The sequence below is a fragment of the Sceloporus occidentalis genome, unplaced genomic scaffold (genome assembly GCF_023333645.1).
Source record: "Sceloporus occidentalis isolate IW3139 unplaced genomic scaffold, rSceOcc1.0.p SCAF_79, whole genome shotgun sequence".
Taxonomy (NCBI): Eukaryota; Metazoa; Chordata; class Lepidosauria; order Squamata; family Phrynosomatidae; genus Sceloporus; species Sceloporus occidentalis.
Window position 1 is genome coordinate 1,496,759 of NW_028317059.1, and position 72,089 is coordinate 1,568,847.

General features: G+C 41.0%; 2 protein-coding genes across 2 annotated transcripts; both read left to right on the forward strand.

Moving 5' to 3' along the window:
• The first annotated feature begins 8,452 nt into the window (after positions 1 to 8,452).
• Positions 8,453 to 12,664, forward strand: LOC149285379 (vacuolar fusion protein MON1 homolog A-like). Its single transcript, XM_089495335.1, has 5 exons — positions 8,453 to 8,594; positions 9,671 to 10,111; positions 10,787 to 11,552; positions 12,263 to 12,410; positions 12,524 to 12,664. The coding sequence occupies exons 1-5, from the start codon at positions 8,453 to 8,455 to the stop codon at positions 12,662 to 12,664; spliced, it is 1,638 nt and encodes a 545-aa protein (XP_089351461.1).
• A 27,206-nt stretch (positions 12,665 to 39,870) lies between these two features.
• LOC149285380 (macrophage-stimulating protein receptor-like) lies at positions 39,871 to 58,869 on the forward strand. Its single transcript, XM_089495336.1, has 21 exons — positions 39,871 to 40,715; positions 41,128 to 41,479; positions 42,464 to 42,652; positions 43,409 to 43,531; positions 43,638 to 43,808; positions 46,948 to 47,126; positions 47,417 to 47,555; positions 48,175 to 48,314; positions 48,410 to 48,580; positions 49,139 to 49,217; positions 51,353 to 51,580; positions 52,702 to 52,848; positions 53,356 to 53,515; positions 53,717 to 53,806; positions 54,141 to 54,341; positions 54,870 to 54,950; positions 55,098 to 55,279; positions 55,866 to 55,975; positions 56,288 to 56,453; positions 56,653 to 56,789; positions 58,629 to 58,869. Exons 1-21 carry the CDS (start codon positions 39,871 to 39,873, stop codon positions 58,867 to 58,869), a joined length of 4,131 nt encoding a protein of 1,376 aa, XP_089351462.1.
• The last annotated feature ends 13,220 nt before the right edge of the window (positions 58,870 to 72,089 follow it).

Sequence of the window (72,089 nt, forward strand, 5' to 3'; positions counted from 1 at the left end):
TCCAAAAAGCTTACCTGTAACACCTAGACCGGTACTGTCCATAGTCATCAAACACAGGACCACATATGCCCTGGTTAAACATCCTTCTTCATGGAGCTCACCCATCCTACCAGAACGTTAAGGAAGCTGTTCATGGCCCTTAGTAAAGCAAGAACCCAGCCACAGTGCAGCGGAGTACTACAGGGCCAGCATCCCTATCACTACAGAAGCAACAATATCATGCCAATTTATCAGCCATTAAATAGAGCTCTATTGGCATGGGGCACTTTACTTTCCCTCAAGATCACAGGACCGTGATATCTGAAACATGCTTGTAGGTAATCTCCACACATTAAATTTGCAGGTTCTTCGACCTGCTCTATCCAAAGTATATATTAGCTGCACCCCGCTACACATGGCAAGTGCCACCTGCAGCAAAGCTCGCTAGCGACAGAATACTGTTATTTCCAAGAGTAATCGCACCTTTAAAGTCTCTTACGAGCTATGAAGGTTCAGTCAATTAAAGTGCCTGTAGAGTCAGCAAGGTAGAAAAACTGGTAGTAGCTCACATAGTATGCATGGGGGGAGGGGGGGTGCCAACCAACCTTAATCATCAAAGCTCCTATCCCAACTTATCCCAAAGTACCTACCAACATCCTGGCAACCCAGATTGTTTTTACGCAAAACACCAAAGAAAAGGTCAAGACATACGTATCACTTATTATTTAACGTTTTATATACTGCCACCATAATCCCTAGCGCTGTACCTACCTCTTCTCTAGATCCACCAGTTGGAAGACCATCCATCCATAAAATTCTGGTGGCGCCTTCAGGCAGGGAAGCCCTCCTATAATCCTTATCCTGAGAGCGGAAAAATAAAATCACATGAGAAAAACAATGAGCACAAATAAAAAGTGGGGACACGGTAAGTTGAAACAGGAAAAGGGCCTTTCCTAAATAGACGTAGAGAATCATCTAGAATGTCACCGTAGATGTAAGATGTCACGTCACCGGAAATAAGTTTCCTAGCCCGAACCATGAAAGACAGCCCAAGCCATTATTCTTTCCTCCACTAAATTTTACAAACACTATAGGGTCAGACAGGTTTTTTGTTCTCTAGGCATCTGTCGGGCTGCCAGGAAGTGAAGTGATTACATTCACAGTCCAATGACAGCAAGTTTTACACAATTTTAGCAGATGCCTGGCATTGCCCATCATTTTAGGCTTATGTGCAGCAGCTCAGCCATGGCAACCAATTTTATGAAGCTCACAACCAACAGTCCTCATTGCTTGGTGAGGCAATATGGAACCTTGTAGTAAGCACTCCAACAGAGGACACGCGATTTCTTACTTGCCACATACTTTAACAATCAGCAGCCGTGTTCTGTGAGCTTTAGAGGGCTACCAATTTCTGGCTGAGCTGCCGTTGCTAGAGATTTCCACAATATCAGCGCTTACAGTGCGGTCCTAGCAGCGAAGAACCTTAAGGAACTGACCTTTTGAAAGTCACCAAGCTCTTCAGTACATGCCATTTTAATTGCCAATATTTGCCGACGGAGACATTTTAGCAGTAAGTGAAGCCAATACAGCAAAGAGTTATACAATAATTAAAATGCATGCACACATTATTTTGGACATATATTGTATGATGTGTTTAAATATAAGACTGGAACATTTTATGTTTAGAACATGTCCAAATACCTTACTCCCAGTCTGGAGCTCTTCACGAGATCTTTTATCCATTGAGCGCTTCTCTTGGTCATACTTTACCCTCAGGTCAACATCTTTATAATCCATGTTTCTATAATCAGCGTCTTGCCTTCCTATAAATTCAATCTCATCAGGGCTATTATCTATTCGCTTGTCGTTGCTTCGTATGGCTTCATGTGAAAGGTGGGGCTCTTTGAAATCCATTACAGGTGGCTTTACAGGCGTGGAAGAGGGAGTTTGCTGCCCTTTTCCTAATTTCCCTGGCATCTGTCCTTGCTTTTGGCTTAGCTCTTGGGCTGCCAGCTGCAGAAAGTCAAAAATAAGAGAATTCTGAGTAACAAAGTCACCAGATGTCCCTGTCTTTCCATCTCTGAGGTCCTCATCTTTCTTTTGCGCATAGCCTGCTGTTGTACGGAAATCCTGGTCGCAGCTACCTCCGTTAGAACGTCGTGCAAAGTTCTCTTTGCTGCGCAAATCTTGGTCACAGGTACCCAACAAGTCAGAACAAGGTTTCTCCCTGATGGAGTCCCCTTTGTATCCTACCTCAGGGTTTGGTCGGTCTCTGAAGTCTGTATCTAAATTCCCTGGGGAGTTAGCTTGTTTACACCTACTAGTTGCTGCTCCATCAGAAGAAGCTGTTTTGGAAGATTTCTCCTGTCGAGCGGCTTCCATCTGAGAACCGTCTGCAGCAGCAGCCCACTCTTTGAAACCAGAAGAGGGACTGCCATATACTTTTTTACCACCTGGGGTCTGGCTCTTTATCTGTTTGTATGACTTTCCAGTTGAAGTAGGGGGTGGTCTGTCCATGTAATCTGTGGCTGCTGGATCCATAAATTTGAGACCTTTAGTCTCATTTTCTTTGTGAGCTTCAGCTGTCACACGATCTCTCTCTATTTTATGTTTGTTCAAGTTTTCTAAACCATCTTTCTCTCTGTAATCCGAGTCTGCACTCTCTCTCTCACGGTAATCTGCATCTACACTCTCTCTCTCACGGTAATCTGTATCCACACTCTCTTTAGCACGGTAATCGGAGTCTGTGTTTTCTCCATAATTTAACCCTGGAATGGTGTTGTCTCTATTTCCAGTTGCACTCTTTAGTTTGCCATATTCCAAAATTTTATTTTCTCTTTCCTTGCAGTCAGCTTCTCCAGTGCTGTAACCCTTTACAGACACGGCCTCATTCTTAGTTGACTCCATACCACCTTTTTTTCTGTACTCTTTAGTTTCCTGTTCTTTGTAACCTATTGTCTTGTGCTCCTTATAGGTTTCCCCTGCAGCGTCTCTCTCCCTAAGGTCCATATCTACAATCTCTTTGTTTGCGTAGTCCATTACCAAGGTACTTTCGTCTCTATGGTCCATGTAATTGGGGTTTAATTTATCATCTGTATAGGATAATGCAGTGTTGCCAGTCTTATTGTAATGGGCTAATCTTTCTTGGTAGTTTGACCTTGCTCCCTCTCTGTATCTAAGTGTAGCGGTTTCTGAAGCGTTGCACTCTCTATAATGATCAGGAATCCTTCGATCTCTATAATCCATAGCTGCAGCATCCCTCTCTCTGAGCCTTAATGCCCCAGCCTGCCTCTCTCTTAATAATAATTCTGCTACCTCCCTCTCTCTGAGTAACACCTCAGCTACCTCTCTTTCTCTGAGCAACATCTCTGCTGCCTCTCTTTCTCTAAGTTCTGGAGCTCTTCTCTCTCTGAGTTCCAGCATGGCAGTCATTCTTTTTTCATAATCTAATGCTGCAACCTCTCTACCTCTGTACTCCAAGGCCATTGCCAGCCTCTCCCTGTGTTCCAACTCAGCAGCCTCTCTCTCTCTGAGAAGTGCTAGCCTTTCTCTGTATTCTATGACTTCTCTTTCCTTGGATACAGCAGGTAGAGGAAGCCGCTCTCTGTATGCAACAGCAGGGAACTCTGCATTTCTGTAATCCACATCTGGAACGTCTCTGTTAGTTCCAGCTCCCCTCTCTCGATAGTCCATATCTGGGGCTGTATGGGATCTATAATCCTTATCAGGAGCCTCCCTCTCTCCATATCCCACAGATGTTGCTGCTGGCATCTCTCGAGCCCTGAAATTCATAGGAACCCTTTCTCTCCTAGGGAAACCCTGATTCATTTCTTCTTGATAGTAGTCCCCAGTCCTTGACTGATCATCGTGAAAGTTTCTCCCCTCTTCCCAGAATCCATCTAAGTTTCTATCCATGGACTTTTGGGCAAATGGACCAACTCCATGGCCGCCAAGGCGGGGATGAAGTCCTCTTGTTGCACCATGAAAAGGAAAAGGAGGATGTCCTCTGATTGCAGGCCCTCGAATTCTAGGGTTAAAGCCTTGAGGTAATCTTGAAGGATTAAAGGGATCTTCAGGGCGTCCCCTGGTGAAGAAACAATATGTCACACACAAAAAAATTTGACAGAGTAGATGGGATAAAACGAAAAAAGTCAGATGACCGTAAGAGAAAGGCAGTATTATAATATGTTCTTGCTACACTTAATAAAATATAGATTGTAATGGGAGAACGATGCCCATTTTCCTGAAAATCTTACCTAAAAGCGGAGTTGAGTGGTGGTCGTGGGCTTTCCCACATCTTCAGTATTTTTGGAGTGCAGATGATTAAGTAGAGGTGGGTGAAACAGCCAATGAATCTGTATGGAGGTAAAACCACAGTGCAAGATTAAAAACTAAATTTTATTATAGTAAAATAAACAGCAAAATGGAACCATACCCCAACAATCACCAAGTTATAAGTGAAAAAATGTAAATTGTACAATCTGATTGCCTTGATCAAGAAAACCTTGGCAGACTTGAGTTTTGGGAGAATCACAATGAAGATGTCGGGTACACAAGTTCCAAGACACCATCATTTAACACGGAGATATGTCCGCGACCTCAGTGCTTTGCATCACGCTACGGATTCCTGAACACGGGGGGGAAAAAAGGGACTGCACGTGTGACATGTAAACACATTACATTTATATAGCGCCTGCAGATCCTGTAGCGCTGTTAAACAATAGGAAGCTGAAAATAGCTCACACGTCACTAATGGGAAAAACATAGGGCTGTATCTTATGTTACAGAGCAGAATAAACCCAACATGAAAATACCTTTTCCAGTAGCTGATTATTTCAACACTCGCTGCTCGTGCAGTCGCTCATTAGGATCTTTATACGTTCAGAAGGCAGATAAATAACTCTAAATAAAGAATAAACAGAAATGGAGAATTACACAACGTAATATATACGTTTACTTCACAAAATACCGCCATTTTTTAAAGCCCCTTCTAACAGACTTTTATTCGAGACCGTGTGTGTAATATATATATAACGAACGCTATACATCTAAAAGAAACGACATAATCTGGACCGATAAAATACATTTTTATCAACGAAATGCTTTACGGTTTTTAACATTAACGGTCTAATAATTGTGCGCTCCAAAACTCCAGGTCAATATCCGCATTATAAGCATGTATATACGATTTTTATATACACTCCATGCATTATTTAAATCGCTATCACCGTGGTTTTTACGTCAGAAAACAAATAAAGCTCACCATCATACAGTATACCTCCCGAGTGGGCCTAATGGTTTACCCCTTCTACCGCCTCTTCCTCCGAAACGCAAGACTACTTCCGCTCCCCCTCCCCGAAAACAGCTCAGGGCGCATGGCATGACGGGAAGTGTAGTGTATTTCTCCAGAAAACAACCTTAAAAAGAAATGTATAGGACCACCAATCCCAGGGTCCTTAGCGAGCAAAACCCGCAAGAGATTATCTCCTGTAGAAGACGAGGAGTAGTTTTCCTAGAGGCTGTGGACGCTAGAAGCGATTGCTTTGCGTTGCATGCCGGGAGTTGTAGTCTTTCTACTGTCTGTAAATGCATGTACGTATATTTACAAATGTTATATAAGTATTTGGTTCTGTGTGCCGGAAATGCATCCTGGAAGCAGTGATTTATGTGGGCTGTTTTCTGTTATGGGGTTTTTTTTTATCCTATATTTTTTCTGGTGTAGATTGAATGTTAAGACGTTTCACAGTCAGGTGTCTATTACCACTGTAATAGGGAGCATGTAGTAGAGTACTATGTTATATGTCACCTACATGCAGTCATTCTCAGTGTTTGGGATTTTATTTATTAAAGGGCAGTCATGCTGATTTTTTTTTTGTGTTCCACGTAGAAATAATGCCCTTTAACTGTAATAACCGCTGCTGGGACCCATCCACACCAAAGGCATGTACGCTTCCTAGAGTACCCTGCAGGGAGAGGCTCTGCAGAGCATTTCACTTAGATCGGGAAAAAAACAACCCAACTCTGCGTGTAACCATAAAGCCAACCACATATTTTGGCCTAGGGAGGCAGCTTTCCCTGCTGCAAACCCAGCTGCAGATCTCCCTCTTGGGCATTCAGGCTCTCGGGTGCTGCCGCCAGTAGAGATTTTTTTTTTAAATTTTTTTTATTAGAGCCCGAGGTGCGTGCTCCTGGGTGCCGCAACTGTGCCAAAGGCAGCAGAAGCCAGACTACGATACCGAGTTCCCTCACGGAGAACTCGGACAAATTCCAACCCCCCCCATGGGAGGGTAGGATCTTGAGTCTCACCCCGAAGAGTGAGACTCCTTGCTGGCCTTCTTGAAGAGAGGAAGGGGCCAGAAGGCTCCCAATCCTCCTCCAGCAAAGTCCAGGCTTCACTGCCTCTAAAAAGAAAACAGTGTCCAAAAACGTGGTATCAAAAACGTGTGCCAAAACGTTGTGGGGGCCAAGCCGTGAATTTCAAAAGCCGTGAATTCAATAAAGGGGAAATTAATAGGCACTCGTGTAAAAAAACGATGTGATTATATAAATTAAAGAAAAATAATTTAAGGACAGACCATTACTGGCCTGCCGGATTCAAAAATAAATCATCTTAACCCCAAGACCTGATGGTACATTGGGGGAAAAGGTAGTGCTGGTAGGCCGCCAGTGAGAACATGCGCTCACCGTGTGCAGTGGCGTGCAATACCACACACGGTGACTCCAGCATTACTGCCAAGGCAATTCAACACCTCAGGCTCCATTGCTTTCCCAACCCTAAGGCCAGAGGACCAGTGTCACCCCACCCCCACCACAAGGGGAACTACACTTGAACTTAGCCAAAAGGCCGAGAAGCTGCCGCCAGTAGAGATGTTCCCATTTACACCATGGAGATTGATGCAGAGCCGGCACACCCTTTATAGAATGCAGTAAAAGGCTTTCTGTCCTTTAAGACGAGAGCAGGAATATGGCATATCCTAACACTCTGCGGCGAGGACAGCAGCCGGGGAGGAGGCGGTTGGCGGCATGGCCGCTGCGGAGAGTAAGGTGCCGTTCTACCTGGATAAAACATTAATTGTGCTTTGCAGCAAGCTAAAGGGGCAGCTCTGTTCAGAGAGAGCTCTAATACACATTCTTGAAAAAAAAACTTATCTGAGGTAGAAGCTGCAGCTGCCCTCCTCCTCCATAGTCCAACAATTATTATAATTATTGTTCTATATAGCTCCATCATATTCCGTAGCGCTGTACAATGGGTAGACAGGACATAACAAGCAGTATATAACATAACAATTTGACAGAAACAACAGGTGATGAGGCTCCTGCTCAAATGAGCTTACAATCTTGCCGCACATTAACATGGCCTGCAAGTCACGTATAGAAAAGTTATTCTGATGCAAAGTTTGACAAATGATCTCCATTCCATCACATCCAATGAAACTGTAGAGATAGAGATACTGCATAGGGACACTGGAATCACATTTTTACATATGGCCCCCGGTGTATTGATACTGTATAACCATAGTGAAAGCAACCATGTAAATCAGAGCATTGGATCTAAAAGTGACATGTTTTGCTTGCCCATTTGTATTTTCTTTAACTAGAACCGATACATTTGCGGAATTAAGATTTTAAGGAAATTATTTTTCTGCCTTGTTTTTGAAAATGCTGATTTCTACGAGAGTAGGTTTGGTGCTCGGTCCATTGTATGTAATGGCATTGACACATTGGTCTGTTTAAACATTTTGCATACACACGTCTGTGCCTTAAACAAACAAGTGTGTTGATTTAAGCAATGCCTTTAGTGTGAAGTGTCAAGGAACTACAATCCCCATAATGCAGCAGGGAGAAAGTGACCTTTAAATCACAGAGCAGAGAGGAGGGGTATTCTCCTGCATGCTGAAACGGGGAGTGTTCTCAAAAGTGACTCTGGGAACTGGGGCAGGGGCTATGTGGCACAATGCAAATGTACTGAGAAGAGTTAACGAGGAGGAATCATCAAGACGGTAAGGGGTTTAAAATAATCTGTGTTTGTGGAGATGACGGCATTTCCCGTGATGAGCCAAACATCACAGATTCTTTTTGGTGCTTTTTTTTTACTGTAGTAATTCTTAACAGAAATGCTTCTACTCCAAGGCTTCCATTTCCATATAATGTAAAAGAGCCTGCAGCAAATCTTGATGAAGTGACAGGTTAGCGGATAAAAGTGAGCCGCCAGGAGATATTTAAAACTATGCAGATCTTTGCTATTCAGTAACCGGATCTACTGCTTGGTTAAAGTATTATTTTAAATTGTCGTTTCCTTGATAACCAAAGGCATGTTGGACAAATCATTGTCTCTACTCCAGGGAGGAAGCATTATGTTGAAAAAGGAGGAGGGAAAGACTGCAGGCTGTCAGCATTATCCAAGTCGCCGCCCTATGTCTGCAGGGTGACCATGCCCTGAGGACTCTGTTGTCTCTAGGCAGCTTTATCCCATATGGAGCAGATGGCTTCAGATGTGCCCAAGATGGCATCGTTAGATGGGGGAGCTGCCAGCTCTTCCTTGCTGTCCATGGAAGTGAATGACACCCAACGTTCTGAGAGTCCGGCCCCTACACTGACTCAGGGAACAGAACCAGGTGAGAATGATGTCCAGCATGGTATAACTCGATAAGTGTGCTAAGAGACGCACCGTGAGCCCGGGTCTATCATTCTGTCATTTTAATTGTCACACGTGGACGTTCTGTCGCCTGTATACAGCACCTGCACTGGGGCTGCTTGTTCGCAGAAGCTGTACTGCCAGAGGCTGTCTATCCTTGATCTTCATTCGCCAAGATAGCTTACCTTTTTAATTCACTCTTTGAAATATAGAATTTGACAGCGCATAAGAACTACTCTGCGACTCTAGTCTGCCCATTTTCCCTGCTGTAAAATCATAAAATTTTACTTATTCCTCTCTTTACAGAAACGGAGTGATGAAAACCAGTGTAAAAGGGTGTCTAGGGAATAAAAATATCTATATATACCGTATTTGCTCGATTATAAGACGAGGTTTTTTCCAGAGCAAATGCTCTGAAAAATACCCCTCGTCTTATAATCGGAGTCGTCTTATAATCAGACCTCAAAGTCTGACTATGAGACGACTAAGATCCAGATCCCCCGCAGCTGCAGGGGATCTGGATCCTCCTTTCTCAACCCCCCCGCCCCACTTACCGGTACTTCAGAGTCCCCCCGGTGTGCAGCTGTCATGTAGCTGAGGCAGCGTGTAGACTCGCGCTGCAGCCGGAAGGAGGCGTGGCTAGCAGCGGGGGTTGTCTGCGTGCATCGCGCAGACATTCCCCGGCTGTTAAAAATAAGAGAAAAAGGACCTTTTTCTCTTTTATTTTTGTTTATCGTAACCGGTTTACACGAGCGCCCCCTAGTGGATCATATCTGTATTCCTCTCTTTAGTCTTGTATTCGAGCCTATCCCGTGCATGTTTAAATATAAAAAAATAATAATAATAAAATTGGCCTATTGTCCTAACATATCAGCTCTGTTGAAGTATACTTCATTCTTGCACCTTGTTGAATGTTTCTATTGAATTCCATGTCTCATCTTTCCTCCAAACAATGCATTTTTTTTAGTGACATTTATTACTTTGTTTCCCTTAAATGCCATCTATTTCCACTGCCAACCTCTTATTTATTCTCACATTATCTGTTGGTTACTTAAGGAGCCAGCCAAGATGAGTCCATGTTTGTCCACGCTCGATCTTATGAAGACCTCACAGGTAAGGAGGAAGATTCCGTGCCCAGCAGCCCTGGAGCTGAGCCCAGTAGTATGGAACAGATCAGCCAAGACTTCAACAAGCTTAGTACCCAACTGAGTGTAACGTCCCTGCAGGACGTTGAGCAGTGCCGAGAAGTAACTTCTGATTTGGGACCCAGGGACGCTTCTCGTTCCATAAGCGGAGATGAAGATGGAGATGGAGCTTTCAGAGCAGTAGATGCCTGGTACCAGCACCAGAAACACGTGTTTGTGCTGAGTGAAGCTGGAAAACCTGTGTATTCACGTTATCATTCGGAAGAGGTTCTTTCAAGCACAGCGGGTGTGATGATGGCACTTGTGTCCTTTCTAGAGACGGAGAAGAATGCTATCCGTTCCATCCATGCAGGTGATTTTAGCAACGTCTATTTTGATTTTTCTAGTGGCCTTGTAGATGCTACATGCAAATCAGTTTATTATACACAGTACAAAAAGAAAGTTATCCCCATACATTTAATAAATCTGAATGGTAAAATAACTAGCAAGATATCCACAGCCTGGGTTAAAGATTTCTGTAAATGTAGCAAGTATTTGAATTTATAAATTGCTACTCGGTGCTTGCAGACATTGGCATGCATGTTAATAGCCAATGACTTACCGATAAGATTGCAAAACTTTGCTCTCTTTTGATGAGGGGAAAAAATAGTTTGTTTGAACATTGTTACAAATGTAATGCAACAAAGAAAAACCGGGTGATTTTCAGTAGTTTACGTTATTATATTTTCTGTCCAAAATTGTCTACATATTTTGGCTTTGTAAAAGAAGTTGGTTATGCTGGTAAAGGTAACCTTAACAAATTGTACTACAAGTAGAATGTCCAGAGGAGTTAGTAAAATAGTTTATCCTTAACCAAGAAATAAAAAATAAATCGGCATAGCTGGCAGTCCAAAATCCTCATTGTAATTTAGGTTGAGATATTTTAGGTAGAGATCTTCCCCAGGCCTGAAGACTACCCATGAGTTTGTATCGTGTGCTACCATGTTATTGTTTGGTCTCTGACAAATCTTTCTATTCCCCTCGGCAGATGGCTACAAGGTAGTATTTGTGCGTCGCTCCCCTCTAGTGCTGGTCTCGGTCTCTCATACTCGTCAGTCAGAACAAGAGATTTCCCAAGAACTGCTTTATGTTTACTATCAGATACTCAGCCTGCTGACGGGAACCCAACTACACCACCTTTTCCAGCAGAGGCCCAGTTACGACCTGCGGCGCCTACTCTCTGGCTCAGAACGTATCACGGATAGCCTGTTGGACCTGATGGACACTGACCCCAGCTTTCTGCTCTCAGCTGTCCGCTGCCTGCCTCTTGCTCCCGCTATAAGAGACTCTGTTGGCTCCAGCCTCCAGCAGGCTAAGGCCAAAAGCCTTGTCTTTTCAATTCTAATGTCCAGGAACCAATTGGTCAGCCTGGTCAGGAAAAAGGACCAATATTTGCATTCTATTGATTTACATCTGCTCTTCAACCTGGTCACGTGTTCTAGTTCCTTTAGGGAGGGTGAAGCATGGACTCCTGTTTGTCTCCCTAAATTTAACCCGTCTGGCTTTTTCCATGCTCACATCTCCTACCTAAGCCAAGAGACTGAACTCTGTCTTCTGCTGATCTCCACTGATAGAGAGGATTTCTTCACAGCATCCGATTGCAAGAGGAAGATTGTGGAGCGTCTGGAGAAACGTGGAAGCTGGGGGCCACTCCAAGAAGCTTTAAAAAGCCCATTCTATGATGTCAGCCTCGTTGGTGTTCCTGAACTCAGGCATTTTCTATACAAATCCAAAAGCTCTGGTCTATTGACCAGGTAAGATAAATTGATTTGAGAAATACTAGAATCATACAGCTAAACCAATTAAGTATTAGACAGTGGTACTTTTTTAAATATGCAAAACCTTATTACACAGATTTACATTTATGTGAAAAAAAGTTCCAATTCTTATATGTAATTAACTTAAGGAATTGATATGCTAATTCTGCCGCATTTGGTCACAGATCTTAGCTTCCAGAAAGTAAAGTGGTCCCTTTATTTATAAGGGTAGTCAATTAATTTGTATATTACAGTACTGGTTAGTAGAAGGAATGTCCTGGAACTTAAAAAGTAACAATTAGAAATATTCATGTTTTAATCTTAATTTAAGAAAATTGCTCTGGGGATTTATTCTCTAAGCGCAGAGTATCACATTCTGAATTTGGCTGAAAAAATGTACAGTTATTTATTGCATTCACAACAGCTGGATGAAATTTCTTCTGAGTATAATCATTGAAAAATGGTTAAAACAGCACTTTTTAAACTTCGCATTGGACTTAGTAGGGTCAAAGCTGCCAAGTTTAACTACAGAGTTAAAGGCAGTTGCAACCAGGTTAACTTTGGCGATTAGCCACGTTGGCAGTTAACATTTCATCAGATAATTATGACATTTGAAGCAATCTGGCATACAATGTGATTTAGTGAATAAACCCCAGCTTATATTAATGTATACTACAACATATACTGAGCAGCTGATGTCCACTTAGTCCTGCGATGGAAGCTCCCTATGACACGGAAGGAGAGAAGAAGCGGCTTCTGTCTCTTTACCAGTTTCTACACAGCAAAGCGCACTGCAGCACTCATCCTCTCAGCACCATCTACCACATGGGTCCCCATGAGAACATACTTGCCTGGGTGAGCAAAGGAGTTCCACTCGAAATATAAAGCTATTGTAAAGAAGCACGAAACCAGGGTATTCTGGCATTAAAGCTAAAGATTTTCTAACATATCTCCCTCTTGCACTGCAGGTAACAGAGGCCTTTGAACTGTACGTCTGTTTCAGCCCACTTGGGACAAAGTCATCAGCAGTAAGTGGCGTCTCTCGCCTTCTGCGCTGGATCCGCAAAGAAGAAGAGAGGCTGTTTATCCTAAATTCTCCCACCTACTAAAATCTGCTACTACTTAAAAGTAATGTTGATGTAAACCATTAGCACCAACAATATATTTAAAAATGTTCCCGCACAAATATTCCATCTCATAGAAATCTGTCTCCAAGGAGCTGGAAAAGAGATGAGTTTGAGTGAGAATCTAATTTATGTCTCAGTTTTGCCACGGGTCTAATCTTTTGTGAAGATAAACAGCCTCTTATGCAATTATACTGCTTGGAAAACAAAGTTCACACTATAGCTAGTATTATTATTTAATACTTTTAGCTTCAGTTATAGTGACTTAGTTCAGACCAAAAACTTGTTTTGAACAAGAAATCTGTATCTCAAACCTCCCTTGATGTGCAATAAAGATTTTATTTTATATTATGTGTTAAATGAAATATTGAACCAATATCATTTCCTTTGTAGTTTGCATGTTCTGAGGTACATGCACTTGGAATGGAGGAAACCAATGTGAAGCTAAAACTTTTAATAAATACACATTTTTAAATACTGTGGGTGTTGGAGCTCTTCAGTTTTTTTTCTTGAAGCCCAAGGTCCAATGCTTCAATGTGTAGAAGGTGCGGAACATGATCCAAAGTGCTCAAGACCCCAAAATTGAATGAGGAGGCACTTCCCTCCCATACATAAGCCTGAAGGAGTGTCCTATCTTCTTGATCCTTCTCAAAGTTCAGTGAATTGAATTGAACCATGAAGTCTTTAAGGAGAGACGGGTGCCGATAGGCATCACTGTCTCTCCCATCAAAACAAGCCATATTGCTCCAGCTCCACTGCGGCATTTCCAGTGCGACAAATCCGTGAAGCCAAAAAAGCTGACGGAGTATTACTATCGTGTGTCACCTGAAATAGTACAAAAATCCACACAACACTACAAAATCAATCGAGCATATGTGCACAAAAGGAATGGTGTGAAATCATGAGGGCAAGTGGGAAAAATAAGTGTCCATAGTAGGCCCCAGCCTTTCAGCCGGTATTATAAAAATCTTGCCACCTAATGGCCAGGAAAAAGTGAAGGAGAAAAAAACTTGATTTGTTTAGCTCACTCTGTTACTTTCCTGGAGAAGATATGGAGAATAAGGCCCAACACATCTCCTGTTGAACCGAATATATGTTCTGTAAGAGTAAACAGCAGAGGCAAAAAAACAAATGACGTGACACTCAGCTAACATACAAATTAAAGTCATACCTGTGACTTCCCCCAGAGTAGGCTACCTGGAGAGCTCCTTCTTCTGGAAGTGGCTTTGTGGGGGTGGTGTGGGGCTAGGCATCCATGGAGGCAGGGGAGGGTGGCACATTTTTGGCCTGGGGCAGGCAAAGCCAGGTGGCCCCATCTACTCTTTGTACCACATACTCGTACACATCTTATGTATACATTTACACCTGCACACTCATACTTACATACACAAAGATTTACACATACACACTCATACTACCATACACACATTTACACATACATACCTTTGCTAACACATACACTTACACATATACACTCATGCTAATACACACAAACTCATGCTAACATACACATACTTACACATACACAGTCATGCTCACACTCCCTCTAACGCACACCTACACACTCTTGCAAACACATGTACATTCAGTGTAACATACATGTATGCATACATACATACATACTTATTCCCTATCGAACTCCCTTGTCATCTCTCTCTCTCATTCTCTCCCTCCCTCACTCTCTTAGCTTAGGCTTCTTTCTCACACAGTGTGGGTGAGCAGCCATGTTTTCACCTCCGGGCCACTTCTTCCATGGGGCCAAACATGGGCGAAGGCTAGCCAAATACACACTAGGGGTTTGTCTAACCCCTGACAAGTCGATGAGAAGTAGGAGGAGACGTGGCAGATAGTGGGCATAGCCAAGCACCTCTAGCCTGGCCAGGGAAAGAGGGCAGCAGCGCCAGAGACTTCCCAGGTTCAGCATACTACTGAACATTAAAGTCTGTGGTCTGGCTGGGAAAAACAGCTGTAGGGCGATAATAGATTTATGGCATGGAAAAAACAGGAATAAGGGCACCCATGCAAACAGGTACATGTCTCCACTCTTCTCCTACATGCAATAAGTCATACTTTGCCCTACTTTACTCTACCGGGATTAAAAAAAGGTGGAAGTTCCCCTTAAGGACAGTCATGTTCGAAGGTCCATTTGTGGTGAGGAGTTACAGATATCATTAAACTTCCTGTATTTCCACAAGTATTTGGCACTGGGAATGAGCAATGAATGTAATGGTGCATCTCCTGACACTGAAAGGGGGCTAAAAATAACCTGTAATGTTGTGCTCCCTGGAAACAGTAGGTAGGTAAATGACCAGTTTAGAAAGAGTTAAGTCGATCCATTTATTTGAGTGCACAGAGGAAAAAAATTCACTATTCCCTGCGAAGCCGATGAATTCAATTGTGATCTTAAACCCAAATTGCTTGAGGATAGAACACTTGGCTCTGTTAAAGTCGGGCGACTAGATTTCCTGCCCTGAATGATGCATTATTTAAAGGGACACTTGATTTTATATAGATTTTTTACTACATAGAAACATGCATTTGTTTTTTTATAGTTCTGTCTCATTTCCTCTTACTCTGCATTCCTTTCCTGAAGCAGGCAGCATATCTAAGGATTGTTCCTCTGCTTGCGCAGTAGTGTTTCTGCTAAGCGTGGTCTCGCTGAAATAATGGGAAGCTAGAAACATAAAATTTGACAGGAGATAAGAACCATTCGGCCATCCAGTCTGCTCATTGTCCCTGCTGTAAAGGCTCAGACCTTAATCAGTACTTGGTATTATCTCTGATGGGAGTCAATTCCATTTATCTCTCAGTTTAACTCACCTACTCAACATGCACAGCACTAAGGTTTTGGAGGTTTTTTAATTCTTAGGTACAACCAAATTTATGAGACAGCTATTTAACATTTTATTTAATGGTTAACTCTTTCTTCTTGACAATTTTTTTTACACCATTCTCAGGGTTCCATGATAAACGGGTAAGTTATCCGAGTCACACAGTATGGAGTTGACTCCTTTATATACTTATTGGAATCAATAGTTTTCTCATTAGTGTATCACAATCCACCCTATTTATTAACTTGCAGCATAGCAGGTGACTCTCATCAGTCTGTAACTGCTGCTACTGACAAGATAAAATGGCGTCCGCACAATTATATATGTAATGCTTGTCCCCTCCCCTTGTAAATGCTGATTGGCCAGAGTGAAAAAAGTAAGGAAAACCCACAGGTTTCACAGCCATAACAATCAGTGTGGCCACTCCCCATGTTTTTGGCTCCTTCCTCCCCATGTTTTTGGCTCCTTCATTGATATGTAGCCTCCTAGACACAGCTCCTTAAAGTTTACCTCATAAACTAGCGTCAAAACGGCTTCTAATGGCGGCGGTCGCACACGATGAATCGTGAATTTTGCAGTTTGTTTTTGTCACTTTCGTTGAACACCCTCATCGTTGATTCGTACAAATGCACGAAACTGGCAATTTTTGTTATTTTGTTGCTTACTGGTTCTTTATCAGGGCCAGTGGTTCTTTGCGACCAAAATCAACTGTTTTGTTTCCACTGATGTTTCATTTCCTTGGAGCTTGGAATGCTTGCTGGGTATGAGTGTATCTACAGCCATAAGTCCCAATAATGTGTATATAAACAAAAGGAAAAGGATACTATTCAATAGTATCAGAAGGGTATCAGTAACGCCATGTTCCCCTGGGCACTGGGTTAAACTCCTCGCCCTCTTGGAATGTTTGGAGAGAATGTGGTTCAGCTGTTTTTAGGATTTGTTTTTTGAATATCAAATGTGAACCTAGTATGAGGAACTCATTATACCTCGTGGGCACTCGCCTAATCCACATGCTCCCTAATTTGCTTGTGCCGGTTTTAAGACTGAGTAAATTGTTAGCTGAAGGAAAGTATTTGTTACGTTCTTAATGAGCCATATAAGATAATATAAAACATAAAATAGTGGTGATAATAATAATACATGCAGTGTTCTGAATTGGAGAGGAGATAAATGACAAAGATATAATTAACAAAATATATATATATTTTCCAGCCATTTAGCTGGCCCTTATGTTAAGGTATATGGCAGGGTGATGTGGTTTGACCATAGATGGCGCTGCCATTTAAAAAAACATAAAAGGTCAGCTACACAGCTTTATATATCATTGTTTATAAAAGGCAGACATTGCCCTTTTTGGCAAGGTTTAGTGAAGCAAAGTACGTTCGCTTCACTCATACCTGTCTCACTGCTGGCTATTAGCATCCGTACAGGAATGGAAGTGCGTGTTTATAGAAAATTGAAAATATTTGGTTTACAAGTAAAGGAGTGTTTTTGGTTTTTTTTTATAACTTCTTTATTACAAGGAGAAGACAAAGCATACAATATAACAAAACAATGGTACACAGAGACATGGTGACAGATGAGATGCATGCAGGTACAAGTAATGCACAATTCCAAAAACACATACAGTGCAGGTTAGAAAAACCCTTCCTCAAGCACAGAACACCTAGCCACAACACAAAAATTTCGAGATCCGTAACTAGATCAAAACCCCGGTATGGGGCGAACACCTTTGAGGACCTGAAGACAATACCACTCCGTGGTATTGAACGTTTGAAACAGGGACAACCTGGTGGCGTTGTCTAAAGTTGCGATATACGGGGACCAGCGACCGAAAAGATATTTAACTTTGCTTTCCTTATGAAGGACAGCCTCAAGCCAGTCCATATGGAACAAAAATTGCAGTCGCGACAGAACCAGAGGAAGCAACGGAGGTTGAGGAGCAATCCATTGGGACAGTATCGCCCGTTTTGTCACCGCGGAAAGTATAAGCAAGAGAAATTTAGCCCTCGCTACAGGTGGGGGAGTGTGGTCAGGGAATATACCAAAAATAGCCCATTCAGCAGAGATGGTAAAGCGAATGCCCAGAGTGTCGTTGATATATGTTTGTAGGGCATCCCAAAATAGGGCAATAGAACTGCAAGACCACAAGCCATGCGTAAGATCGGCCTCAGGCAATTGACATTTTAGACAGCGGGAGTGATCCGCTAAGCCCGTTAAAAACCGAAGTTTAGGGGTGACATACGCTCTATGCACAATCTTGAGGAACATTTCACTATAATCCCTAGAAACCAGGACCCTAGAATTGAACACATAAGCCCGGAGAATCTGGCTCGGAGGCAGGTTCGGAAAGTCAGCCCTCCAAGAGGGAAGACCTGCGCCGTGAGACTCCCAATTGAGGACAGGCCGGAGTAGACTATAGATGGTAGATGTCTTGAGCAGCATGGCAGGGGACAATACCGTTACCTGGTCCAAGGGACTGCTAGAATTAGCCCCAGAGAGACGAGGGAGCAGGGAATTAATATAATGACGAAGTTGAAAGTAGTGAATAGGGTGAACACGAACAGTAGGGAATTTAGATTGGAGCTGTAAAAAGGACAACAGTTTACCCCCACGAGGATCCAGAAAATCGCCAATGGTGCGACCCCCCACCCGGGCCAGGCGCCGAAAGACAATATCCTCCCTCCCATGCTGGAATTGCGGGTTACGAATCAAAGGCAGGAACTTAGAATAGTGGACCTCCAGGCCCAAGCGCCGCCTAACACGCCCCCAAGCCTTAACAGTATGATACAGCAACGGGTTGGATACGACCCCCGCGGGCAGGTCAACTGTAGATAGACGCAGGAGAGAGGCCAAAGAAATGGTAGGAGACAAGCCTTGCTCCAATGACACGTTGGTAAATTTAGACCCTCCACGCAACCAATCAGCCGCAAAACGATAATTAGAAGCCAAATTATAGTCTAACAGATTAGGTAAATTCCCCCCCCCCATTGCGAGCAGGCTGTTGGAGTTTAAACAGGGAAATCCTAGCCTTTTTATTGCACCACAGGAATTTACGCAGCAGTGCATTATGATGTTGGATATCTTTCTTCCTTAAGGTAAGAGGTAACATATGGAGCGGATATAAAAGTTTGGGGAAAAAGGCCATTTTGTACAAGTGGCAGCGTCCCAAGAAGGAGAGGTTAAATTTGGACCACGTTTTGAAAGAATCCTTAAAGGAGTGTTTTTAATTGGTAAAGATGAGTCAAGTGGCAAAACAACTTGTATACTCAGACCATTATAAGGATTTAGCTGTAGGCTATGCAGGCCCAGTGCCTGTTGGGCTACTGAGCCCAGGACTATTTCTCAATTTCAGAGAGTACATAACCACTTTACATAAGAGGAAGATTAGGCTGCTGTGTTACGGCTCGCACACCTCTCCTCTTGGCCCGCTGGGCCTGGTGAGGCGTTGGCTGAGTATTTTATTTTTCTGCTCTTAGGCACCTTTCTGAACACCAATAGATATATTTGTTAAGTCTTCTGAAATGTAAAGAGTTGGTTGACAGATGATCTTCAAGCAGTTGCTTGAAAAAACATTTCTTAATGGTGTGTCTTGGTTGGGCTTTACAAAGGCTTTTGTGATTTGTGGCCTCAAATCTTCTAACTGGTTAATAAAGAGTTACAAAGGATTTTGAGAATCATTTCTGCAAGTTTATAGCAGGCCTACTGAAAGCTATTTATGTTATGGAGTGGAGTGTGGACCCCAGTCCTTGCAGCTGGAGTTAATGAAGGGAGCGCGATCCATGGTCTTGGATTATTTTCCTGTTATTATCCAGGAGGCAGGTGTCCATGAAGTAACTCAGCACCCTGCAGTGGAAAGATGAGGGAGTCCTCTCTGACTCATGGGCAGCCTGTATCCATTTGGCTGAGAGTGTTTAGTGTGTTTTGAGTATGAATGTGGGCAGTCAGTTTTTTTTGTGGGGGGGGGGGTTGAGTTTGTATCAAAGGGTCTGAGAGTGATCAGTATGGTTAAGAACAGTCAGTGTTTGAGTTTGTGCCATTTTGTGGTGGGTAGTCAACATGTTGGAGTTCTTGCTGGAGACTTCACCGTGATGCAGACATCAGACAGGCACCGTGGCAGGATAGGGACAGAGATTTCAAACAGGATTTCCATGGTTTGAAAATTCTGTAGACAAGAGGCTGTGGTCATACTGGCCGGGCCCGCTCCCTGTTACCAGATAGCCCTAAAGGAGGGCGCAAGAAGACATAATCGAGCAAGCAGGGTCAGTACGAGAAGACCACAAACACAGAGTAAATGCAGCACTGCATACACTACAACGAAAAGGCACGGCAGGTATTTAAGGACACGGCTACACCCAGGTAATCAGGTTCAGCTGTCATAGTACTTAGGCCCAGGTTCTACACTCAGAAGGCTGGCCTCTAGAGGTTGCGAGGGATATAACACCTGATTTGTGCTGAGTCCCAGTACAAAGGGTAAAATAATGAGGCTGACAGAAATGGAATGTAAATGCGCATCAGGAAAAATAAGGAGATTAGATCATCCGAATGTGCCTTAGGTGCCATTAAATTCTATCTTTCCGTGGCGGGTGCACAGCTAATCTTAACAGGGCTGAACCATACCTGGCCTTTGTTGGCGTTCTGCCTCGACAACCGCACCCCGCCCTCCAGCGAAGATGTTTTTTTTTTTGTTTTTGTTTTTGTTTTTATTTATTTTTTTTGAAGCGCAGCTTAACAGGACCCCTGGCTTCCCACCTCAGCAGGTGAGCACCTTTTGGGAGCCATGCTTACGCATTAAAAAAAACAATGTTTCTGTTACACTTTCACTTTTAAATATTGTTACTTTTAGGACTGTGGAACAAGGTTCCACCACCAAACATTATAAGCTTGCAAGAAAGGGTGGGCTGCAGGATTTGTGTGGGTTGGGGAATTGTCCTAGCAAATTCAGGATTCTTGGCAGCTATCAAAATGTGTTTTTGCAGGGCGGTTAGGGAGTCTACTAGAAACACATTCATTATGAAGGACAACCCTGCCACAGTTTGAACCATGCATTAAGAGAAGCTGATTAGGGGTCGGCCTCCATAATTAGTGAAGTATGAGAGCTGAAACTGCAAGTCAATCCCAAGCCATTTGCTTCTGTTTGGTGCACTCACGATCCTGGGAGATGACATTATAACTTCCCCCTCCAAAAGGGGCCGCTCCATAGTTATTGGGTATTATTGGGTGACCTTAGGCAGAAGCTGTTTATGTTGCAAAGGAAAGTGAGTTGAGATGTTCTGCTCACCTGGAGGGTCATGGTTTAATGAGTGTACCTCTCTGTGTGGGCCTCAATTAGAGGATGTACCCTATTTCTGGAATGGAGGACACAGCTGGCTACTAAGTGCATCAAACATTTCAAAGGAAATAAAAGAGGAATTTGCCTCCTGCTTTGCTGTACTTTGGGTCTGACATGATGGTTCTCGCATTTAAAGGGAGAGTCAAAAATAGACTGTATTGATTGGCGGGGGCTGGCATTACTCGGAGCACATTCTCCTCTAACAAGCGGGTTCTGGATTGAACCCAGCACTGTCCATAGCAGCCTACGCTGGCCCGTCTACTAGCCCTAGCACGGCAGCCCTGCCGAGTCCTTTTCATAGAAATATGCTGGGGGAAAAAAAGACTGCATTACATTTGACATTTTGGTTAACTTACTAGCTTAAATCTTCTGCCGATTTATTTTTTTCTCTTCAATATATTTAATTTTGAACAAAAATAGCAAACATATCCATGTTACAGTTATTGTATATTTTAGTGTGGTATATGCCCAATGCTTTGCCACCAAACGGTATTTAAGTATTTTCTTCTTGGAATCGTAAATAAAAAAAACAAAAAAAAAACTTTGTCAAGTTTATTGAAAGGAGGAGAAATGTTAGAACAAGAGATCATAATCTAAAACTAGAGGTTTAGATGTAATGTAAGGAAGTTTTTCTTTACTGAAAGGGTGGTAGATAAATGCAACAGCCAGGGGCAGACTGGGAGGAATAGCAGCCCTGGAAATATTTGGACACCAGCCCCAGGTATTTTATCGCGTGGTCAAAGCAGGATTCCTCGCGCAGTGTAAGCGCTCCAGAGCGTTAAGCTGCGGACTGAGTTAGGTTTCCCAGTAGGCCAGTCCGGGCCTGGCAACAGCCTCCCATCAGAAGTGGTAGAGACTAATACAGTGCGGGGAATTTAAACATGCATGGGGCAGGCATAACTCTATCCGGAATCTAACACAAGATCCAGACAGAGTAAGACATGAGCCTTAAATCAGAAAAACAGGCACAGATTACATGGTCCGAATGGTTTTTATCTGATGGAATTCTCTGTTGTTTTATCCATGTTTAATAGGAATGCAGTAAAACAAGAATGAAGAAACCATTTAACGCTCTGCTGATTTCTGTCGTTCTTTGGGCTTTTTTGTACAGCCTGTCCAGTGCTAACACTTCCTTGCATCCTATGAAACTCTGTCTGAAAACTCCATTCACTACAGTCAGTAACTGTACGGCAGCGACCTGTGACTGCAAAGTGTACAGCAGCACCGGGAACTTTATTACTCTGCGAGTAGTTAGAGGGAGTGGTGAGTACCAGGCGGAGATTTGCAGATGGGGAGGTATGGGGTTCTTTCTCCTCATAGGATCTAGCTGTGAGTGTGAGTGCGAGGGACGGACAGGGTGCCTGCGAGCTGAGCAGGGTGGGGAAGGGACACTCGGCATATACAGTAGATTGCGCAATAAAAGACTGCCTGTGGATGAGGGTGGAGTTCCTCTGGAGCCCTGAGCCACCTCCCTCCGCTCTCCTCCATCGCCACATATTTATTATCCGTACACTAAAACAAGCCAGAAGCCCCCTCCTCCCGAGACCTCCGTCCCGGTCAGACCAGAGCTTCCAGCCTCCCCCCCTCCTCTGGGAGAGACAGAAGACCCCCCTCTCCGCCGCAGCCCACTCACATTCCTGCGCAGGGTCTGCCGGGCAGCTGCACGTGAAACATACAGGTAAGTGCCTTCTTCTCGATTTAAGTGTAAGCTCCGCAGCCCAAAGAGCGTTCTAGCTCAGACAAAGCAGCGCTGCTGTTCTTTCTCTCCGGATTGTTTCTAGGAGATCTGTATCTTTATGACCTAGAAATAACCCAAAGGACGTCTTACCGGAACATATTCCATCTGCTTAACCATAAGTTCAAGTTAAAGGTTTGGTGAAAAGTAATAGAATTCTTGTAAGTGACCCTGGACTTGATTGGCAGATAAAACTCACCCTTTTCCTCGAAGAAAAAAAATCCTACAGTTTCACTGCTTGCGCAGGATCAATATTAGTCCTGAGTAAAATTTAACCAGCTTTGCTTGTAAAATACCGACTACCTGTTATTGACGGCCCCAGGGGAGTGCCTCGCGTACAGGAGCTTTCAATCAGTTACTAAGGATATTTCAGGCAGGTAAGAACCTGCTAGTGTCCTGCTTGAATACAGGTGAGGCACTAACAATCAATTCTTCAGATTAATTCCTAATAAGTAAAACAGTGTTTTTACAGGACCAGGCTGGCTGTGAGTTTTTAGTGTTGCTTGTATAGGGTTCAGTTTGCTTGTGCTTGTGCCGAGCAGTAAATGCAGGTGGAGGGTGGTGGCACTTGGAAAGACACGAGTTCTTTAAGATCCATGGCGGTTGTCTAAATAAATGCTCACACTAAGCAAAAACAGAGAATACTGTCTCCTCGAGGCCACCTTGTCACAGAAGAGGTTAGACTAGTAGCCCTGTGCAGAAATAATAAAATGCGGCATTAAATGGGGAAATAACGGTATGAGCTAATTTTACGTCTGACGTGTAATTAGAAAATCATTACTTTCATATAGTCTATAAACTCATTGGCTCCAACATGGATCCAGCGCTCTCACGGGGCAACATGTTCTCCCAGGCGGTGTTTAATGGGCTCAGCAATAATTTTTTAATATGATACAAAAAGCTCCGGTTAGAATATTAGTACCTAATTAGTCATACATTCTCTGCAGCACTCCCTTTTTCTCTATTTACTTTCCTATCCCCATAAGGCAGCGTTTCCTGCACACTAAGTGCCTCTGCAGAAATTGATTACATAATTAAAGTTATCATGTCCCTTTCCATAACTTAGTAAGCCGTATAAAAACTTCACCCTGCTAAACGGCTGCTATCAGCCCGGTTCTTGTAAATACCGGAATGTAAGTCCCCCCCAGGCCTTTCATTGCAGATAAAGGCAAGCGGTTTCACCTCGAGTGCAACGTACTCTGTGATGATTCCATTAAATGCAGAAATGCTGCTGTTTACAGGGGTCCGTATAGGGGGGGGATTAACTTTTTTAGTAACAGGAAGGCGAGTTCAATGATGCTATTACCACCCAGCTGGTGCTTTTTGACCAGCATGTCATATATGAACACTATACCCATTGTATAACGCTGCGGAATATGATGGTGCTATAAAAAAACGACAAATAATAATAATAATATGACCTAGCATGATTTTTCATGGGGATGTGCTTTATGGGACCATTATGGGTTAGTTTATACACAGAATCTTTGGCTGTTAAAGGGTTAATATTGATAGGTATCGGGGTCTGCAGGTTAAGCTGTAGGCTTTGGTGTGCTAGAGAGGACGTCATCCACTGCAGTTGGTATGTATTATTATTATTTATTATTATTATATGCGTTAATTTATTATAGTTTAGTTATATAGCGCCAATTGGAACACAGGAGTGATGGACATTTCTAATCAGACATTTCTAGCTACAATAATCATTAACAATGTTAACATTTGCGCTGGATTTCTGCAAGGACGTTTTTACATGACCCCCAAAATGTAGAAGGGTAGTGTACATCCAAAGGGTATGACAAAACTAGTTGACAGACTAAGACAAGCCGATACATTAGGCAAGCTTATGATGTATACCGCTCCAACTTCATTGTCTGTCCTTCTAACATTATTAAGGGCTTGTCATTCACAGATGGAAGAAAGCCGGTTTCACATATGTTCCATCTACCTATACCAGGGGTCTCCAATAATTCCTTTAATGAATATTACTTTTAATTACTGAACATATGTGAGGACTATTAATAAGACTGAAATGTAATGAAAACTAGGCTTTGGAGTTTTTTTTTCGTTTTCATCAGAATAGATGAACGCACCTTAATACCCTAACACAGAGTTTTTCTGTAGTGAGAGGGCTGTGAGCTATTTGGTGGCAGCTGACGAGCTGCCTGTTGAAGACCCCTGGCCTGTATGTTCCATTAGCCAAACTAATGGAAAATGTGTGATTTCACCCTCGTTTTCTCGTTTCCAGTGAATAATATTGTGAATGTTGCGTCAAATAAATGGTTTCCTTTTGGTTGAATCTATTAAACAGAGGACATGGGTATCTGTGGTGGGTAGTTGGGTGTCAGAATCTGCCATCAGTCCCGTAATCATTAACTATTTTCTTACTGCCGGCATGTAACGTTTTGTAGAATTTCATATTGATCTCTATGGATACGCTCCAAAAAAGATCAACCTGGCTCCACGAAAATCTACCCGGTTTCTCTGGCATAATACCATAAAGTCATGAGCGTCTGGCAGTATTTCCGTAAATTCAAGGGCAGCATAGTCTGCGGGTTCTACGATGGTTTGCAGATGATCTGGCCTGGGGCTTAGACCAGTGTTATGTGTATCTCTTGAGATCAGTAGTTACATGGCCAGGAACCATCGAAGCGGCAGACAGATTTAAAACCTTAATGGAGCATAATATGCGATCAGTTGATTAATAGAGGTTATTTTGAAAGAATTAGTTACTAGCATTCGCATTTAGTTCAGGGTCTTGAAAATGAAACAATTGTTCAGTCCGCATTAATCGCAAAGGGTAGTGAAGTCAAAAGTGTAATCTGTAATGCCCAAGTTCCTGCGATTTCTGTGAATTGGGGAAGAGCTAGACGCTCTTCCATTGGGACCCTTGGTAGAGGGAGACCCCGAAAGATGTCTAGTGCAAGCGGGTTTAGTCATTTAAAAGGTGTTTTCCACTTAGAAAAACAAAAAACGTACTCCCTAGTGTGTGATGGAAATAATCTTTTACAGATCTGTAATTGTCTTCTTTCCTCTGATGGTTAAATCAAATAAAAACCACACATATATTTTTCAAGAAGCTTGTTTAGTTTATATCGTGTTGGTGTCGCATTACAATTACTTGTTATCTGTGGTAACAATTTCTTTGAAAGGTAGCAAAAGATGTTGATGGAACAGCAACTTGAATTTTTTTTTTTTGTAGCAAGTATCAAAAGGTGAACATTGACGGTTGATAAGGACTGACACTCAAAGTTAGGGACTGTTAGTAGATTTGAAATAACAGATTAAAAATCCCAGAATTGATCGCAGACTTGATGGAAACCAGGAAAAATATGGGTGGAAATTGTGTGAAATTGCAGAGAACACAATAAGATGCGGATGTCAAATCGCAATTAGTATTTTACCAACTAGAACAACTCTTGTCCTTAAAGTTCGACTCTGGTATAGTAATTGCATATAAATATTTTAACGTGTGTTTAAGGTCAAAGTTAAAATACAGATCATGGTTATTTAAAGGTCATATTAACCATCCAGTTCCTATTTATAAGCTTTAGTACTTTATTATGCAATTATATTCTTTGCAGATGTTCAGTGAATCAGCTGGAAAGGCAACCTCTGCTGCTTAATCTGCTTTAGACTACAACTCCCATCAACTCATGAGCCAAAATATATCGCTACCCCCAAGCTTGTTGATCATTATGTAATACTAACAAAAAGTATCACCTGAAAACAAACAAGCTTTTTTTGATATTCCAATTATTATGTTTGTTATCAACAAATTCCCAGGTTTAAAATAATAAACACCCTTCTGTTCCTAGAACACGGGTTCAACAATAATATGAAATGGAACGTGTAGTTCTTTGATTTCACTATGTAGAATGCCTGCTGGCTGAGATTAATGGGAGTGTTCTCTCGCAGCAGTTTAAGTATAACTCTGTGTAATTAACAAGAAGCGTCAAAATCGTCAAAAAAGTCATTAAAGTAAACTGCTGGGAAAATAGCATGTATGATGTCGTCTCATGTGTGTTAGCTTTTAAACTGTAAAAGCATAATGTATGTTTGTTTTATATGGCAACCAGTTGTGTTTAGCTGTTTTATGTAGCAAGTTGCATCTGAATTTTGTAACGCATAGTGGGGGCTCCTGTGTTACGAAGATCTGCTGGCGTTCCATTATCCCTTCCGTAATGTTACACCCCATGCATTAGCTTCATGATTTACTTGCGTAGGAAATGACTACATAATCCTAACACTAATTACAAAAAGTAGCTGTTGTTTTAGTGGCTCTTGGCAGTTGCTTTTGCAGACGGAGTTTTTAAACCCAGTGAGTTGTCTTGTGACTTCTTTAGACACGAGCCTTGTGCGCAGGCCGCCTGGACCATAGAGACTTGTGGCCACTGGGTATACAACCCCTTCACACCTCCTGGTGAGACCGAGAGTATTGCCGACTATGCAGACACAAAACTTTGACTCATTAGAAATACTTAGTAACACAAAGCAATCAAATACACAATGATAAAGCGGTGAAGACGCCAGGGACGACTTATTCTTCTGTCACCGGTAAAAGTTGAAACAACACATTTCATAAATTCAAAACCGTTATGCTTGGGAATGATGGCATTTTTCTTTTTGGAAAGTATTGAAGAGTTACCATATACACTAAAATTGAATTCTAGCATTGAGTAGTTTCAAAACACTCTCTCCATTAAACTAAGTAATTTTATAGACAGGTACATAGACTCTATAGTAGTGTAGATTCTGGAAGCTGGTCAGCGTCAGCTGAAAAGTCACAACGGGACAGCTTTGGTTTAGATTGTCCTCCACCTCTGACAAAACCTCTGATAAGGCTTCCTTAAAATGATGCTTTAAAGACAAGACTGTGAACCATACCATCATGGTTACATATAATATATACATTAATTTGATTGGTGGGAAGCATATTGAGCATACATTGTCTATATAGACAGGAGTCCTGTACAGAATTAATTGGTCAGTACAGTCTGTCTACTCACCGTGTAACACTTGTGGACTGACGGTATACAAAATTGACAATCACATTAACACGAGCAAAAAGAGGGTCCTGCTCCTATCTATTAGATTGTGAATAATGGCTGCTGGGCATCCTATGCTCTTTTGCTGATATGACTTCTTCTTTTTATTTTTTAAATGATCTAAATATATATTTCAGGAGCCGATTTTGCTTGCAGTGGAGATTGGAAGGAAATGTGTTTTTGTTTTGTAATTTTTGTGCCAAATAAAATCTGTAGGGAACTTTGTTTTTCTATTTTAGGAGTCACTGAGCTCCACCTTGTTCTGGATGATCTGCTGAGACTTAAGGAGGAACATTGCAACAGAAAATATACATATTGTACACATTGGATATAAAGAGAGATATAAAAATGTAGTTATGGAAATTATTTGTACATAGTAATTAGTTTTTCTTGTGCGATCAGCAAATTATAGCCACAGCTTATTTCATGTTTTTTTACCCAAAAATACCAGTATTTGGTATGTTTCTCATGGCTGTTCCAAATTTGCTAACATTGCATAAGACTTTTTTCTTTCCAGTGCTATTTTTTGATAAACATGACCCATGGGCTTTGTGACTTTCTGATGTTGAATAATATCACTTCAGCCCATCAGCCGACTGTATGTAAAAAACATCAGCAATTACCATCTAGTGTGTCGCTGGCTTTTGCATTAGAACCAAGTTAAATGTTTGATATTCAGTACCTGCCTCCATTGCCTTTGGGCAAACAAAGACAATGGACGGTCTCCATTCAGAGGGCAGGGAGTTGGCCGCAGGTGTAAGGAATTTATTTGGTTTATTTGTTCGATTGTGAAAAGGAAAGGTGCTCATTCATAAGGGTGTTAAAAGCTTTTGAAAGATATCGTCCATACTCCTACTTGCTGGAATGCCTAGAATGCCTGGGCCATCAGCCTCCAGGGGCTGTGCGACCTGAAACCCTCTTTAATTTGGCGCATTTAGAAAATGCATTATAAAGGACAATGGATGTAAGTATTGTTGGTCATCTTTGGCCGAGCGCTACAAGTGGTATGCCACCCGGGAGAGAACTATTTCCAGCTTTATCTTGTGGGGACTGGCCCTCGGTGTTGATCATCCAGGTTACAGGTTATTCTTCCCAGCAACCCTGTGAACCAGGAGACAGGGCCCTGCACCCTAGGGACATCCCAGCTGGTCACCCAGACCCAGAGAGTGATTTAATGAAGAACATTCATGTAAGCATCAAACATTATAATATGATCACCTACCTAATGAGCGGAAGGTCCACAAATAAAGCAAGTAAAATGTGACCGTAATGTAAGCTATCGTGTCCTTTTATGTTTTGTTTTCCTGTCATGCCAAGAACTATTTTGGAATATCAGTTACTTGGCTTGCCGGAGATGTGTTCAGCTGAGCCACTGCCAGTCAGCTACAGGGGCTAGCAAGACTCACGAGGAAGGGGTCTAATGAGCCCCCCATATACATGGCTTTAAAAAACAAATCAGTGGTTTAGAAAACAGAACTATAGATTTTGTGTAAGTATATGTAAGGGTTACCTGGTAGGGCTGAAGTCCAAAGGCATGCGTGTTGCGTGTTGCGTGTTGCTCACACATGTGACGTCTCACTAGCAGAGTGGTCAAGGATCACCGCTGCTTCCTAGTGAGAGCACAGGGGGTAATTTGGGATGAAGTACCCCACAAGGAGGACACGGAGAAAATTCAAACAAAGAACAGAGGTCAGGGCATGGAAAAGAAATTGCTAAATAGTAAGGAAGCCTACGGTCAGGAAGCTCAGGCAATCAACTGGGGCACACAGGAGATGGTGGGGTAGGAGACGAAATGCGGTCACATAGGGGTTTTTATATTGTGAAAAGGCTCGGTGTCATGACGCGCCACCCATTGTATGCGTTAAAGGGACACTAGCTATCATATGCACATTATTATGTATGATACCTGAGTGTCTCCTTTAAAATTTTGAACATTAACCTCATGGAAGCTTAGCTCTGTGTCTCAGTGTCGGGTCAGCATTACCCAATCAACATCTTCTTCTAAAGGGCTCTCCCATCTTCTCGCCTACCTTTACAAAACTATCCTGAATCACAGAAAATCACTAATAGTCAGCAGTTTAGTAGTAGGCAGAGATTAGATTATTGCAAGAGATTAGTATTATTATTTATTGTTTTATATAGCGTATAAAATTCCGTAGCGCTGTAGACAGGGTAGACAGGACATAACAAGTAGTATGTATCATAACAAATTGACTAACAGATGAGGAGGGCCCTGCTCAAACGAGCTTACAGTCTAGATGACAATCATGCCGAACCAGAGAAAGATAACCTTTCCCCATAGGATACATAGAATTGTATTTCTAATACATATAGATATTACATATTTTAATCTGCAAGCACTGACGCATGGGGTTTTTTAGGATATACCGTATTTGCTCGATTTATAAGACGAGTTTTTTTCCAGAGCAAATGCTCTGAAAAATACCCCTCGTCTTATGATCGGGGTCGTCTTATAATCAGACCTCAAATAGGTCTGACTATGAGACTAAGATCCAGATCCCCCGCAGCGATGCAGGGGACCTGGATCCTCCTGTGTTATGCCCCCCCAACTTACCGGTGCATCTGAGTCCCCGGTGCTTAGTCCGGGCAGCGCGTAGAGCTCTACGCATAACTGGGGGGGCAGGTTGTAAAAAAAGGAAATAAAAACAAAATATTTTTCTCAATCATAGCTTTTATTAACAAACAATTGTTCACATAGTTTACATGAATTAACATTTACTGGTAAAACTTTTTTCCTATAGGGTCGTCTTATATTCGGGCTTTTTCTTTTTTCCCTGAATTAATATTCAGATTTTGGGGGGTCGTCTTATAATCGAGCAAGTACGGTAGATTTGTAAAATGTTGGAATTGTGAAAAGTGACAGATCCATTTTAATGATAAATCTGGTAGCCGAAACTCTCCAGCGGCTGTACTAGTAAAGTTTGGCCAGTATGTGGATTTTTTTATGTATTAAGAACACACCACCTCTCCTCTTTCTCTATACCTTTATGTTTTTTCCTCACCCAGTTCCCTCTAGATTGTAACCTTACGCCCCTTAGATATATATTATAAAGATATATATTATGTGTTGTAAGAAGCGTTGTGTAAATTGTTGGCGCTATATAAATAAGATGATGATAATAATATAACTCCCACCAGTTTGCTGGTTGAGGATCATGTAATTGGCAATTTAATAGGTGTGGATACCCGTGGGTTTGTTAGCGTCAGCTTGGTAATGCACTCAAAATAACTTATTATCCTGATCTTTCATGGGCATATAATTGTGCATAGTGGTTTTCTTTACATTCTTAAAAGGATAGGTTTCCAGATTGTGATCTGTACTTATAGTTTATTCCAACAGTTTAAATTATCAGAGAGTGACATTTGTCTTAGCTGGGTATTCACAGGGACAAGGCCTTTGCGAAGACTTTTTTTTGTGACTTTGGGTCATGTATTTGTGTAACTAAGTATTTAAACAAAGAATGTGTTATTTGTACAGTTAATATATATATATATATATATATATATATATATATATATATTATTATTTTTTTTTAAAGTAATGCTGTTTCTATACATGATATTGTAACTTTTATGTCTGTAAAACGCTGTGATAGACTTATAACAAGCAAACATTTGAGCTCCTGGGAAAGGGTGACATTAGGGGATAAAGGTGGGACAGGGGATTCGGATCCAAAAAAGGGACACTCGATAATACAGAGGGACAGTTGTGAGGTGAGGTGAGATGCACATAAATGGGAACTCTCTTGGTTAAACCCAGAGTCTCGGGTGAATTGCTGCTTCCCTGGGTCTCCAGGTCATTCTCCTGTTTCGTTGGGGCAGGGGAATGTTATTTAACCGTGCCACTCAGTACCCCTCTCGCTCCCAACCCATGTAACGCTCTCTGAGACAAGCCCCACCCCTTGCATATGTAACCCCACCCTTGTGTGGGGCTAGCCATGCCCCCTGGTGAAGCCACTCCCTCAGAAGACACTGATGCACATGCATCAATGTACCTACAGTATCACAGACTGGATGTATCTTGCGCAAGTAGTATCTTACACAAGTAGTACCCAGACAAGACCGGGCACTTTCTAATGAGCTGACTGGGACTCTACAGAATAGTAATTCTTTAATAGTTTACCTACAACCTGGGTGAGGAGCAGGCAGGCTAAATCCAACATATATGGTGAATACACTCACCCAGAAGCCTGGTAATACCGTATTTGCTCGATTATAAGACGAGGTTTTTTTATTTGAAAAATACCCCTCGTCTTCTAATCGGGGTCGTCTTATAATCAGACCTCAAATAGAGGTCTGACTATGAGACTAAGATCCAGATCCCCCGCACCGCTGCAGGGGACCTGGCTCCTTCTGTCTCCCCCCATTTAACACCCCCCCCACACACACTAACCGGTGCTTCCAATTTCCTGCTGTATACCGGGGCAGCGGGTTGACGTCCACGCGATCCGCGTAGACAACTTCCGCTGCAGCCGGATGGAGGTGTGGCTAGCAGCGGGGGTTGTCTGCGTCCATCGCGCAGACCTTCCCCGACTGTCAGAGATCAGAGTTCCCCGCACCGGCACCGGCTGCAGCGTAAGGAAGACTGCTGCCCGGGTATACAGCAGGAAATTGGAAGCACCGGTAAGTGTGTGGTGGGGTGGGGGGTTGTCTTATATTCAGGCTTTTTCTTTTTTTCCTAAATTAATATTCAGATTTTGGGGGGTCGTCTTATAATCGAGCAAATACGGTAATTTCTAATTAACAGAGACCACAATAAAATAATGAAAGTTATGTATCCATCTATTCATGACTTTTAACTGGCATATGGTCAGAGATGTTTCTGTATCTTCAAATAGGTGAGGCGTGTGAATAAGTCAACTATTTGACTCTTGGAATCTGCCTCATTCACTTTTAGGTTACAGTATTTGATGAGATATGTTTAGCCAATTTCTAAAGCAGATTTTAAAACACCCTGGTGCTGTATCTGTCCATGGGTTGCCATTGCTATAAAAAATATTAATCCATTTGACACAAGCCAAATATTAAAAACAGTTGTGTTTTTCTGAAGAACTCATATTGACAAAAAGAGGCATAGCGATTGTGCTGACCATTTCCATTGTGGATGGAACCCAGGGGGGGGTTTTATGCTGTCGTCTGTGCTCAGGACCCCCCACCACACAAATCTTCTTGTACTCATAATATATGAGCCGCTGATGACAGATGAGCTCCATCTAAGATCTTCCAAAAAACATAAGTGCGGAGTGTTTTTGTGGTTTTTTTTTGACTTTGTTATTGATGACTCCTTCTTTTGTTGTCCTTGTGAATTGCAGGTAATTCCCCGGTATGCTCCGCTTCTACTTGCCTCAATCTGTCTGGTGAGGGTTGGAACCCAACTGGGTGAAACTCAGTTGGGCTCCTACTGCTTTATCAAAAGATTGTGGAAGATTATGCGCTATTCTCACGTATACCATGGTTAAGCCATCCGAACCTCATCTGCAAACATGCTGGAATAATCTTATGCTGTATAATAATTATATTTCCTGCTAGATGTATTATTCAGTAATTCTGCCTGTTAAGGGTTAATGGAGCAGTTTATATTATGATTACTTCTGTTATTGTGAAATTAAGTCAACACTTTGTATATACATGTCTTGCTTAGGAAACTGTGCGTGACTTACTAATGTCTACAACATGATGTGTACAGCCAGAGCATCCAATAACTCTTAACAAACCGGCCGTCAACCCCATGATGATCCCTGAATGGAAGCCTAGTATGTACAAAAGCAACGCAAAGAGGGGGGGATTTCTGCTACCCACAAGGAAGCAGACCATGATGCGGGAGTCAACAAACTTCACTACAAAAGCTCAGCATGAAACATTGCATACATTCCAGGTGTCCCTGATTCTCAGAAGCAGCAACAAGTTCATACTTGCCAACTGATCTGCTTTAGTTCGAAGAGTCCTGTCAGCACCACCTATGCCTCAGTGGCTGGCTGTCCTGACTGGTATGTTGGTTTCCTGCATGTGGTTATGCATATAGATTACGCGTTGAATCAGGGGCCTGAAAATGAAATCCTAAAATAGGGGCTGCGTACAGAACAGAACTGGGACAGAATCTGCTCAAGAATTAGGGTTCCTTTTGATGTCAAATATGGATGGATTCGGGGAGGTTGGAGAATGCATATTTTAGGGGTAAAACAAAGGGGTTTATTCATTAAGGAGGGAGACTTGTACTTTCATCTCCCTGACTTCTCAACCGTGGGGCCAAAGTTAAAATATGCTCCAAAATTTGTTTAAATGGCCGCGTTTAAAGCATATTAAAATCAAAGAGATTTCTCTCCTCAGGGATTGAACTGTGCATTATTCAAGGGGCAGCTGTGGCCCCTTCTAGTGCCCAGTGAATGCAGGGAGTTCAAAGCACAACTCTCTTGCAAACTCTCCTTCCAACGTTGTGTTTAGTGAATAAACCCCAGTAAGGATGTTTTATCTTTCTAGCAGTGCAATAAAACTGTCAGCTGATTTCCAGTACAAGAATAGCAAATGTCTTATTATCCATCTGAAACTGACCGGTTTTAAATGCTGGCAGGTAGAAATGAAACATGCTTTATGTTTAGGATTACATGTGACTTATCTGTGCTATTTTGGTAAAGTGCTGGGAAGTTAGATAGAAAGTCATAGATCATACTCTTTGAATATAAGTAACTCTTTGGTGTTATTTAAGGTAGTTTTAATCATTTATTGTGTATTGAGATATACTGCAAGTTGAAATTGTCAATACCAAATAGTGTGAGGGTTTTGTTTTTTTTTCTTTCATTAACTGAAGCTCCTGTTTGTAGTGATTTTGTGAGAAATAATACCCACCCCTGCATTACAAAAACTTATTTTAGCTAAAGCGAGCTGTTCCACAATTCATCTATGCACACTTATAATCTTCTATAATCTTTATCTTTTTCCAGCATTAATCCAATTCAGGACCACTTTGAGGGACGTATGTAGAGGCAGGGTGGTGGCGAATCCAACCATCTACCTTCCCTTCCCTGTCCTGTCACCTCCCTATGTTTTAAAGCGGAACACCGGGATTTTACATTATATCATAGTGTTCCACTTCAATACATTACTAGATAGCCACATAGGAGCTGCCATTGAGGGTGCTTTGTTAGCCCAGACCTTGACTGGTTCCACAGTTGGACGGTCAAGGGAGATCCTGTGATCTCCCGAACCAACCCATGAACCTCATTTGGGCACAAAGATTCAGGGCAAAGTACAGCAATATTTAATAGGTTAGGGTTATGCACGCTCAGTTCTGGATAGACAGCCAGATTCTTTGACTAAGTAAACAATGCAGGGTCACATTATAGGGTCATACACCACACAAAACAAGAAAAGTGGCCATATGTCTGGAATAGCAAAGACAGAGAGCATGGGAGAATCGCAATACAATAGAGCTGTAAAACGTGTGCTTTACGGGTTTACCCACCTATATAATACTCAGATGGCATCATCTAGTCTAGGGGGCACTGGGTGAATGCATATTTACATACTCCCTTTCACACTAACACACACTTACACATTGATGGGGATACAAACACACACACATTCATACTTGTGCAAACACACATACATTCACGCTTACACACATACAAACTTACACACTCACTTTATCACACCATCATCACACCCTTACCTTCACCAGAGACTTTTGTGGAGATTCTTGTGCACTGTGCGGTGGTCACACTGTTCCTGCAGGGTTATGCAACATCATGTCACATGAATGCATTTCTGCCTCTGTGAGCGGGTCCGTCCAATTTGGACCGGCCCTGTTTTATAGAATTTTAGCTTCTGTTGAGCCAAAGTGGTGCTCTTCTCACTGCTATGTTACAACTGAAATGCCTGCTTGAATACGCTTATTTGAGAATATATTTAGTATGATTTTCATTAGGAGCACCATTAGAGCAGTTTGTGATGGGCTATTAGAGGGTTAATATTGGAATAGTCGCTTGGTTAGCTCATAATTGAAAATGCCTTGTAGTTGCGATCAAACTTTTAGCTGTATGGTTATGAGACATTGTTTGTAGTTATCACAGAGTTAACCAAATTTGTCAGAACAAGCAGCATGTGTGTTGCTCACTAGTTGCCATGGGAACTCAAATACTGCACCACCTGTACATGCCTTTATTACACCTAAACCATAGAAGTTAACTGTCTGGAGACCAGACGTGTGTGTATCAGATTTACTCTAGATAGGGTGTGCATTGCAAAAGAGATGTAGCAGAAAACGAAGAAATATATTAATACTTCTTTGTAGATCCCATTATTCATAATATTCTCTCCAGCTCGGGAGATCATGGTCACAACATCCCCTTGCTACCAAACTGGGGGCAAATTGCCCCACTGACTCCCTGATGTGCCGCTGCACAATGGAGCGGTTACAAGGAAGATCTGATATCCCCGGCTACCGTTTATACAGTATATGAGAGAGAGAGAGAGAGAGACGACCTAAATTCTCTTCATAAAATCACTGAATGGTTCCTTTCACTGAATGTTTATTTCATGAAAATGCATTGAATTTATACAAATCTAAACTTGATGCAAATCGCAATTTGTTTCATTGAGTCTCAGAAATGGGATCTTGCCATTTAATTTATGGTCTGTTTGGATTTGAAGAATTGGTGGTGCTAGCAGCAGGTCATTCCCATATAACCACCAGTAATTCATACGAGTCTAGTCAGCTTGTAGATCTACAAAAAACGAATATTGTTTTTAAGGGACAGTAATAAGGAAAGCTCTTTAAACGCCTTCTGATCTCGTTGTTTTGGGAAGGACTAACGCATATTTCCTCATTACCTGGTAATTTCGATGATCCTCTGCCACCCTATAGCTCTACATATTGGCTACTTCTAATGGGTACATATAAGCCGTCTAGCCGGGTAGTAACAGGCAACAAAGGTCTTTGGGGTTACCTTGTGGATCACCATGTAATGGATGTTCCATTCAGCGCTTCTAACAGTTCAGGAAGAAAGCACTTTAAATAGCAAAGTATGATATACATGGAATGCGGTGACATTTTATATACAATTTTTGTTACATAATGAGATTTTCAGATCTGTTTGTTTTAACAGAGACCAGCTGTTTATTTAGGCACGCTAACCAAGCACAAATGAAAAGAAAAACACAGAATATGGTTAAAGGATCCATATTAACCAATTAAACAAAAGAGTTTCTAATGGCCAAAAGGACAAACCGTTTACCATTTTCAGAACTGCAGTCCACAAGTTTTGGAAAGGGGAGGAATAATGACCTTTTACCCTTCGTAATTTCCAAGCACATGGAACACCCCAGTTTGCGTAAGCAAGAAGATTCATGCCGTAACTAGGCATAGGACGAATGGATCCTCATTAGTTGCAAAATACTGATACTAAAATTAAACCATTTATGTCATTTTTTCCATGAGTTTCTGAACCGTAACATAAATTCACAGGGACAGACTGGGCATTTGACATCAATGAACCTTGACTAAGAGCAAAGCGTAATTGATGAGGAGTGATGTAAAGCTATATTTACGCTGATTATAGTCGTGCTGAAATCTGTATAGCTAAAACCAGTTATATTGTTTTGTGAGCTGTATCTAAAGTCGGTATTATGAGCTCTCAATTGTTGGGATGTTGCTCAAGGTTTTTTTTAAACTAATTTTTCGGGTCCTAATACCTATATCACAGAAAATTGGATGGCAGGGCAACGAAAAGCTAAATGTGTCAATGTGGGAATAAAGAATGGCAAGTAACAAACTCACTTCTTCTAATGTCATGTTATGGTACGGAGCAGGTAATAAAGCCAGAAATGCCCGTGGCCATTCATTTTTACAGACAGGCTTGTGGGGCAGATGGTTTACAAGGAGCAAGGAGAGTCCTGCAAAACAATAGAATGTTAACTTTGTGATTATATTCCAGTATAGTGCATTTAAATACAATGCATAAAAAGATACCCCCAAAAAGGTTTACAGGCATTAAAGATGTTGTTCCACTTACAATTTTTTTTTTTTTAACCAAACCCCAGCATTGCTGAAACATTTTCTTTGCCCATGTGCTGGGTAAACGTAGTTTGGATCTGTCTACATTTTATGATGACAAAATTTAATGAAAATGTATCAATTTATGGCTTGGTAAACGGCTGCTTACGTACCCCAATTTTTAAATATGAAGCCTCTTTCACTACTGTTAACACACAATGAATTGTGAATGACAGAGCAGAGTCGAGTGACTTCAAAATCACGTGTTTGCTTCCTACACTGTAGAATAAAGGTCGAGGGACATGGACTTTGCGCTTCTGTTTCTGTGTATATTGGCATCAATCTGTTATGGAGTTATAGACAATCCAATTCTACAGAAGAATAGGGTAGGGTGACAAGATTGTAAATCTGTATAGGTATAGCGCAAAAGAAACACCTTCACGAGTGGGTAGGTCTTGAAAAATGAATATAAAATAAATTACAGTACCCTACAACTCTTGCTGCTCCCGCAGATCAACACTCCTCATAAGTGTTATAACAAATGATGTATAGGCAAGGTTTTCAGTAATTGTAAAGTTTTCCAAAATATCTTTGAGATATTTTGGAAAACTTTACAATTACTGAAAACCTGGACTTTACATGGACTTGATGACCATCCACTTATCTTTATAAAGGACACTGCTCTTACGCATAACCCAGTTGTTATGCCTACTTGTTTGTAAGTTTTTAATCTATATTCATTAAACAATATCTTTTTTTACTGCACTATTTCGTTTCTTATCTTCTACACAGAAGCTCCTAAGACGAAAGAGAGTATGGATTTTTGACGAGCTTTCAATTTCTTATACACTTGTGAGTGCAACTAACATCTCTATTTTTACTTTTTTTCGTATTTACTCATTACACTATATTTGTTTTATTTTTTCCCACATATCTATGCGCCCCGACTTTTGCCTATACATCATTAGGTATAGCGGAAAGGATGTTTTTAGCCAAATTTTCCAAATGATCAGTGTTTTGGTATTTATTATATTTTTAAAAATGTATTTATTATAAGGTAATCTGACTTTCAGTCTTGCAGTGGTATTGGTGTTCTTGTAGGCGTTAGATGAGTAATGATTTAAGGAAACAAGAAGGATGGTCAGGAATTTCAAAAATGTAAAGCGTACATTTTCCATGAAATACACAGTTTCTACTGAGTAGGATAAAGATGATGTAAATGTTTTGCAACAACCTAAGGAGAAAGTCATATGAAGGCAGTATTGTATAATGAAGAGGTGTGTTTTGTTTCATGTTATTATTTATTATTATTATTAAAGAAACCATTACTTACATTTCTTTAAATGCAAAATTAAATTAAACCTCACCGTAAATGTTGTGTTTATGTAAATGAATAAGGTTGATTTCTAACAGCATGTGTAATCTCCCCAAATTCCCATATTTTCTCTAATAAGGAATATTAATTAAACCAATTAAATAAAAAAAAAAAATGAAGAGTTCATGCTATGTGGTTATAGGTTGTGTCATATAGTGACAACAATAAGCATTATATTTTTACTTTAAATAGTGCTGAGTTCATCAAAGATCTTCCAACGGAAAGCAGAATTGTCTGGAGAACTGAAAATTTGAACTCTCAGAAATGATCATGCATTATCAAGGGCTATCCTCATTGAGCTTTTCCTGCAAGAAGGCCAGAGAAAGCCCTGCATAATGCATAGTTCAGTGAGGAGAGTTAAGAAATCTCCCCAATTAGCAATGCATTATACTGGACCACGTCAAACTTTATTGGAGGAGAAGCTCCCTAAGGCTGGCCCTTGATGATGCATAGCGATATTAGGGAGATAACATGTTTACGTCTCCTGCAAACATCCACATTAGTGAAGTTAATTAAAGGATGTATGCAATAATCACTGCATTGGAGAGCAGGTTTATGTTTGTGGTCAAAATCTTTGCTTTCATTAATATGTTTCTTTGTACCTTAGAGGTCTCCATTTCACATTTCATATTATAGCTCATATAATCCTTAAAGAGCCTAATTCCAAAGGTAACTAGATATGTACTGAAATGACCCCTAGGGTATCTCAGGCTGCCCAACCTTATTTTGAATGGTGAGCTACCTGTGACTGTGTATCTCTCTTCCAGGTTGAATGATATGGATATTATTTACATGTCATGCTGCTTGTCACTGAAATGAAGTCCAGTACTGATCTACATGTGTTCCAGATTTCCACCAATAATGATTACCCTCCCAAGTGTGTTTTTGCCTCTCCTCATTTTATCGGGCAGTCTGGCAACTCCATTCATATGCCCTGAGCCTGTGCGTGGCTCTTCTTTTGACCCTGATATTCAGTACTTGCTTCCCAGTTTCACTGCTTCCAGTACAATCCAAAACTTGGCCACACAGGACAATGAGGAACCACTGATCTTCCTGACCACAACAAACCACCTGTATGTTCTCAATGGGACCGACCTTCAAGTTCTACAGACCATCGTTACAGGCCCCACAAATAGTTCTCAGTGTGCCATGTGCTCACAGTGCCAGATGGGCAGTGCACTCCCTGATCAGCCTGAGGATACTGAAAGCAAAATTTTAGTGGTAGACCCACAAGTAGACTTGCTTTATAGCTGTGGGACCTCTCTCCATGGAGCTTGCTTTTTACATAGGATCACAGATGCAAAGATCTCGGAATCTGAGTGTCTCTTCAGGACAAAAGACAACTCTCCATCTTCATGCCGAGACTGCATTGCCAGCCCCCTGGGGACATTGCTCACAGTTGTGACACGGAAAAGTGATGTTTATTTTTATCTTGCATCCTCTATTAATTCCAGCATCGCAGAGAGTTACAGTCCTACGTCAGTGTCCATAAGACGTCTTCTCTCCTCTGAAGATGGCTTTGCAGGCGACTTCCACTCACTGACTGTGCTGCCCCAGTACAGAAACCCTTATCCAATCCATTACATACACACTTTCCAGAGTGGTAAATTTGTATATTTCCTAACAGTACAGCCTGAAACTCTTGGCTCCAGTGTTTACCACACTAGGATAGTTCGTCTGAGTGCAAATGAGGAGGAGATGAGAAGGTAAGGACGAGGAGCGTTTTAAGTTGTTTTACCACTAAACCATTATCCAAATATTACGAAATAACTGGATGGAAAGAGGGTCGTGGGATGCTATCTTGTCAGGAATTGGTCCTTAGATCAACGATTGATTGGCAGGTTTTTGGTCCAGCTAAACATTCCTTTCCTTCTTTCCACCAACTCATTTATGTAGCATAGATTATTTTCTCCTTTTTTCTATTGTCATCCCTCCTACTATATTTCCTTTCCCTCTATTATCCTGCAATGTTTCTCCTTTTTTGATATATTTATATATATCAAAAATATCTTTGCTTTGTGAATTAGCCCTTTTCTTTTCTATGTAAAGTCTCAAGGTTAATTGTTAGATTTTTTTCCGCTTTAAGTTTTTTTTTTTTAATTCTTCCTCCCCCAACAGTTATCGGGAACTGGTCCTAGATTGTCGCCATGAGCTGAAGCGCAGACGAAAACGTGCGGAACCTGATATCTTCAATATAGTAACAGCAGCTCATGTGGTCCGTGTCGGGGATATTTTAGCTGAAGAACTGAGTGTAAAGATTGATGAACCTGTTTTGTTTGCTGCCTTTGCGCAGAGTGAGCCTCAAAGCAGAAAACCACTCAGAAAGTCTGGACTGTGCGCCTTTCCTATCCAGTTAATTGACACTTCTATTGAGGAAGGAATGAAAAAATGTTGCCATCTGAAGAAGGACCCTGAAGGCCTTCGGAGAGATCTTCACTTTTACCAGTCTGATATGTATTGCCCACAAGATGTAAGGAATACGATATGTATGTGCATGGGAATGGATATGTTATGTGACAAACCCTGTAGCACGAGGGCCATAAACGTCAGTTAGGGGTCTTAAGCACAGTCCTATAGGGCAATCAGAGTCAGGAACACCAGTTTGTAGCAAAACAGTGCTTTACTTTTAATCGCTGAAACCCCAAAATCAAATCATAAAAAGAAAACCTAGCTCCCAACTGGAGCCCTCTCTAACTAAACTATGCTGGTCCAGACTGACCAGCCTAATCACCCACTACCTCAACCTCCCAGCCAGACCCAGCTAAGCCACGCTCTGGAAAACCTCCCCCAGACAGCACAGAAAAGGTCCAGGCAGGTATTGCCTCACTTGGCTCAGGGATGGTCTTCTTCAGAGCCTCTCCTTGCCCTGGGAGCGCAGGGAACCTCCTCTTCCCCCAACAGTCTCTCTGAGTATCAGGCTCCAGGGGTTTTTAATGCCCAGCACTGGATCCTGCAGACTTCTACCCTCCTGGAAAAGCCAGCATGGAATTTCTACAGAATGGGGGAATGGAGCATTGGCCCACCCTACTCTCCAATTGCTCCACCCCAGGGACCCATATTTACATTCTGGATAGTACCTGTATCAAAATGCCACACTAAGCATCTCCCTGGGGTTTACACTGTCACAGTATGTCACAGTATGTATAGGAAGATAAGGGAAACTAACAACCAAGAGTACATTAAAACATTAACCTGTTATCAAAAAAGAAGTCGCATAGCGTGGCTGAAGTATTAAAAAAATTGATGGGATCAGACAGAAATAATGTGTGCTAGAACAGAGAGCCCAGATCTGACTTCCTGCAGGACTGTCCGCATTGGTTCTACAACGGTCTACTACTAAGTCTGGGATTGTTTTAGTTAACATACAGACATACGTGAGAAAGATTAGGCGGCACAATTGTACGATTGTTGTTTTTGTTGTGGCCGTGAAATAATGACCTGACTCTTCACCTAGGTGGACATGTCAGCTCCTGTTCCAGACCTAAGTTGTTGGAATGTCCCCACATTAGTGATACCACCCTTGGTCCGTTTAGATTTGTTTCATGGGCGACTGGATGGGACCCTTCTGACATCGGTGTATGTGACCACTCAGCAAGATCTTACCATTGGGCACCTTGGCACATCTGATGGCAGAGTGATGCAGGTGAGGGGTACAACCGTCCGACTGGGCAGCATCATTGTACATTCAAGACATATACACTTAGAAATACTTGTAGAGTTTATTTGCTGAAACTGTTACAGGTTTCTTTATTCATTTGTAAACTGTGTGATTATCAATACAAGCAGCTCCCAAAAAGTTGTGGGGGGGGGGCTGTCATGCATCATCAAAAAAACATCAACAGTAATCCTATGTGAAATGGCTTTTATGATTGGTAAATGCAGTGATCATCAATGTAAACAGAGAAATATAGATACATATTTGCAACTCACCTGGACTGACCGTACCTTTTACGTACCTCATTTATCATTATTTTATTTTCCTTTTAAATCAGTTTGTGAGACTTTTATGTGGATGATCATGTATTCAGCAGCACAGGCTGCCGGGCCAGTTATTATTTATGGGATTGTTATATAAAGTGGGCTCAATAAGTGGAGGTATGGGTGAGGGTATGTAAGGGTGTGGAGAGATGATAAGAGTTGTATTGTGTGCTATGTAGGAGAAGGGTGGGATGAGAGAAAAAGACTACATATGTATATACACCCTCACAAATAAGCTAAAATGTTTTTTTCTAACATTTAATTTCAATTATCGGCCCATAGGCCAGTCAGAAAGGATTCCAGGCTTATAGGCAGAGGCTGTGGTCAGAATGCCAAGATTTTGTTTTTTGTCAAGCAGATAAAATCCATGAACATACCTTTGTTATATAATTACTTTATACTGGCATGTTTTTTCTTGTAGGTAATCCTACTGCGTAGCAATAATCCTATCACCCTATCAAATTTTTCTCTGAGTGACAGTTACCCGGTTTCACAAGAGGTCGCTCGCATTGGAGACAACTTGCTTTTTGTCACTGGAAATGAGGTAAATGGGACTGGGACAGATAAAAACCCAGCAGGAGACACAATGCAGGGCGAAAAAAAAGGATGGAACGGTCTTAAAAACGCATTTATTTGTCCATCTCCTGTAGGTGACACAGGTTAAAGTCACAGGTCCTGGCTGCCGTCATCTTCTGAGCTGTAGTAGATGTCTGCGTGCTTCGCATTACATGGGCTGTGGCTGGTGTCAAAACGGCTGCTCTCAGCGGTCTGAATGTCAGGGGGAGTGGAATCAACAGACCTGCACCCCCTCCATCACAGAGGTAACTGTATTTTTTGTGTTTCTTCTTCTATTAATAGTTGACAATCTTCAATAATTACTAACCATGAACTTCAAGATATGAATGTCAAACTTTATATTATGAGGTTATGATGTTATTCACCACCGTTTTCATACACTGCTTTAACCCCTTGATGACAATTGCCGGTCCGGGCACGTCACGGAAAAACATGTCGTTAACGACAAATGATGTGTCATTTTTTTTTATTTTTTTTTACCCAAACGGCGTTGCTGTAATGCCTCGACCTCGAGGCATTCAGCAACGCCATGATCGGAATCAGGGGCCATGTCTGGCCCCTCCCCGGGGCGTCAACATCCGCCATACAATGTATGGCGGCGGACGCCCGTTTTAAAAGAGTTTAGGAGGCGATCAACGATCACCTCCTAAACTTAAATGGTGTCGCTGGAATGCCTCGATCAGGAGGCATCCAGCGACACCAAACACTTACCTCTTGATGGACTGTGACCGCTCCGGAGAGCGGTCACAGCCGCAGCTGCCGGTGATCTTCGCCATCAGCAAGATGGCGGCGGCCCGGGAAAAAAATAAATAAATATGAAAAGGTTCGCTAGACGGTCTCCTGACCCTCTAGAGAACTCTGGCTCCACTTGCAGGTTGATTACAGGTACTGCATTCAACCATGCAAGTCAATGGAGCGCAGCTTTCTAATCACAGTGTGATTAGAAAAAATAAATTAAAAATAAAATAAAATTAATAATAATTAGAAAAAAAATAGTAAAAAACCAGTAAAATGTTAAAATAATTTCCCTCTGATGTCACTATCAGGGGAACCTTCAAGTTGAAAAAAAATGTTAAAAATGTTTTAAAAAAGGCAAAAAAAAATTAAAATATATATATAAAAAATATATTTTTGTGAGCAAGTCCTAAAATTAGCACATTAGCTTAAAACAATTCTCGCATGGAAAGAGTTAAAATACTGGCATATTAAATGCCCATGGGGTGTCTACTTTAAAAAAATGTATGATTTGATGGGGTAAATTGAATTGGCCGATTCAACAATGTCCCAATTAACACGGGGGGGAAGGATGGCCACACATCTAATTTCCAATTACAAAAATGCACACGTACCAAATGTGGCCTTTTAGTTCCCCCCAAAAATGACAAACCCATGCATGTGGGGTATCACTGTACTCAGAAGATGTTGCTGAACACATATTGGGGTGTCGTGTGACAGCGGCATATACCAGGAGCTGTAAATTCATACATAAAGTAGGTGTGTGTGGGAAAAATACACACGCAAAAATACTACTGCAAACTTTGAAAAAATGCTGGTGGTAAAATGTGTGCATGCAAAGAGTTAAAATACCAGCATTTAAAATACCCTGGGGTGTCTAGTTTTCAAAAATATATGGTTTTGTTGGGCACACTGAAATGGCCCGGCTCAAAGATGTACCAAATAGGGCATGGGCAGTGGATCCCCAAATGCCAAAGTTCAACATTGAAAAATGTGCATGCCCCAAATGTGGCCCTTTTGCCCCCAAACAGCCAGGCAAAATCATTCATGTGGGGTATCACTGCGCTCATGAGATGTTGCTGAACACATATTGGGGTGTTTTGTGATAGTGACATATACGAGAACCTGTTTATTCATACCTAAAGTAAAATGTGTGTGAAAAAACAAATGCAAAAAAAATGACTACCATAAAGTTTGACAAAGGCTGATGGTAGAATTAGTGCTTGGAAAGGGTTAAAATACTAGCATTTGGAATACCCTGGGCTGTCTAGTTTTCAAAAATATATGACTTGATGGGGTAAATTGCATTGGCCGGCTTCAAAGATACCCGAAATGGCACATGGGGGGAAGAATTACCAGATTTGGAAAAAATGGCTTTGAAATAGCAAAACGCTACCTGTACTTTTTGCCCCATAATGTGTAGAAAAAAGCAAAAAAACATAAAAACATTGGGTATTTCTAAACTCAGGACAAATAGTAGAATCTATTTAGCAGGTTTTTTCATTACCTTTTATAGATGAGTAAAAGATTTTTCAACTAAAAGTTAGAAACAGTCATTTTTTTTCTAAATTTTTTACCATATTTTATACTTTTTTTAATAGTAAATAATATGATACAATCAAAACAATGTCATCTAAAGAAAGCCCTTCTTGTCCTGAAAAAAACAATATCTAATGTGTGTGGGTTCAGTAAACGGGAAAGAAGAAAATTACAACTAAACACGAGCAGCGCAGAAATGTTAAAACGACCATTGTCAGGAAGGGTACAAAAAGTAAAATCAGCCTTTGTCACGAAGGGGTTAATGAAATGCAACTTTAGAGATATCATTCTCAAGTAAAACTTTTTTTTTATTTTTACAGCTGGAAAGACTTGTTATGTAACACAAATAGAGGCATTGATACAGATCTGCTAAGGTTTATTTAATGTTTAGTCTAGGTGGAACAGCACCTTTTAAAATATGGCTTTCCTTCCATAATCCTAAATACACTATTAAACAATAAATCAGACCTCAGGTAGGCAGAACAGTAATTATACAGACATTAACTCTTTGGAATTATCATTGGTTAGGACAGAAGGAGTTGATGCCAGGTTTAGTCTAGTTGTTATAATAAACAACATCTGCTTAACTAACACAACAAGTTTAAAGGGATATTTAAACCTTGTAAAATAGGACCTATATCAAAGAAGTGCTGGTCAGTATATGCGGTCTGAGGACTTTTATAAACTGAACCATCAATAATATTTTTAGACAACATAATCCTTGCTTTGGATTTTCAGGTTGCCCAAGAGGGAGCAATTTAATGCTGCTTTTAGTGTACTTTGATTTAGTTTGTTTAGCTAGGTGCAGTTAACGTGAACCACGCATACATTAAACATCATTTAAGTGCGATGGACCTTTCCTGATATAAGATTTATTGTCAGGATTTTGTTTCCGTTTCTTTCTTCCTTTTCCTCCTTTGCGTTGGGTTATGTCCGGTCACCGAGTGTGAGGTAAAATATGTACACTCAGCACACATCAGGCAAATATATGAACTTGCTGTAAGATTTTTCCTGTCCGGGTCTGGCCTCTCTGGGTGTGTTGTGTCACATTGTCTTGACATTGGTTAACAGTTCTCTATCTTTATATTTTTAATTTTCTTCTTTGTCTAGTTTTTCCCTAAAACCGCACCATTAAGAGGCAAAACCAGTATCACCCTATGCGGAAGAGATTTCCAATCCCACAGTGTGTACAATGGCCCAGCCAACAGCAAAATTACCAAAGAGACACACAGTGTGACTGTTGGACCTCGAAGATGTGTTGTGGATCCTGGAATGAGCAGTAGCAAAAGGTAAAAATGGGTATATAGTATCGGCACAAGAATCGTGCCAGAGCTTTTCATGTTGGTACAGTATGGGCATAGTCTAGCAGAGTACTAGAGAATGGCTTTTGAATAGTTATACCAACGGGAGGTGTATTTTGCAGACACATCTTGAATAATTGGTGCAGAAACTGTGTGTGTGTTAGAATGGGAATAGCAGAAATCCTTGCTGAGGAGATGGAGGAGCAATAGAAGCCAGAGGTGCACAGAATGATAATGTATAGTTGATAAGTAAAACGTGTGCTCTTCTCTTCCCACAGTTTGATTTGTACATTACAGATCGAGGGGCCTCCGGATACTGCGTCTTCTGCAAACATCACGATAACGATTAATGAACGCTTATCTGGAAAGTCATACTACATCTTGGGTAGTACATCGGCAAGTGGCTTTACCTTTGTGGTAAGGAGTCACAATGCAAACGCAAGTAATTGTGGGTCAGAATGCAAAAAGTTATGGAGCGAGTAGAATGAGTATAGCCACATACAAATTGAAAAATGGGTCATATAAGGATAAGCACATGCATAACCCACACAATGAATGTAAGAATGTCAGTGTCACAAGCCAGTATTTGGTGTAAAACAAAACAAAAAAACACAGGGAAGATATGGTCACAGAGACTGGTGTGGCCCAGAGAGTAGGCTGACAAAACAATATATATATATATTTTTTTGCAAAGTTGGGTCAGAGTGGAAGGAACATACATGCTGGGGCCCTGTGGACCAGTGTTAGCCAGAAATACACAAAGCAATGACCAGAGAAAAGTATGAATTACGGTACATTGGGCTGAGGCAGCGGGCTAGTGATTTCACATATGTTTAATGCCTCTCGTGTGGCAGATCCAATGCTTTAGCATGCACGGCCTTCTACATACATGCAGTGGCAGAATGTAGCGTGAGGCCACATATATTCATCAGCCGGCTGCATTTACAGGTCTCAGCAGGAAATTAATGTACAAATGAATGCATCCACACCAGATACAAGCACACATATCTATTATTACATATATGTTTCTCCTCAGGATCCAGTGGTAACATCTGTGTCTCCATCCTTTGGGCCTCTGGCTGGTGGTTCCAGAGTAACACTGAAGGGACAGAACTTGACGGCTGGGGGGACCCAGAGAGTGTTAATCAGCGAATCTGAGTGCTCCTTATATAGCGAGTGAGAAGGCTTATTGATACAAAGATTATTAATCTAGTATGTCTGAGCAATCATAGACAAATGGATTATAAACCTGCCAATCTGTCCTCTTGCAGACCCTCGTGCCCATCAGATGCTCTGTGCTGTGTGTCTCCTGAAACCAGTACTCTTGGACCTGCGGATATCACTCTCTGGATGGACGGTGATATGGTTTCATTCTCTAAACCATTCCTTTACAAACCCAACCCATCAGTGGAACGCATTACCCCCAACTGCAGCTTGGCTCGGTAAACCAACATTTTATAGACCTAATTGCGAACGTTAGGTGATATCGGTGAACACAGCCTCTGTATTATATGAAATGTGAATTGACTGGATTGGAGGGGTCCCATTTTAGTCATTCTGTGATTAATTTTTTTCACATAAAGCTATTCTATAAACAGCGGGATTATCAATGAGCCTGTCTAACCCATACTTTAAAAACTGAGGAGTAAAGAGATTTAACTCTGGTTTATGAAAGGCTTAGTCAAGTGTTTTAACGTTGATTTAACATGCTAGTCTAAAATGTACCAGTGAATGACACTTTACACCTTCTCCAGGTAAAATAAAACCTGAAAAAGAACTGTGAAAACATTTGTCAGTGCCTTTACTAGTACAGAGTACCTCCATAGTGTTATGTTATATACTACTTGTTATGTCCTGTCTACCCAATGTACAGCACTACGGAATATGATGGTGCTATATAAAACACTAATAACTTGGTTTATTGATCCACAAGGTTCCATAACATAAACAAGTCTGTATTTAAGCAAGTGTATGTTGACACTACACCTTCTCCATTGCAGTGGTAGCTCCCTCACTATCCAAGGAAATAACCTGGACTCTGTCTCCACCATTACGATCTGGTTCCAAGATGTCAGACAGGTCAGTGCCGAGTCCCTTGTTTTCCTGAAATAACTCTTCTGGGCACCTTGGATTTGTTCCATTACACTTTAAACTGTGATTGAGTGAGAGAGTAGTCTGTATGGTCTTTTTAGTTCTGGGAGAGCTCGTAATGAAGTCACCCTTAACATATCTCACAGCCTGAACTGAAATTTTCTGCTTGTTCCACTTGTTATTAGAACCAAATAAGCAGATGCAGTCATATGGAATTCAAGGGTGTTTCCTTATTCATCATGATAGTTCAACTGATGGGTGTGTAGAAGGTGCAACCTGAATGTCAGGTTCAGATTTTTCTTATTTATGGAGGATACTTTCTCTTTCCATCAATTACCATAATCAGAAATATGAGCTTTTACACAGTGCTGGAGGGAATCTAGGGAAGGCCAACAATTTGTGTCTCATTGCAAGGGCGATGTAGAAAAATACAGATCAAAACATAGACATAGACATGACATTGTCAATTGTGCAGTAAAGTGAACCTTTTTTGAAAGAACAACAGAAAGCTTTAGCATTATATATTAAGGAATACAGGTTTTTCAGGAGTCTCTTTGGACCTCCATTGCTTGGGCACCAAAAGCTAACAGCATGGAAGGTCTGCAGCTAAGGCTTTCCTATATAGAAAGAAGCCTAAAATGGATAGCTGGTGCTGTTACAGCACAGACTTCCATCACAGCTCTTATGTGGCCCCCTAACCCTCCTCCCTACAGCCCCTTCACACCTACAGCCACAAATAAAGGTGAAATGTTGGGGAATAAGTGATCACTGTTAACCCTGAAATACCTCTCTCCATAAACATGAAAAGCAAAACAGAAATTAATATAAATGCATTTTTTACATGAACTAGAAAGGCAAAAAAGATTCTGTGGACTACAGGACCAATGACCTTCAGCCAGGATGATGAGGGTCATGGGATGTGGCCCTCAAAAGATGGTGCACTGCATATGCAAAATGAATAGGAATAATGGCAGCCAATCGCACATACTGGTTCAAACGATGATCAGCTAGCGTACATTTTCAGCAGTTATTCCCGTTAGATTTCATGGATATTCGGCTCCCATTGATCACAATGAGTGCTGCTGAGCTGTGGAGGAAGAGTCTGATTTCAGTAGAAACAGCCTAAGGAGACGTTAAATTATTAACCCTGGTAGAGAATGTATGTGCATTCCGTAATAAGTTCATGCAAAATGCACTCCAGTATGCATTTAACGTGAAAACAGGGCTTAGGTGGTCTGTCAGTATTAAGCATTTGTAACGTGAAGAGACATTTGGGACAAATCTGTCTCGGATGGTATTTACACTTTGCAATCCTTGTGAAACCTGTGGAGCAAAGAACAGGAACATTCCGCTGGTTTCCGTGGTGATTACTCTTCACGTAACAGTTTCTCCCAGTATTGTTGTTTGGAAATGTGTGTGTTTTGTGAGACATTGAGTGTAATCTGTGCCTATATGTTATATATATATAATACATATTATATATATCCTTGCTGAGGAACACAACAATAAAAGCAATATATTTTCCATTATGGGCCAACTACAATAGGTGTTATTTTCTTTATATTTCCCGCAGGATCTTTGGTGTTCTGATTTCCCATAATCTGCAAGACTCATTTAAAATTGTTTCTACATTTTGTTATCCTATTGATCTAACACAAACAAGCACCTAAAATTGCTAGTGTGTAGTCTGCAAGCAGACCCTTTATATACCCCAAAAAACATATGATGTGTAAACTCATAATGATATCCCCTGAAGTGGATAGGAAATGAATGAAACCTTTGGGGAATTTGGAAACCTAATATGATAGTAATTGTTCCCCTCCTCCCAAAGCACATTATCACATCGCTACGTATTTCTATATTGGGATGATTACGGACTTTTGGGGAAAAAAGGAGTCTTTAGCTTAAGAAATCCTGAAAGCTGTGTTTAACATTAAATCCTTTTTCACATTGTCCCCAAACAACCAAAATAAACGACAACAAAAGGCTCCATTTTCTCTTGGGCTAATATGTTTATATTGACTTTGCTGCTCCTTACCCATCACAGGAGTTTATGTTCCCATAGTTGCACTTGGATTATTTTACCTATACATGTGTGCCATTTATACTTCTTTCTCCTGCAGGACTGTGAGGGGATCTTCACTTCGGGGATTGCGGTTTGTCGAGCCCCTGCTTTCAAGCTTTCAGGGAGCGCGCCAGTAATCCGTGGGAACCTGAGTCTGGCCCTGGACGGCATTACATACACATCCCCTCACCTTTTCAGATACCTGCGGGACTACACCGTTTACGCATTTGAGCAGGAAGGTGTAACCTACAGGCTGAAGAAAGGGGAAGATGAAATAGAGGCCCATGTAAGATCATAGAGTAATAAAGACAATACACAAAAAACCAAGACTTTATGGTTATGTTATTATTATTATTATCTTTTATTTATATAGCGCCAACAATTTACGCAGCGCTTAATACAATACATAAATTCAAGGGGTATGACAAGACGAGAATTGACAGACTAAGACAAACCGATACATTAGGTGGAGAGAGCCCTGCTCGCAAGCTTACAATCTTGAGGGAATGGGGTGACAAACATAAGGCACAGAGAAAGGGTGAGAGGTAGTGCGGGGGGTATCAGTGACGGGTGAGATGTAGTGTGGGGGGTATAAGGCACAGAGAAAGGGTGAGAGGTAGTGTGGTGGTTGTCTCAATGACAAGGAAGTTCTAGCAGCTAAGGTGGAATGCTTTTCTGAAGAAGTGGGTTTTGGGATTTTTGTTGACTGTTGGGAGGGAGAGTGAAAGCTGAAAGTTCAGTAGAAGTAGATTCCAGAGATATGGGGCAGCTTGAGTGAAATCTTGTAGATGGGAAAAGGAAGAGGTGATAAGTGAGGAGGAGAGCCTTTGTTAGGAAACAGTTAAGGACTGGAGGGAGTTTATGGTTGGAGATGATAGGAATAAAATTGGGTGACCATGTTGGTTAAGTTTGGTGGTTGCGAGTGATAGGAATAGGGAGGAATATGTGGGGGACAGAAGTAGCAGAGCAAACACAGGCAGGTTTCAGATATAAAGATTAGTGTAGAGGTACTGGGATAGCTGTCATGGCAGAGAGATGGAGAGGGATGGTATTTGGTATGGTTTAATGGGGAGAAGTGGGTACTAAAGGAATCCAAAGAGTTGGTGCCCTCTACTGGCATGTTTAAATAGATCTGGTAATTACCTGTCTATATATTAGGACAACACTGGGGCGGGTGGGAGAGGGGCAGGGAGGGCGGGCAAAAATTCAGTTGTTGTGGGGAAGATGGAGGAGTGTATTGCAGGCTTTGAGGGCTGTAATAGAGAGTGCCAAATAGTGTTAAAGTAGACGGGGGCAGTAAGAGGGCAGATATAGGAGATAAGGAGATTATTGGATGTGTGGTAAGACTCATGTCTGTTCTTTATGTTGCGTATGACTGTTCTATTCACTCTGCTTTTTAAATCTTAGCACCAATATCTTGATCTGCTTGGTGCCTGTCATGATGTTTCCATGACCATTGGGGGCAGAGAGTGTTATCCGAAAGTGCTGAAGAATGAAGTCACCTGTCGGATTCCCAAGGATATGGTTATCCCTTCTGAGGGTGCCGTAGTGCAGGTATAGAGCATTTAATGTCTCTCCTGTGGTTGGTTTAATGCGGGGCAAGTAGCTTTGGCTGGGAAGTCTATTGCAGGAGGAGGTGGTGGGGACATAGTGTTTTGATAGTATTGTAACGTTGAAAGAGTATGTTAATGTTGGCAGTATATATATTGTCAACTGTAACGTTATTGTTAAATTTCTCTCCCTATTGTAAAAGCACTATAAAATGTAATGTAATACATTGTTTTCCGACTGTCTGAGCTCTGCATTCACATTAGTAAGCTGTTTGCTTATTTATTTTACTTGTAAACACAATATAGGCCTTTTGTGAGTTACTTTTCCATTTTTTAGTTGGCTATGCTTAAAGCCGGGCATGCAGCACACTTGGTATAGTTTCTTCTTCCCACTCAGTTTATGCTAGCACCAAAGCTTTAATGGCTTACTAATGAAATGATCTCATGTACTGATACAGCCTTGTGAAGCTACCATGCTAAGCCCTGTGGGCTGTGCTGTGTTTTTCCCCAGGTCTGTGTAGATGGCGTTTGCTCAAACCTGGGAAACGTGATAATAGTCAGTTATCTGGATCCAGTGCTGGGCATTGTTCTGGGCAGTGCTGCTGCGATGCTGATTGGGGCAGCTCTCGTGTTTCTGGTCCTGAAACAGCAGAAAAAGAAGAAAAAAACTGGTAAGGAGCTTGAAGTGTTGTCCAACTATGGAGGGCCGCACGTATTCGGAATCCTAGGTTAGCCAAACAATGTTAAGTTAAGTGCGTAATAAAGAAAAATCCAAGATTGTGTGTGGCCTCATTTAACCAGCATGGTGCCAGCTTCATTACAGTAAGCCGGAGCTTCAAGAGTTATTCTCTTTGGGTTTTTTTTTCTTTCAGCTGTTGAAAATTTGGAGTTGTTAGCCAACAATAACAGAATCACTATGATTTCACCTATCGGCAATACCCATGGAGATTATCGGCAGTCCTGTAAGATAATAGTTTATTTTTAAACACAAAATAAAACTATAAAAAATGTGACCTTGTTTAACATCTGATAAGTGTCTCTCATACTTTGTTTTCAATCCTACATGTATGTTTTTTTACCAGTCATCCTCTACATTTGTTCACTTCAACACATCTCCACATTCTCCTTTTACCCCCTTACTACTCCAGTTATTTCCATGCTTCAAATACAACCTTTGTCTTCTTACTTCTTACTCCCTTAGCTGTTTTTTTTTTTTTCCCTCTGTTTTGTTATTGTTTTTCCCCCCACTAGTGTTACCTCCTTTGTACTATCTGACATTATCTAACTCCTTCACAGATATTCCCAGCAGCAGCAGCTCTGGAGGTATGATGCACCACGGAGGGGGTTATTCCGGAGGAAGCCTTGGGGCCGGCTCCATGCCTCTTCTCCTTACCAACTTTTTTGACAATTTAAGGCCAGAGCTCCTGGATGAAGTGAAGGATGTCTTGATTCCAGAGGCCAATTTGACCACGCATCGTGATCGTATAATTGGAAAAGGTTATAATTAGACATAAACTAACAGCTTTAAGCTATATACCACATGCTAAAAACGTATTTACTATTGTCATACGCAACAAAATACCAATCTACTCTGGACCACATAAATCATCATTGGGTACAGATGGGAACTATACTTTTTTTTTTTATACAGCAATGGTAAATTCCTTTGCACTAAATAGTGTAAAATAACAAGATTCTGCATGGCAACGACAGTCCAGGGCAATAAGAAGTCCACAAACATATCCAAATGGGACAAATGCTAAGCAAGATGTGGTAGCCAAGAGGGGTGACAGCTGGGGTATACATGGTACTTACACCATAACACCAGGTGTTATGTGATGTATAAAAATACCTTCCATGTAATGGTGGAAAAATACAACAAGGGATTAAAAGCCAGGTCAAACAGCCACCAGTGGTAGATAAAAAAAAACAAAACACAGTCCTAGCTAAACGTGACCACTCAATGTGCAATGCTAATTTTGTGAACCATGAGGCGTTTCTGACTCATGTCCACTTCCTTTGTAGGTCATTTTGGGAGCGTTTACCATGGAACCTACCGGGACGATGAACAACGAGAGGTTCACTGCGCTGTCAAATCCCTCAACAGTGAGCATTACTGGGACATATTCCGCTAGTGTGTTAGAGAAATTTTTTTAGTGCATCGTGTAAAAAATGACTATTGCCTTTAGGGTTGGTATGGCAGGATAGGTTACATTTGGATTTAGCTTACTATGCGCTCATTCTCTTTTTTAGGGATCACTGATGTAGAAGAGGTGGAGGAGTTCCTGCGGGAAGGAATTATCATGAAGAGCTTTCACCACCCATACGTACTATCCCTTATTGGAATCTTCCTGCCACGAGAGGGTCTTCCCTTGGTGGTCCTTCCATATATGACACACGGGGACCTGAGACACTTCATCCGTAGTGAAGAGAGGGTGAGTGTTAAAAAACTAGACATTTGAACCTAAAATTAAATATGGCCTTCAAGCAAAATGCCCCTTGAGAGGAGAACTAATCCACTAAGCTACCTCTTAAGTCAATAATATCCACTGCTATGCTGATAAAAAAACGCTAATTTTAGCAACTTCAAAGAATAGCTGTATACTTGTAAGACTTCTCATGTTTATATTTTCTGCAATGTTAAAGTAACATTACAGTCATATATGATTTCCTTTTGGTGGCATTTCTGTCTAATATCCTTTTTTTCATAGCTAATGTTTGTAACTGAACTTTATAACTTCCAGCTACTGATAAATCCTCTCCCCTGATCAGGGTTGAGCTATAAGCTGTAACCTCAGGTGTTATTTTAATAGGTACATTATAGATCCATTGCCATCTCATCTAACCATCTTAAGGACTGAGGCAGCTGACAGAAACGTCATCTGTGATAACCGTAATATAAACGTTCAAAAGATATTTCAAGTGCTCATTGTTTTAAGGCTTGGTCACCCAAAAATCAACATGTTTTTTCACCCATCTATTGCTGCACCTAGTCTAACTCCCTTGTGTGTGTTCCACCAGAATCCCACAGTGAAGGACCTTGTTGGGTTTGGGCTGCAGGTTTCCCGGGGCATGGAATACTTGGCAAATAAGAAATTTGTGCACAGAGATCTAGCAGCTCGTAACTGCATGTAAGTAAAACACATGGGAACACAAATATTGAAATTCTGCTTTGGCCAAGGGAAGCTACGGTGCATTGGCCTGAGGAGGGGAGAGGGAGAGGAGGGGAAAGTGAATGGTATAAGCATTTTAAAGAAGAACATTTTGATACCACGTGATTCACCAGAACACACAACTACTGATTGAACCATTAAAACAATGTGAAGCATGCAGGGTCATCCTTAATGCTAATGGGGCTGTGGACAAAGTTTTGCAGGCCTTCTCATGGTGTTTCAGGTATCGCTGCTGTGATGCACAACTACTTTTTATTTTGATTCTTCCAGGCTCGACGAAACTTTTCATGTGAAGGTGGCAGATTTTGGCCTGGCACGGGATGTTTTTGATAAAGAGTATTACAGCGTCCGGCGTCACAGGAACGCCAGACTGCCTGTTAAATGGATGGCACTGGAGAGCCTTCAGACTCAGAAATTTACCACCAAGAGTGATGTGGTGAGGAACTAATGCTCCAACTAGCGCCTAAAGGATTTACTATGTGATAAAATGTTATACAACATCACTTAGAGAAACTGAGAACTGCAGAATGGAGAGAGGATCATAATTGAACATGGGAAGAGACGGATATAAGTTTGAGAAGCGATTGGCTTATTAATGCACTGTTTGGTAAACAAGGTATGTTTTCTCCCTATAGTGGTCATTTGGTGTACTACTCTGGGAACTGATGACCCGTGGAGCGCCACCCTATCCTGATGTGGATCCGTATGATATCACGCGGTACCTGTTCAGGGGAAGACGCCTTCCACAGCCTGAATATTGCCCTGATCCACTGTGAGTCCTTAGGCATTTACATAAATTACAAAATGTTAAGTGTACTGCTGCACAGTATTGATCATCTGTTTCTATGTTCATTTCCTATATAGCAGAATGTATGCACCATTACATGAACTAAGATTGTCAGAATGGATAACTGGCACTTTTTGGCAACATAAAATAAGACAAATAGAAAAAAGGCACCAATAGCTGTGATTTTAATCACAATGATCCATTTTAGGGGTAACCAGGGACCCAACCCTAACCCCTTAACGACCTTTGCCGGTTCAGGACCGTCATGGAAAAACGGTCACTTAACGACCTTTGACGGTCCTGAACCGTCAAAAAATTAAATAAGCTTAGAAAGTGATCAACGATCACTTTCTTCACTTAAACGGCGTTGCTGTAATGCCTCGACGTCGAGGTATTCAGTAACGCCGAGATCGGCATCGGGGGCCATGTCTGGCCCCTCCCCGGGGCGTCAACATCCGCCATACATTGTATGGCTGCGGACGCCAGTTTTAAAAGAGTTTAGGAGGCGATCAACAATCACCTCCTAAACTTCAATGGTGTCGCTGGAATGCCTCGATAAGGAGGCATTCAGCGACACCAAACACTTACCCCAGGACGGGCTGTAACTGCTCCGGAGAGCGGTCACAGCCGCCACTGCCGGTGATCTTCACCATCCGCAAGATGGCGGCCGCCCTGTAAAAAAAATAATAAAGTTGAAAAAGTTCGCTAGAGGGTCTCCAGACCCTCTAGAGAACTCTGGCTCCACTTGCAGGTTGAATACAGGTACTGCATTCAACCATGCAAGTCAATGGAGCCCAGCTTTCTAATCACAATGTGATTAGTAAAATATAAAAAAAAAAAAAATTGGAAAAAAAAATGCGCTAACATTTAAAAATAATTATGCAGTGATGTCACCAGAGGAACCATCCAGTACCAGCAAAATGTGTAAAAAATAAATAAATAAAAAATTAAAAATAAAATAAAATTCTAAAAAAAATCTCAACATACACAGAGTTAAAATAAAAGCACTTCAAATAACCAAGGGGTGTCTAATTTAATAAAAAATGGCTTGATGGGGTAAATTGGAGTGGCCGGGCTCAAACATACCAGCATTTGAAATACCCTGGGGTGTCTGTTTTTCAAAAATATATGGTTTGATGGGGATTAATTGAGTTAACCGGCTTCAAAGATGTTCCAAAGAGGAGATGGAGGCAGAATTACCAGATTTGGAAAAAAAAGGTTTGGAAATCCTAAAACGCTACTTGTACTTATTGCCCAATAACTTACAAAAAACAGCAAAAAAACATAAAAACATTGGGTATTTCTAAACTCAGGACAAATAGTAGAATCTATTTAGCTAGTTTTTTTACTTCCTTTTGTAGGTGAGTAAAAGATTTTTCAAAGAAAAGTCATAAAAGGTGGTTTTGTTTTTCAAATTTTCACCATGTTTTATTATTATTTTTTTATAGTAAATAAGGTGATATGATCAAAACATATGGTATCTGAAGAAAGCCCATCCTGCCCTGAAAAAAACAATATATAACATGTGTGGGTACACTAAATGGGTGAGGAGAAAATTACAGCTGAACACAAGCACCGCAAAAGTGTTAAAACAGCCTCGGTCCCACAGGGTACAAAAAGAAAAAAATGAGCCCGGTCCTTAAGGGGTTAATACAGTACAGGTAATTTGGCCTCTTAGTATTAGAATAATTGGAAAATGGAAAAATTAAACCACAGACCGGGGCCATAATTCCCAATAAAGTATCTCTACCATATGAGATATTAACTATATAAGTCACGTTAACCAGGTTGGTAGCAACTGAAAATAATAATTATCTTTTTTAGGTACACTCTCATGCTGCAGTGCTGGAGTCCGGAGCCTGGAGAGCGGCCATCCTTTACTCAACTCATCAGTGAAATTGAGGTGATCTCTAATTCACTCAGGGGGGATCATTACATAAATCTGAATGTAACATACATCAATCTGGATCGAGACCAGTTCTTTCCACCTATAGTGCCTTGCCCCGAGGAGGAATTAGAGGATGAGCATACAGAAACTGATGAAGAGGACATGGAGATAAAGTGATGAACAATCCCTAGAATTACTAGATTGAAGAGTGGCCTCAGATATTGGAAATCTTGCAACCAATTCGGACAAATCTGATTGATTAATTGGTTTGTTTATCCCCAAGATGTTGTCATTGATGCATTGGGTGCAGTTGCTCGAGCTGCTTGTCTTTTAAATGTTCCATATGAACCAGATATAGATAATGCAAGTGCCAACCCAACTGTGCTCTTAGTTGCTCAACACTCCCTGGCATATCTGTCTTGTGTGTTCACGGAAATGTGTAGGGCCATGATGTACCCTGAGTCCTTTCTCGTGAAGAACAAAATAATGGTACTAATGATGAAGAGAGCCCCACTTTTTTAAAGAAACAGTGTGGTTTCAGATAACACACTTATGTGTTGTCATCAGGTGACATGAAATCACAGTTACCAGCAGAACTGGCCTTTTAATGTTTTGTTTGTTTGTTTGTTTGTTTTTTTAAGCTGTAAGTATCAAGAGGTTATATACCTTTCAATAGAAGCAGTTTAGGAAAGGTGAGTGTTAGAAAGACATGTCTCTGTCAGCAAGGTAGAGTCCCGGTTGAGACAAAGCATCACTCAAGATCATTAACCACCAGTTACCGATTCTTCAGTCCGTCATTGCATTAAAATAATTTAAATGTGCCAAGAAGCCTTTATGCATTAAGAGTTTTGGAGAAAATGATGTGGGTTGAAGTAAAAACACTCTCCTGCAGAGGATATACTTGAAGTGTATATGATTGTGTAATGTGTGTATATATAGGACTTTCTTTCAAAAGGATTATTTTTTTATAGAGCTGTAATTTTAAGATCATTTCTTATAGGGTATAATATTTCTTGCACTCATGATGAGGAGCAGAAGGTGATGTGTAAATAAATTTAACAAAGTTCATTACGGTGTTACATGTGTTGGCTTTTGGTAGTGAATCCGATTCCTTTCTCTCTGGTTCAGTCCTGCATCAAACCCTTTTTTATAAAAGACTTTTTATTTTTATATTATATAAAAACTTGTCACTAGCCGAATGGCTACACTATCTAGATTTTTTGTGTGCCTTGAAACACGTCTTGTTCTCGCTCAGGTGACCACAGCTCGTTACCGTACGTTCCTTCGGTGCCTACATGCAGCTCTCTGCTACCCTTCTTCTCCCGCTGTAGCTGTGATTAGAGATTCATGTATTCAGCAGTCATCCAGGAGCGTAGTCTGGTTCCCTGTGGTGCAGGGCCCCCCCACATCTTAGGGGCCCTCAAGGCTTCTTGGTGCGGAAGTGGGCATTTCAAAGGTGGTCCTATTTGCCATTAATGATGTCTGGATTATTTAACTACAAAAAAAAAAATACACAAGATGTTTAGCATACCACTGCTTCATATTTTGAGCAAAATGTTTTAATTTGCTCCATAATATAAGTGGCTCTAATTTCAGTTGTTCAACATGTTCCAAGACACAGCCATTTGGGGCCCCTCAAAAAAGCTTGTAGGGGGCCCCGGGGGTCTGTGTTACACTACTGCAATCAGCTGCCTAAATGAGATCATCAAGTGTAATCTTTTTAACAAACTCACTCCTTTAGATTTTTTTATAGAAAACCACCAAAAAATATTACTTTAATTCGTTTTATAACCATATCTCAGCGCAAAAAGAACAGTAGGGTATGATTAATATTTTATAACATAGGAACGTCGCGATACAATCGTGTACCTCACGGAGATATACAGTACATGCAAGAACCATGCGCTCCACAATTTATCAGAAAACCCATCAACTTTGAATCATTTAGTTCTAAACATTAAAAAGGCTTATTTTACAGAAAAATGACAAGTCATCTGCTTATATTTCAAACTCAAACATCCGCATTGCTAAATATGTAGAAACAAAGTTCCCTCATGACTAGGTTTATGGCGCTTTGAACAATAATCAAAAGAATGCAAACATGTTGTTATTCCTCTATTTCTACAAAGAACAGTCACTTAAAATACATCACTGTTACTGCCCATCTCAGTGCTTGACGCGTTCTTCATTATAGCAAGTTCTGATTTCTGGTTTCAAAGTATCTCTTATTAGGTTGTGGTCTAGTTTTTGCATTTTAATTCCTATGATCAATATATAGTAAAAATGCATTTAGTTAATATAATATCCTGTACCACACCGACATGGGGAACCAGTAGTGGATGGTAAGTGAAGTCTTACTAATACCAAAACCTGACTTAAATTGTCCCACTATACATCTTATATTTCCCAGGCTGGGGTACATTTCTTCATTTAAATATTGAAAAGTAGCCCTAAGGGTAATCGAAATTAGTATTAAGTTTGGGAGTGTATCGAAATCCATTTCAAGAGCTGTAGATTATGTATGCGGGTATGTATATTTTATGTAAAGTGTATGCTTGTAGCTAAGGGCCTGTATAAAAATATAATTAGATATATAAAATATATATAGTAGAGTATATGCTTTATAAAATTAAATGGATCTTCTATTTAATGCATCAAATAATGCATTTCTTGTAAGCGCTCTGAAATAAAGCATATCAGTAGAGCTTTATCCCCATGTCAGAATGTTAGATGTCACTTTTGTTAAATCCCCTTTGTCAGTCAGACACAGATTTGAATTATTTAAGTGTGTTTTAGGTGCATGTGCATTGCAGATAAATCATTTGATATTATGAATATTTTTAATGATTTCCACTTTCCTGTATTCTTCCTTTGACGGAATCCAAAATCAATTTCCCTCCTTTCACTTGTCCCTCTCCATGCAGCCTTGCTGAATAGGCTGTGTGCCAGGATAAGCAGAGCCAAGCAGCTCGACACAGACTGACGGGGCAAACTATATTTCTTTTAAAGGAACATTAATGGACAAAAAATATCTGCTACCTACTGCTTTCTGTCTCATTCATCTTATCTCATGTCAGTTTTCAGTCTTCTTTCTGCAATATTGTTTTCTCTTCTTAAATTTCCCATTCTCTGCCTTCCCCTATACTCTTTCTTTATATACTCTTTAAATCTCATTGCGGCTCAGCTCTCCAGTTGAAACTGATCTCTCTGAAAGAGGACAGCTGCATACAGGACTGTTGTAACAGCACTTGTACAGGAGAGGGCGCTCTTTACCAGTAAGTGATTTACAACCAGGGTGAATACATAATAAATCTGCAGAAACATACTCTGTGTTTGGCAATGCGTTTGGTCTTCCTGCGCCATGAACTCCCTATCAGTTCCATCACCAAGGAGCACAGATACTGTAACTGCACAGTAATCGTCAATTTACTTCAATACCTGTGCAGTGAGTTAAATCTGAAATTTATAGTAAAATTTACAATAAGATACAGTGGCATTTATAATAAAAAACTAGCAAACAGAAACATAGAATCTGACAGAGGATAAGAACCATTTGGCCCATCTAGATTGTAAGCTCATTTGAGCAGGGCCTTCCTCGCCTGCTGATCTGTAAGACAAATTGTTATGTTTTCGGAAGACGATGGTGCTATATAAAACAATTTATAATGATCTAGTCTGCCCAATGTTCCTGAAGTAAAGGTTCAAACCTTAATCAGTCTTCCGTCTTGTAGATTTAGGATATAATTATGTCTCTCCCATACATGTTTAAATTCCATCACAGTTTTAGTCTACCAATTATGCCAAGAGGCTGTCTACCATCCTCTACATAAAGTAACTCCTTTTGACCTCTAGTTTTAAATGATGACCTCTTGTTCTAACATTTCTAACTATATGAACATTTAAACAGAAACAGCTACACTTATGAGAGGACTACTTACAAAATACACACCAACAGGAAAGACATATAAACAGAAGGCTTTAGCCCACATAGTCATTCGAGCCATACATCTCCTGCCATTTTGGTTAGCACAATGTAAAGTTCAAATTTGTTTTCTTTAATAAACCCATGTTATATTTCTTACAGGTGCCCTGACCCTGAGCCTCTTCATAAAAATAAACCTTTAATAGCCAACCATGGACATTCTCTTTAGTAAACTGCAGTTACTGCATGCCTCTAAAAATTGTTCACATCACAACAACCAGCTAGCCATGATTTAAAGTTACTCTTTATTGCGTCAATTCAAGCAAGGATTTCATCTATTACTAAGTGACCCTGAGAAACTGCCTCCTTCAGAAACATTTCCAGAATGGATACTCTTGCTTAATTCAGATAAATTAATCCATGTTCTTCTTTGGCGGAATTCGCCTGCTTGTGAAAAATGAACTACATTCCACACTGCAGCAGAAAGCTAGCAATACATATATAACAAGAAATAAAACATGTCCATAATAAACCATTCTGACTACTGTAATCTTCTCTCAGCCATGAAAGAAGCAGCAAGTTATCAGGCAGTCGTCTCCCAGTAGGTCACCGGCTACCTTTGTACAATTTGTTTGGACAAAGTTCTAACTCGCCACTCGTGTTTTGTGCTGTGTGCCTTTATGCTCTTCACTCCTTACACCTTCATTCTTACATTTTTAGTAAATTTCTAGTTGTGTGACCTACATTTGAATATTTGATTAATTCCAGAATTTGTTTTTTTTCAATGTCACACATCAGTGCAGAAAAGCACAAGCAAAAATGCAAACCGTACCAATTTGCATGCCAGTGGCAACTGAGTCCAACTCTGGATGAAACCTAGACATCTGTCGTTATGGTGTAATACGTGAGATCCTTATTTTTTTAGACAGAAGATGCTCTCAAGATATTCTTATACAATTATAAAATTGCATTCCCCTAATTACCTAAAATATAGACCATCTCCATAACTACGTCAGCCTAAAAGTACACCCAATTGTAACGTATGGTATCTTTAGCTTGATTTCCAAGTCTGGTCTGCAGAAGGTGTATTAAATTATGTCTTCATCAGGACTATTTTTTTTTTCTTAGAAAGTGAGCAGGTGGAGTGCGGTCTTCACACTTTTGTATGTTCTCGGAATGGGAGTGCTGTTTCAGGATCAAAAAGCACTTCCTCCTTTATCAGGGAATACGGGTTGTTCTGAATGATAGGAATATTAAACCCCACAGTAGGCGATTAATCTGCATATTTGTGTCAAGTGCATGTTACAGGATTTAAATAAAATGTTCCTAATCCTGAAGCAGCCACCGAGTCTGTCAAGCCCCCCTTCACATACTCCTCTCTGAAAGCACACACACTCTCCCAATACAGGCTTTATTTAAAGACAATCCATTGTAATATACTATCTGCATTAAAGCAGTAAATCTCCATAAAGTATCCATTTAGGGGGCTGCATCCAGAACCATCATGCCAGCATTGTTCTCACCTGTCTGGTCTGTTACTTCGAATGATTAGATACTTTACTATATTGCTTCTAAAAACATTTTTTGGTCTGTCTTGCTGAGGCTGCAGGTTCAAAATGTTCCTACATGAACATAGGTACATTGATTAGGCTGTTAAGCATCTTAACAGATAAACCTGTGCTAATGAAGAATCTACAAACATTCAACCAGTTTCAAGGATGCTGTCCTTGGCACTAGAGATGGTGGCCTCTGCTCTTTTAGCAGCTGGAGGAGCCAAATGTTTTATTTTATACAATAATTAAACTTTGTATATATAGCTGGTCCCTTCCTTTCTCCATTCACTGTTCCACACAGGCTAACACAGTAGTATTGTTTTAGTGAATGACAAAAAGCAAACTATATTGTGAATCTGTACCCAACTATGCTCAATAATGCAGTACCATAATAATATAATAATATATAATATAATTCATGATCTACATGTTCTACCTCCCTCCATTGTCTGATTGCTTCAATTAAAATCAATGGGAGTGATTTATTACATTTATATTTTTCCATTAAATGTAAACATATTTAATTACGACTCACATATGCAAAACAGTTGCATCGTAAATATGTTACTAATGTGTAGAATTTAAAGGTTGTATTTGTCTTGTATCTGTTTAGTTCATACCAATGGGATGTGGCGTTGTATGTGCTAGTTTAGTTTAATTAAACCTAATTGTTTAATTACTTTTATCTCAATCGGCAAGATTGAAAACAGCATTCTTTTTTTAAGCGTTTCAGCATTACATGTGCTAAATGTGTACATGTGGTTGAGTAGCTGGTATTTGTTACTTGACTATGTAGCCTAGGAACTAAATTTATTACTAGGGAGCGCGGTTTTAACGTTCATTCTTGTTTTATTCCCTCAGTCTGGATTTTGGATGTCCTCTGGGTTGAGATCTGCAGATGAAGAAGGGTGCGGATCTCACATATACTCACATAAGTGTACAGAGACTCACATATGACCTTCTCACTGTGGCAACTGTTGCTCATTCAAGGCCACTATTAGTCATGGCTATTAAACTGCGAGGACATTGGCTTACCTTGTTAAAATAAACATATAAACAGTACTGGCTGCTGCCATTATCTCTCTATAAAATAGTAAGTATGCCCTGCAGTGTATAGAAAGTGAGTACCCTGGTGTACGATGACCTCCATGTGTCCCTTTTAGTCCCCAGCTGTCTGCCAAGCTGTATTTAATTCTTTCCTGAAACACATTTTCTCAGTTCTTAGAAAAAGGGACAGGATGCGACCCCCGGGGAGGAGAGAGTGAATTCTGAGTGCGGGAAATCCAATGCTACATTAACTAGTTGACATGACAACAAACTGAGGCCTACAGGGAGAAGGGCCTGAGGCTAAATTTATACCATTACTCCCTTAGGCAGCAGGGAGCTAAGAGCAGCAGATTTAGAAATGGAGGGGTGGAGAGAGTAATACAATTTACTAATCTTGGGGCAATTACCATATTAAATATTGGCACCAATGTGTCAGCTAAACCCTGCTGGAACTGGCAGGGAACAGGCTGAGCGATGATGTAATACGCATAGGCTCAATGTAACTGTTAGGGGCTAACATCGAAAAAAGACAAGGGCACCCTGCTGCCAACCTTCAGATTCTGTTGGTTGCATCATACAAAATGTTTCACATATGTAAGCATGTTTTAAAACATGATTACCGCCAACACAGATCGGATCTCCATATGATGGTTCATAAACCTTGCAAGGTCTATCTATATATTAACCAGGAGAGACTTGTAGATGGAATCTGTTTCATTGTCTCTGTGCGCCATCAAAACATCCATGTTAAATGTGCTGTGAAACATGTAACATTTACCATAAAAACCCATAGTGTGATACAATATGACTGTGGCTGGTGTTCCACAAGTATGAGTTATTTGATCACAAGATCACCCAAAGAAAGTGACACTGTCCTGGTCCATGGTCCCTAACTCCTAATTATTCCCGGGCAAATCTCTAGTGGTAAATCCAGTGGCATTAATGTCAATATGCCTGTTCGTTAACCTATACTGTGGTGTACTGAACCTTACCATACATAAACATTATATTACCCTCACCCAGAATATATGTTATATTGCCTTGTACCTTGTGTACATAAGAGCCCAGCCAGTAATGTAATTGACGTGGCACCAGCTCAATTAATTTAGAGGTATGCAGAAGAACTTGTATAGTGGAGATTGGGATGGAAGAGGTTAAACTCTATTCTGTTTACCCCACTCCTTTAGGTGGTGGTTGTAAGTCATAGCTTGTAGGCTCGTGTCTGATGAAGGGTTAAAAGATTCCCATTAACATGCACAGATGCTGGATTAGTAGAGAGTTGTGTTGCTGGGTTGAGCTGCCAGGGGCCCTGGCACTGCAGAGCAGGATGGCAGGATCTGCTCCAGGCAAACAGCCAGCCTCCCACAGGCACAGAATGCCCAGAGCTGGCACCATAATGGCGGGGGGAAGGTTCCCTTCCATACATGCAGCTAATAACTTGGGCACTCTGGAGATCACTGCAATGCATTCTAAGCTCTGATGATTTACTCTCTGTGACCGTCTTTATTATTCATTCTAGGCTTTTGCATCTTGTGTTGTAGTAACAATGTAACATTGGTCTCGTGTTCTACAACTAGTGCCTTGTCAGATGCAGCCACCAGCCCCGGTAGTGTCCTACTACAGGCCCTGCACAAGGGATAATTACTGTACATCTAGGTGTGTGTAAAAAAGTGTATGTATGAAGGTGTTTGTAAATGTTTATGCAAATGTGTGAGGATGAAAATGTGTGGCCACAGCAAAAAAATAATCTGAGAACCAACGTTTTATGGTAATTCTTTCTAAATTCTCTGGTTCTGTTTGGGTCTTACTATCTTCCTGGTTGCTCATTTGTAACAGGCTTGCAGTTCTCCTGCGGTGTTCTCAGCCTTGTCCCGTACGAACATAATATAACCTATACCTCAAGGGCCGACCCTAGGACTGGTGTCCTTTGATGGATGTGAAAGTAGCTCTTACAGCTGATATACTTAGAATGGGCTCAATTCCTTAGAGCACCATGCTTTAAAATACAACTAACCTCTTCTTCCACTCACCTGGGGTAGTGATTTAATGAAAGAAAAAACAGTAATTGAAAATGGCCACAATTAGCCTTTCAAAGTGTAAACATTTAGCTGTATGGTGCAAAAGAGTAACATCCAATTAAACAACAACTAACAACAGATAAGGAAATGCACATTCCAGCCAACAAAAAATTCAAGATATAAACCCCTGCAGAACCTGATGTGAATTGTGGAAAAACATGCTAAAGTATTAAAGGGTGTTTTTCAGGGGAGAGAAAGGCAAGAGTGTTGCTAAACAGAGGAGACAGTCATGGCAGGAGGTGGAAGATGCATGCAATGCAATGGCATCGTAAAGATGGCAGAGCATCAGCAAGACTCAAGAGGATGATGGCAGAGCGGGCCCACATCAAAGAGCCAGAGGAAGGAGATTTTAGGGAGGCATCCAAGCTCAACCTTGGATGTGAACACTGGTGATGCCAGATTCTATGTGCTGCTGCCAGTTCAAGTAAGGAGCTTCCCACATTCTTACATAGCAGCTAACACATTGATTAATCACAGACAACACGCACATGCATCCATTAGGACCAATACCCAGAAGTCCCACTAACACTCAAAGGGGGAGGTAGGATGTAACAAATTATGCCATTCAGTCAGCTCTTAGTTAAGAATAGCTTCTCTTGTTATCAGTAGCGTACCTAGGGGGGGAGGCGTGGGGGGTGGTCTGCCACGGGGGTGTCACCAGGACGGCATCAGGTGCGCACCCCTCCAGAGACGGACTATAATGTCCGCCGCCAGAGGAGCAGTTAAGGGAGCGGGAGGTCTGTTAATGCAGACCTCCAATCCTTCTCCCTTGCGATGCGTGTGGCAACTGCTGCTGTGTGTCGGGATTTGATGTCATATCCCGGCGCACAACACTGAAGCCGCCCCCACCGCCTTCCACGCTCACTCCACCGGAAGAACACAGATGAAGAAGAGCCAAGAGGAAGAACAAAGAGGAGGAGGAAAAGTGACAGTGACAAAGAAAAGGTAGGTAGATATTGTGAGAGAGAGAAGGAGAGAGAGGGAGAGGGGGAGAGTGAGAGAGAGAGAGAGAGAGAGAAGGAGGGCGAGGAAGGGAAAGAGAGAGAGAAGGAGGGCGAGGAAGGGAAAGAGAGAGAGGGAGCATGAGAAAGCATTAGTGTGTGAGAGTGATGGGAGTTATACTGCACTATTGTCAATGTATTGTTCATTGTATAGTGGTGGGAGTTATGCTGTACTCCATCAGTGCATGCCTCAGTATATAGTGATGGGAGTTATCCTCTAAAGTAGATCATAACTCCCATCACTTTATACTGAGCCAGACATTTCAGTATATGAATGTGTATAGCGCCAGCAGATTCTGTCAGTATAATAAAAAATCACATGAACCCACGCAAAAGGAGAAGAGGGCCCTGCTCTTGCAAGCTTACAGTCTAGTTGACGGTGGTACAGCATAACTCCTATGACTATATTCCACCATCAATGTCTGTCTTAGGATGGCCACATCGGCCATGTTTTCCAGGACGTGTATACGTTTTTCATATTGATGACCAGCCCAGATAAAATGCTGCCCTGCAGTATGTGGGATGTATAGACTAATGGAAGGGAACTAATTAGTTGGTTATACATTATCCATAGTGCAGGGCGGCACTTCATCTGGTCAGCAATATGTAGAAATGGTATGTGTCCTGGAAAACATGGCTGATTTGGTCACCCTACTTTCAATATATAATGATAGCAGTTATGCTGTACCACCATCAATATCTGGCTCAGTGTATAGTGATGGTAGTTACGCTGTTCCACTGTGATGTCTGCCTCAGTATATTATGATAGTAGTTATGCTGTTTTTAAGTGTGTTGTGTGTGTGTGTGGGGGGGTGCCACATACAGGATCCGCCCCAGGTGCCAAATACTCTAGGTACGCCCCTGGTTGTTATAAGTTGGGACGTTTGGAAACACACCCCTAGCATCTCGCTAGGCACTTAGGAAATAATTACTGCACTAAAATGTTTTAGTGCGGGTGATATTGGGATGGGCATGTTTTATCAGCGGCAAGCTGGCCCTGAATATCACATAATTAATGTAAGCAAATTTTCGAGAAATCACCTCACCAATTTTAGCATATGTTATGACAGCCAACAAGCGATCACTTAGGTTGGCACTCATTACACATCACAGATGTGATGTTATCCATAACATCTAATAAGGACAAGGAGAAGATGAATCTGATCAGCCAGGGCCATTTATCCTTCTGACCAGACTAGCTTGTCTCTCCTGCACGTACTTGCTTTCTTACATCTGGCAGTAGCATTTCCCAGCAGGTTCCCTATAGGGTAGGGCAAACTCTGAAAGGGCCACAAGACAATGATCTACTCATTCCACTTTTCTTCTGCTTCCTTTTTTAATAAATTATGCTGTCCATGAAAACAGTGATATCACAGTTACTTTACAGACACAATGAGCAGACTCTATAGCATGTATTTCTCTAAATGTCATCAGGAAAAGTAAGAACAGAGCCGCCCTGTAGATGTAGCTTGTTTGTAAAAAAAAAAAATTTCTTTATTGTAATTTAAGTTTTTATGATCATTTCCTGGACCTATATTTTCTTTCTTCCTACCTTATGTATATATTAACTGTCACTGGACTCCTGTGTAATTTAAAATAATAATTTATATGGTGAGAAGTTTAAAGAAGAATAATGAAGTGAAGGATCAGAAATACACACAGAATGGTACAGCATAACCAGCGGACAATGGAAAACCGACAGGGAGTATAATTAATAAGGAAGATAAAACAGTGCATGGCAGGGTGTATATATACGGTATATATATATATATATATATATATATATATATATATATATATATATATATATATATATATATATATATATATATATATACACACATATATTATAGTACTGCATAAAGTACCAGGGTGAAAGAAATGTATGTTTATTTTAGACTATAGTATCCTGTACGATCCATTGGCTCCCCTTTGGCAATGCCTTCAGAAAAATACACAGCCTCTCAGCATGGATTTCCCCATCATTATCCTTCATAATGTGTAGATCACTATCTACAAAAACATGAAAGACAACATTACTATCATGCCATTCCAAATGATCTATTGTTTTGAAGATGCTTATTGAAGAATATCTTATGGGAAAAATGATTGAACAAAATCTATTAGTCTGCATGCTCATAAACCTTTGTAGTTCGCAAGGATATAGTTAATGATGTCTCTATCTCACCTCCCGCCATGAAGGCAGAAGGAAGAACATCTGCTTCTGCACCTGAGCTCTGTATGACATAGCCTTGAGGCCCCCGTTCGGTTATGGCACAGAGTGGAGGCTCTTTTACAGCACCATCATACCTGAAATGTCAGAAAATTTAAATGTATGTCTTATTAGTATGTTTAGCTTGTCAATATTACTTTGTCCAGGTACAGAGGCCTGGTAGCATACTGCAGGCTATAGCATTGAATTATTTTCTGTGAATATTAGGTATACTGAACGGACATAATTCTGGATACTGACCAGAGAAGCCTGGGTAACAATGATTTAGTGTCTGACTAAAGCACTATTCACAGAGGAACTAAATGTAACTGAGAAACAGGGTCTAAAACATTATAATGATTATGTCTTTAGGGTGAATGAATGACGTAGATCATTTGAATTGTACCCAGATGTATAGGATGACCTGGCCAAACACATGTGCTTCAATTTCAGCAAGGAAATTATTCAATGTCAAAGCAACAATTTATGTGCCAGCAGAATAAGGTCACAAGTTCTACTGTGACCGCCTTAAAAAGTTTTTTTCTCAAAATATATATTTCTGTTTTTAAGTAACATAGTGATCTAGGAAAGGTAAAAACTGCCTGGAGTTGGCAGTACAGGGTTAACAATTTTAAGGGCCATTTTCCTTGAAAAACATTTTCCTTTTATTTACCAAAAATGCATAAAAAGTTTTAAATATGTATTTTTGGTTTTAAGAGTTTATTTTTAAAATTAGCAGCTCTACACTTTATGTGGTTAAATATATTTGGAGATGGAGCATGAATGAAGCTGACTGGAGAATTACATTGTCACAGTTGTATTGCTATTATGGTGAACTATTAACTATTTCCACTTCTCTTTTAAAGGGTCATCCTTGACTCTAACCTTTCCTTCATCCCTCACATTCAGTCCCTCGCCAGATCCTGCCGCTTACACCTAAAAAAACATCTCTCGTTTTCACCCATTCCTCCCCCAAGAATCCACAAAAACTCTGGTGCCTTCACTTATCATTTCCCGTATTGACTACTGCAACACTCTTCTTGTTGGCATTCCACTGTCGAGACTCTCTCCTCTACAGTCTGTCCTAAATGCTGCTGCTAGGCTCCTCTTCCTTGCACGCCGCCTTCTGCTTCCCCACTCTATGAAATCCTCCACTTAAAGGGGGGGCAAGTGGTCAGAGGGATCATCGATGCCCCCTAATGTGGAGTGCCTTGTAGCAGTTGTGACCATTGCGACCATGATTGTTACGCCCCTGTGGGGAGGGAAAAAAATGCTATGCCTGATTTGTCTCCATTGTGTCCTCTGGAGCCATGAACACTTTTGAGGGATTATATTAATAACTGATTTATTTCAAAATGAACCATTCGGGTTGGACAATGGTTGTCTAGAGTCAGTACTGGAAGAACATATCTCAGTGCTGCACACTCTTCAGCCACCCAACAACAAACTTCTCAAAGGACATAGGAAATTGGAAAGCATAGCTTAAAGAATTGTTGGTCCAAGAACGGTAACAAGTACAAACATTGGGGTAAAAGGAAGCTTGTAAAGATATTAGGTACAGAGGGAGCTAATTTCAACACAATT

Coding starts and splice junctions, on each gene's coding strand:
- LOC149285379 (XM_089495335.1), top strand. CDS start 8,453: ATGGAGCAGATGGCTTCAGATGTGCCCAAGATGGCATCGTTAGATGGG. Junction 10,112..10,786: donor TATCCGTTCCATCCATGCAG/GTGATTTTAGCA, acceptor TCCCCTCGGCAG/ATGGCTACAAGGTAGTATTT. Junction 12,411..12,523: donor ATGAGAACATACTTGCCTGG/GTGAGCAAAGGA, acceptor CTTGCACTGCAG/GTAACAGAGGCCTTTGAACT.
- LOC149285380 (XM_089495336.1), top strand. CDS start 39,871: ATGATTACCCTCCCAAGTGTGTTTTTGCCTCTCCTCATTTTATCGGGC. Junction 47,556..48,174: donor CAAGTGGCTTTACCTTTGTG/GTAAGGAGTCAC, acceptor GTTTCTCCTCAG/GATCCAGTGGTAACATCTGT. Junction 55,280..55,865: donor TCATCCGTAGTGAAGAGAGG/GTGAGTGTTAAA, acceptor GTGTTCCACCAG/AATCCCACAGTGAAGGACCT.